This window comes from Uloborus diversus, chromosome 3 (genome assembly GCF_026930045.1).
Source record: "Uloborus diversus isolate 005 chromosome 3, Udiv.v.3.1, whole genome shotgun sequence".
In the NCBI taxonomy this organism is placed as follows: Eukaryota; Metazoa; Arthropoda; class Arachnida; order Araneae; family Uloboridae; genus Uloborus; species Uloborus diversus.
The window spans coordinates 92301972-92374060 of record NC_072733.1 but is presented as its reverse complement, the minus strand read 5'-3'; the positions used below and the strand labels follow the sequence as shown (position 1 = coordinate 92374060).

The 72089-nt window shown below is 32.4% G+C and overlaps 1 protein-coding gene across 1 annotated transcript; it reads right to left on the bottom strand.

The window, feature by feature from the left end:
- Positions 1-25781: 25781 nt before the first annotated feature.
- LOC129218850 (hormone receptor 4-like) lies at positions 25782-69364 on the bottom strand. The gene is made up of 9 exons (XM_054853172.1): positions 68704-69364; positions 68202-68427; positions 43138-43286; positions 36057-36118; positions 31891-31915; positions 31732-31760; positions 31319-31693; positions 28967-29282; positions 25782-26016 (listed from the first exon to the last, which is right to left on the bottom strand). The coding sequence occupies exons 1-9, from the start codon at positions 69362-69364 to the stop codon at positions 25805-25807; spliced, it is 2055 nt and encodes a 684-aa protein (XP_054709147.1). The 3' UTR covers positions 25782-25804.
- Positions 69365-72089: the final 2725 nt, after the last annotated feature.

Here is a 72089-nt window from a genome sequence, read left to right as displayed (position 1 = left end):
TTCAAAAAAGCGATTAGAAAAATCATAGTGATCGACGTAACTTGGCCGACTGCATGATGTATAGTTAGATCATACTGTGGGTAAGATTAACAATGTTAATGTACGAGAGCAATAGCATATGATTCAAGATAATCTTTGCCAAAAACAAAGATTGTTGCATTATTGTAATTCAGTTATGGGAGTGACGGCACAGGCGACAAGGTAGGGATCATGATGGTATTGCTCAAAATTGAATTTCATTTAACTAGAGAGTGATGAAAACCGACACTTATGCTTCAATACGCAGTAGGAGCAAAAAAGTTAGCGGCAAGTCAACTTCGTCCCTGATCAGAAGAACACATAATTATAACGACAAAAATAAAAATTGAAAGAAGTTTAGACGTAGATCAAGCTGTACACAAGGGAGAACTTTATCAGTTACAGTATCAACCAAAATGAAGATAAACTTGCATTGCCCAGCATTAAAGATTTCAAAAGGAAAAGCGACTGCTAGCCATATTAGTGCAGTAGAAATAGGTCAAAAAACACCTTGGGGTCAAACAAATTGCAACAGAAATGATTCTTATGATAAATGCTAGGTAACACGCTCCTAATGAACATACTAAAAATATACATCCGTACTGTTGGGACAAATGCGTTTTTTTGGCCGCCATCTTGAAAATTCACAAAAAAATCAAAAAAAAAATCATGTGTGGTATCAAATGAAAGGAAATTTCATGCTGAAAAGGTATTTAAAATTGGATATTTAACGTGAAGTGGGAAGAATAAAAATTTTCATCCGTACTGAAGCGAGAAATGTGTGTTTTTTTTTTTTTTTTTTTTTTTTTGGTCGTCATCTCGAACAATCATGGAAAATTTTCAAAAATAAAAAGCATGTGTGGTAATAAATGAAAGGAAATTTCATGCTCAAAGAGAAAATGATTTTGATTTCGACTGAAAAGAAAGGAAATGATAAAATAGGAGCCAAAACACTGAAGTGTCTTGTGTTAAAAACATTATTTATTAATCGAAGCTTTACTATGTTTTAAATATCTCGTCCTATATTCCTTTTCAGCTTGAAATTTCCTTTCATTTGATACCACACATGATTTTTTTTTAATTTTAAGATTTTTTTCAGGACTTTTCAAGATGGCGGCTAATTCACACCATTTTTTTGCGTTAGTATGCTAGAATATTTTTAGTATGTTTTCTTCTCTTTTAATATCTCATATTTTGTTCCTTTTTAGCTTAAAATTTTCTATCATTTGATCATACAAAGGAATTTTTCAATTAAATTTTTTTTAATGATTTTTCAAAATGGCGGCCTAAAACATATTTATCCCAACAGTACGGATGTATATCTTTAGTATGTTGATTAGAAACATGTTACCTACCATTTCCCACAAGAATCGTTTCTGTTTCAATATGTTTTACCCCTAACGCTATTTCTACTGGACTATGTATGAGCTTGCAAAAGAATGAGGAATGTGTCTTAAACTGAGGAGGATGAAATGCTTATTGAAGAGTAAGAAAAGTCAACAAACGGCCAAAACTTTTTGTTAGGAAAAAAGGAAAGTCGAAAAGTGTCATTCTTATATCTGTACCTCAGAGCCTGAAGGACGCAAGTTACATTATGGTAATTTTACAGGAGGGAGGAAAAACTTTTTTTGTAGCGCATGCAAAGGATGGGACGTTAGCTCTTTTAACCCTGGTAAAATATTGAAAAGGAGTTTTTCTTTTAAAGAATTACGTTTACATGGCTCTCTGCGGGATAGGCTTCTACATACAATGCACTAATTAACGGAAAATTGCAATTTTTGGACTTATGTCAGTCTGGCTCTGAGGTACAGATATATCGACTGAAATGTACTAACGTATACTTAACAGTTGAAAAATTGCCTTTTTACTTTCCTGCAAAAAATATTTTGGGATATGTAGGTGCAGATGCATAATATTTAGAAGCTATTGTGTGATAGATTTGGACAAAAATAAGAAATATCTAGTTTGAAAGAACTCGTCTTTTTTTTTTTTTTTTTTTTTGTGTGTGTGTGTGTGTTTTTTTTTTTTTTTTACTTTTTTTTTTTTTTAAACAACTGGCCCCCCGCTTCTTGCAAAATGCTGGAACACTCGTGTCTAATAGTTGGGTTCCCTGCCAATCATAAGTTTTTCTTGTCAACAATCGGTGAAAGAACTTGGTCGATCTATCCATCTTTATTCAAAAAAAGCATTATGTTGCCGTTTTGGTAAAAGTATTAGCCAAACCTTTAAAACGGACGTAGCCAAAAGATAAACTTACCTTGAAGCCTAAGAAGAAGCTAATTGATAAAAAATAGTTAGTAGGATGTTGCTTGAAATTAATTTTAAGTATCAGTAATTGGCTCATTTGCCTTACAAGAAGGTTAAGTTGTTTGCTCCGCTGTAAAAACCTTTCTGGAATCTAAAAGACTAAACTAAAAAAACTTTTTCGATCTGTAGGAGTGCAACGGGAAGGAATTATGGGTTATATCCAAAGGTTTTGCATGGTGTGTGTGTGTGTGTGTGCAGAATGGGTGTGTGTTAGTATAGCTAGCTCATTAGATTTCAATGTTGTAGCTACTAAAAGCTTTGAACTTCTACTGATACATTTATCACTGAATATTTTGAAGCTCAGATCGTTTTATCTAAAAAGACACTAACGATCAATTAATCGGCACAACTAGTCTGTTTTACTTGGAATCGAATCTAAATACTAACGTACTTGTGTGCTCCCACAGCTAGTTATACCTTCTGATAATACGCTTTCGATGTACATGTTAGGAAAATCTTTTATTGTTTGTCAGCCTAATAAGCTTGATTAGCGACACACCCCATTTCTTGTAGAAATATCCATTGCTTAATTTAGAGCATTGACAATCTTAGATAATATGACTGGAGCTGATAGTTGTTGCTTTACTCTTGAAATGTTTGCTACTTCTTTTTCGCGAGTTTGCCTCAAAATATGCCTTAATTTTTTCTCTACAAGCGTTAGTACATTTACATCTGCTCCTGCAATCAAGCTACTTACCAGTTACAGATCCCTTCTATATTTCACCTAAAGGACAGGTTGAAAAATTACTCAGATTTTAAGACTAGAACTAAAATAGTTGATCTTGCACCGCTTTGAGAATTCTAGAGAATTTATGTGAGAATCTTTTTAATTTATTTTAATAATGAAACTGTACCTCAACTGGGGATATTCCAGTGAAGAACTCAACGATACTTATGTAGCACACATTTTGAATATCTGCTGAAGGTTAATAACAATGGCTTGAGGAGAACTTCAGGTGCGTTGTACAGTTCATTATACTCATTAGATATATATTATCGTCATAGGTAATATTCAGAATCATAACAGTAGGGTTTGTTTCCATGAGGAGGAAAGAGGTGCTTTTATTTTGAAACTTTTGCATCCTACATGTTTTAACATCTTCAACACAAATCAATCCTCAGGAGTTTTACCATTTTACTGTATAATGTTCATTACACTATGCTTTCGCAATGACTATCCGTCCAAGTACAGTTTTGTTCTCAAGTTAGTACAATGTTAAAGAACAAGTGAAGCGTTTAGTATCAAAACCAGTTCAACCCATACTTATATAAATTTACAAGAAATTCGAAAAAAAAAAAAACTTTCATGCTCTATCCACTTAATACGTTCAAATTAATTAAATTAATTATAATAACTTTTAATGCAAGGCTTCATTTGTTTCTGTTTTTCAATAATTAGCAGCATTGTTTAATTATTCACGGATAAAAAATGGATTAAGAGAGTTTTGAAATAAAAGGGCCTATTTTCTTTTCAAGCTACAACTAAATTCATGAGTCATCTCATTTTCACGCCACTTATTACCACGTAAAAGAAAAAGTATGTTAGTTGATTATACAGTTGATTATAATATTGCTGTTGAAGTTACCCATGGCTGTTTTAGTAGTCGTTCTGCAGAAGCATGGGGTTGAGCTGGTTTCGAAACAAAAACGGTTCTTTGCATCGGTTTTTGACCTGATAGAGATGGCTATGTATCACAATAGTAACGACCAAGAAATATTTAATTACGAGAAAAAAAACACGTTTGACGGTGCATTGGTTTTATACTAAGCGCCGCAAGCTAAAACAGTATTAGTCAGTTATTGTGATACAAAATATTGCAATTTTGTTACCTTTGGCAATTTTTTAGATTACAGATTTCGAGATTTTGTGCGGTATTTCATATTAGGCAACATTTGAAATTAACGTTCTTAAATAGGAACAAACTGACGGAAGTGATACGTAACCCATTGTTTCTGCTACTTTTTCTTTTTAAAATGACTGGTGGTTTTTTATGTCTCATATGTACAGCGTTTCTTATGATAGTTTGATTTTATTATAGTTGATTTGTAGCTTTGTTTATCAGCAAGGTTATCATTATTTATTACGCTATAATTAGTTCAGTCAACTTTGAACATAAATATTGGCAAGCAAAAATATGAGAGTAAATTTAAACCCATCATTCAAAATATATTGTGGGAAGAATGTATTTACACGCAAAATGTAAAATTGTTCTTTTACTGCATATCTTGTTAACAGCCATTTAAGTCTTGTTTCAAAGTTTCGATACATGTACGCTACACACCTGTTTTTTTTTTTTTTTTTTTTTTTTTTTTTGCCTGACTTGTGAAAGCTGGATAAGATGCAATGTAGAACATTTAAATTTCTGCGTAGAATTCATCATAGCTAATGTTCAAAATTTTTGTCTAACTCAAGTAACATTTATTATTATTTTGCCCAATCCTGAACGTTGCTAATAAGAGCATAAGTACAATTTCCGTCATAAAAATTTTAAAATGGATAGAAAAAAATTTCTTTTCAAATTCAAAAAACTAAACAAATAGTAGTGCTATTAGTGTACAAAATACGCATACGAACTTCCTATAAAATATAAAAACCATTAGAAAATGTAACTACTTTTAAAATCATTTTAAAAGTAAGGGAAATTTATTTATTAAGAACGTGAACTTACTCGAAAAAAGTATTTAGTTTTTCTTGAAGTTAATTATAGCCAGTATAATTAGTTACTCAAAAAAGAATGTCGAATACATTTCGTTAAATTTGTACACTTAAAATTATAACTCCAAAAATTTTCCAGCAACCACTTTTGGTCAGAAATAACCTTATGTAATAACAACCACAGCATATCCTCGTCTCTCAGTTTGGTATTTGAAACTAGAATAAATGACTTCTAACTGTGGTATAATTGCGGTCATTTTCAGACGATGATCATCACCAAGGAAGATTGACGGCATTTTAAGCATTAAACCAGGGGTCCCCAACCCTATGCCCGCGATCGCTTTACGTAAGCCCGCCGCTCTATGACGGCAATAAAAAAATATTTCAATATTTAAAATGCTAGGTAAAAGTTTTTCTTTTTCTAATTTTTTATACTAGCTAAAAAAGTAGAAATGATGTACTACGCTGATAAAACCTCTAAGTCAGGGGTTCTCAAACGGTGGGTCGTGACCCCCGTGATCGCGGAATGTGTCCAAGGGGGTTCACGAGAGATGGAAGAAAAGTTTAAAGAAAATTAATTTATTGTTGTGTTCGTATTAAAAAAAGAGTAGAGTAGGGCGGGGCTAGTTGAGCAATTTTTTCTTCAAGTGATTATAGCTCCTCCACAATAAGTCTCAACAGCTTGTGTGGCATACCGATGGATTCCTTATTTATTCTTCTACAAAAAAGCCCATAGTAATTTATTTCTGACTGATCAAGTTCAAAAGTTACAGCTGTATAAACGAAGAAAGTCAAGTAGGCTCAACTTACCCCATAGGTGAGGTAAGTTGAGCAAGGGTATGGGGCAAATTGAGCAGTTAGAGATTCTAGTCTAACTAAGGTTTCTAGACATGAAATAAAAATTGTATTTGATAATCAACCGTTACTTTAATAATTCTAAGTTAAAAAATAAAACAAAACATAATATTCTTCTAGATATTAAACATAAAAATAGAATAAACAAAAACGCAACATATTTAAAGATTATTTTTTTGGAATAAATTCAGCCTTTCCACTTAAAATCAGATTTTTTCAATTTCAATAAAGATTAAATAAAGAAAAAATATCCATAATGACTAAAACTAATCATCATCGTCATCGGAATTGCAATTGATGCAAATGAAATGAAGGCCAGTAACTTGGACACATTTTTTATGTGCCCACTCTTTACAGTCTTTGCATTGGATCCACTTCTCTCCTGGTTTGCTGTCAGACCAGAATTCGCTACAAACCAGGCAGATACATTCATCTTTGTCACTTTCATCACTAGACTGAAGTATTTTTTTACTAACACTCTTCTTTTTTTTGTTTTCAATTTATTTTTTTTTGCTTCTTAACTTTTTTACTAGATTTACTCTGTTCTTCCCTCAACGCGTTCTTCTCGGGTGTATCTGTGAGAATTGCAGCTTTTCTCGAGAGAAAAATAAAAGTCACTATCATTTTAAATCACGTTGTAAGTTGAGCAAGAGTTGCTCAACATACCCCGACCCGAGTATTTGAATTTAAAATGAGGTTATAAAAAAACTGTATTAGTTTAAACAAAATCCATAATAGATATAGAAAATACATAAAATTAATGAAACTTTAACACTTACTTGATTGAAAATGAATAACATTTAACCTGTACAGAAGAAATATAGACAGACAAGATTTTTTTACTTTTCTTTCGCAAAATAAACAAAGCGCACGCGTGCCTTACTCGATCGTAAATTCGCCACTAGCGGTCGCGTAATGTGTTCCCCTCCCGCGCCCTCGCCTTTCCTTCATTTGACGTGTTAGCGTCCGGTGTATAGTTTCGGAGATATTTCGATTGCCCAACTTACCCCTATGCTCAACTAGCCCCTCCCTACCCTACACATAAAGCTTTTAAAACGCATACAAGTTGGTTTTTATGTCCTATTAGTTAGTGGGGTACATGAACTTGTATGGAATTTAAAAAAAAATGTCTGGAATGAGCTTTGTAACACACAAAACAATGTCATTTTCTTGTGTCAAACGATTTCTTGATTTTTTATTACTAGTTACTTGTGTTTTTACGGATAAAACTTAATTATTTGTGTAGTGTTTAGTTATTGTTTTAGAGTTTAGACAGAGTTAAAACTTTGGGACGGGGGGGGGGGGGACACACCAAAATGCTTAGTCTAAAATGGGGGTCGCAATGTCTAAAAGTTTGAGAACCCCTGCTCTAACAGAAAGGCGGCCGATCTCTTTTGAAAAGCGTTTTCTACTGTTTATAATATCATCGAGTCAATGAGCATATTTTGGGTCAACATTAGGGATGTGTCGTTCGTGAACGAACGGGTCAAAAAGAACGAATCTTTAAAATTAAAGGATCCGTTAGCTCATTTAAAAAATAAACGACCGTTCTTTCGAACGGTGAGCAGTTTGGAACACTGTATTGATTGATGAACTTCTGATAAAATCGCATTTTTTAAAAAATATTACATTCATCTTCAAATTTTTAACTCTCAATCATTCTCAAATTTCCTTTTTCTCAGTGCAGTACAAAAAATGCATTCAAATCTTTTAACTTTCTACTTCATTCATTACTTTCTCCAATTGTTGCAGTTCATTTGCAATTTTACAATGCATCCATTAGTAATGTTTTGTGTGACTTGTTTGAACTACAAACAAAACGTTTGGACACTTCACTTCCTATCCCACGTACCTGCTAAGATCCTTCTCACTTTTTCTGGCGCCAAAATTATTTCTTAAAATACCTTTTATCACCTTTCTGGCGATCCTTTTGTCTTCTATAACATCCCTATCTACTATCATATCTATATTAATTTGGCTTTATTTTTATCTTGCTTGGCGACTTCCAAGTCGTTCATTTTACATTCAATATCCAGAGATTTTAATAAGGATTACTATTACTGTCTAATTTTTTCCCTATTAAAAAAATGTTGCGGGGTTTTTTTTCTGTTCTTATCGTTATTGTGGAATAATTTTGAGACTCCTTAATGTATAAGGTGAGTCTTCCTATTTTTTTTTAATACAGTTATCCGCGGCTGAGCTACCGATATATTTGTTGTTACTTTTTTCGTTATACATATTAGTAGACTTGTCAGATTTCTTAAATGTTCATTCGGGACCCCAGAATACCTACCCCTCCAGCTTAGCGAGTATTCAAAAGGGTACACAGTACACACACATGGCTGATTTGTAGTGTTTTAGAGGGTTGTTCAGTCTCAATGCTATGAATAAATAGTTATTAGTTCCAGGCCCGCGCCAAGCCTGATCTGCGCCGTCGTGCAAACTTCTTTTGAGCGCCTTTATGCGTGGCGTTAAGGGTATATGAAGTTAACACCTGGAGTGAGAGGTCTTGTAGATAAATATAATATGGAAAAAATTACATTTGGTATTTATTTATTTATTTATTTATTTTAACAACAAACAGCGTGTGAACATTTTACGCTTTGCCAAAATGAATTCTTAAACTCATTTACTAAAAATAAGTTTTTTTTTTTTTTTTTTCAAAAAATAACAAATAAAGCAAATTTATCTATTATGCATATTACATACTGAACACATCCTATACTAAATAAACTAATTAACACTATAACTTAAAGTTAAGAACCAGAGGTGCAACCAGAAAATGGTTTTAGGAGGAGTAGGGCCCTTTATTTATCTTTTTTTTTCCATGAGAACTAAGCTTCAATTCTTCAAGAGCCTAGTCCACGTTCTTCTCTTTCTAAAAGTCAAAAACTGGGAAAAGGTGCGTCTGAGTTTACTTTCCTCGCAACTTTTTGGAACGTATGAAGCGAATGGCTGGTAAAGTCAAACTTTCAATTATCTCCAAAAAATTGGTCTTAGAAAAATTCACATATTTGTTGCTAAAAAAAAGATATGAATTACACTAACATTTCCTGTTTCGTTAACATTTACGGAACCATTTTTAACTCTCCGACTGTTTGAGATTGTTGGCCTTACTTAAGTTTTACACTGAAAAAAGTGAAGAAAACATATTTGCACTACAGTTGGAATTTGAGATACCTACTTTTGTATCTACGCGCTTCATAAATAATATTGTACATTGTGCATGTATACACAGAAACAGAGAGAAAGAAAGACTTTGAGAAAACTGATAAAACCTCTGGTTTAGCATGGGGTCGGTTAGAACTCGAATATGAGCAGGTTGAAATAAAGGGTTTTCCCCCCGGAAAATTTTCGAAATTTTGGTTCTAAAAACGTAGTTTTAGACGAGCAGTGGAGATGTGAGGAAGAGAAAAAGCTCCGAGAACATCTCGAACATTTTTCGAAAATGATGTCTTAAAAACGCGATTATATACCATATTTGTAGCTGAGGGAAAGTAATAAGACTCAGGGATTGTTTCTAATGGATTTTGCTCCCGCTCTCAATGTTCTGAAATTAAAGCCCTAAAAATGAAGTTTTTAAACGTTCATAAAAGTATTGGGAAAAAAGGATCAAAGGTTCTCCCTCTTAATTTTTTTTTGAAATTTTAGTTTTAAAAACTATATTTTCGGCAGTCTATGGTAATGCGAACGAAGATTCGGGAGCCCTCTCCCCGAAAATTTTCTAAACTGAAGCTTTAAAAACGCAATTGTAGAAAAGTTTTAGATAACGTTAGGGGCCCGGAAATTTTTCGAAATTGAAGCTCCAAAAACGATATTTTATACTATCTTCATTGTTGTAAGTGTTTTGGGGATCTCCCCAAACAAGGCAATAACATTTCCTTTTAGACAGGCAATGAGCAGCATAATTTCACCGTCACCATTATAGTTTATGAAAATTTCATATTTTCTTTAGGGGTTTTTTTTTCTTTACCCCCAAATTGGAACATTTTCGATCGGTAGAACTCGGCGCCTTTCTGACTCTGGCGCCGTCGTGCGGCACACGACTTTGCACATAGGGACAGCGCGGCACGGCCCTGATTAGTTCTGCAACTAAACCAGGGGATAATAATAAATCACGCAAGCAGATAAGTTTAAACAACTTATTTCCTGCTTGTTACTATTTGTAAATTACTTGAGTAAAAAGAATCATTTTTGAATACGGAATAAAAATTTGTATAATATTTGCATGTACTTTTCATTGGCAAGTACTTTGTTTAGAAAGTTTTTTTTTTTTTTTAATCTTGTAAAAAATATCACAAGCTAATCCGATATTAATTTTACAAGTCAATGTTACAAATGACAAAATAATTATCCTAAATAACTCTTCACACATAATTATTTTTAGACATTTTTGGTCATCTGTAATAATCAAATTTCCCTTTTTCCGGGACGTGAAGTAAACCGACCGGGACTCTGGGATTTTGTCTGAAAACTGGGATTTTTCCCGTCTGGCAAGCCTATCTATTGGTAATACTATATGTATATATACAATGATGTAGCTGGAAAAATGTAATAACTTAAATTTCTGGCATGCTGAAACGGAACCTGCGATTTTCGGAATGGAAAACATGTCTTACCATTTGGCAACTGAGAAATAACTTACAAAATGAACTATTATTGCTTTATACATGTACCTGATTAAAGGTTTTTTTATTCAATTTTATAGCTATATTTTCTTACTTTTAGGTCACTTTCGTTTTTTTCCCTTCAAAAAATATTACTGGTCTAAGGAAACATTTCGAATATACGTGTGTATGTCATGCAGAGAGATCACCAGGGAACTTTTTTAAATGAACGAAGTCGTTCAAAAGAACGGGTTAAATGAACGGATCAAAGTAATGAACGATCTTCTGATGAACGGGTCATTAAAAAGAACGAATTGCCCACCTCTAGTCAATATTACTAAGTAAATGTAACCGAATTTATATTTCAGTACTTGTTCAAATAAGATCAGAACTTGAAATAAAATTGGATCTTCAAAACGATATTGTACTAAAACTAATTGTATCAGATGATAAGTTTTGGAATATAATTGATATAAATCAATTTCTGTTCTTGAAAAGGGCAGCACACCGTGTTGTGGTCCTATATACATGTGCGAATTCCTGTTTTCGACAACCACAGACCGCGACTTACATATAAACGAATAGACAATTCCTTTATCATACCATCTAATTACGGAGCAATTAGCAATAAAATACAATGATAAAAATCATACCAATTTTGAGATTTGTAAAAATATATATATATATATATATATATTAGGGTGGTCCTTATTTATATGGGAAATTTTTCTTTTCGGAATTCAACAAGTGACGCCCCCTAGTTTTGTGACACTATAATAAAAAGTAATCGGTGCAAAATTTGAACTCGATTGGTCAATAATAACACGTGCCCCTAGGACGTTGGACTTTAGCACTTTTAATAATTTTCCAACAAATCTTCGAGTTTTTACTTCAGACCCCGTTCATCGTTTCTCCTATGTTTGCAAAATAGTTTTACAGCGAGGTAGCACTAAAATTAATAATTTTAATTACTTCATATCGTCTAAAGATTTTACATTGAATAAGAATGAAATAGTGCTTTAGAAACTTTACCTTAATCGTACGCTTTTCTCAATGTATCTCAATCGTGTGCATTTTTTTCTGATAGTCTTGGACTGTCTGTAGAATACTAAATTGCTTTTGTGACTTATATTTGGTAAATTGATTGTGAAATTCTTCGATTAATTGTGCTCCTCTTTCAGTTGCATCATTCACAACTTTCAGCATTTTAACGATATCTCTTCCCTTTAAATATCTTCCTTCATTTTGCCATGAATCAGGATCAAATAGGAAAACATCTTTTGGTGTTTGTAACTTTGGGGTTTGTAACAGTTTTATTGACTTGTAATTGATTCTATAAAGAGGAAGATCTTTACTAAGAAAGTATTCCAAATCATCTACTGTTATCTGAAATTTTTTATACTGTCATCAGACCCGTCTTCCTATTCAGCAAGAATTTTTTTGAAGTAGTCTTTTCCTATCTTCAAAGTTAATTCCTTCTTCCAATACGGACAAAGCTACTATTTCATCCCCTTAGTACCATAAGTGATTTATGAATTTTTCAATCACTGCTTCTGCTGCATGTTTGTCATCATTTTGTACACTGCTAGTTTTTTAGACGCATTATTTTAAAGGGCCTAGATTGGATTGCTGCGGAAAACCATATTTTCATACAACATTATACGTAAAACAGCATTTATGGGCATTCTCTTCATGTAAAGTCAATTTAAATAGTTTCCTAAATATATAAATATTCAAACAATAAATTCCTTTTGCCACCCATCTGGTTCACAGATAAGCTCCAGGTTGCCGAAAATATATCCCTGTAGGAGGGAGGACTTCACCAAGAAATATTATTACACGTTATGAGAATTATCTGAAATATTTCTTAATTCCGCTTTCTACGAACGTGCCATCAAATTCTTCTTTTAGAATTTAAGTGGTATGTGTACTTTTTGAATTTCGAAGCGCTTAAATAATGGAATATCGAGTCTAGAACTAAGAAAGGCAACAACTTCTTTAAAGACACTCTGCAGTACGATTTCAAGTGCATGATGGTAGCAATACAAATGCAATACATCACCGTTCAGCTTTTTCTCTAAAAAATTGCATGCACAATTTATACGGTTGGTATTGCAAGTCGTTGTATCAAACATTACAGCTAGAACAGTTAGCAATAAAGAACTATCTCTTCTAAGATATCATATACAACTGAAGAAATATCTCAGAAATTCTGAGTAGCTGTTCAACATTGGGACCTGAAGCTATCATGGTAAACCTATCGGCGTTTTTTTTCCAGTTACATCTGGGTGTAGCTTTGTATCTCAGGGAATAACTAAAAAATCTAAATTTAAATTCATGAAATCTGATTTTACTTCTCGAAGATTGTCTCTTGGTCTCTTAAGGGATGTACGATTGATCATAAGGTTATTTGGATTTAAATTTACTGCATCTACATAGGCTGTTAATAAATGAGCAGCATCTTTGTTCCTAATATGGCATTTGTCTAACTTTGATAAAATTCAAGCAGATATCAATAGTTGTCAAGCTTTTTTGCATTGTGGTAGACCAGATATAGAAAAAAGGTTCAACAGGTTAGGATAGATACCCATTTCGGTTTCTAAATCTTGTGAATTGCAAGAGGAATTTGATGATAATAAAGGACTATGTACTGAAATAGAAGACAGTTTAAAGTATAGATTTTTACATTATTCCGATCTGGAATTTTTTTAAGTTTATACTTTAGATATGGAAAATAGAGTTTATTTTTATGATAGGGTAATCGAAGATTTTTCAAAATTTAAATTATAAGAATGCATAAACATTTAAGTATATAACTAAAGAACAGCGAATTAAAATATATTTTCATTACTTATATTTATAGCATGTAAACCTAGTGACCATATTTGGGCGCTGCTATTTGCCATACCTATTACATACACAGAAAATTTTCTAAATCAACACCCCCAAAGCCTGGAGGAGGCAATTTGTTGTTATCAAAAATCATTCATTAATGGCCTAGGTCATTCATTAATGGCCTTTAGAATCAATTGTGTCCATCTTGGTGGGAAAAAATGTTCCCCTGCCGCTTGGTTTGTAACGAGCGCGAATAGCTGTATGCATGTCCCAAGGCCATTGGTTTACATGTACCCTAGGTAATATGTAAAATTTTACGGGATGAAAGTGAGAGAATGGTTGGTCTGGAAGTAGCAACATCTATTGAGGTTCAAAATTACTTTAAATGTGAAACCTAGGAATATTTTTACGTAAAAATGAGAAAATCCGCAATTTTTTCTTCGAAACTCAAAAAAGTGGGCCCTAGGGGCACGTGTTAATATTCATGGATTGACTTAAAATTTTACATGGATCATTTATTTGTATAATGGAACAAATTGAGGGGGCGTCGTGTAAAATATCTACAACTTCAAAAATAAGGACCACCCTAATATATATATATTTTGTCGATTTCGAAAGCGTTGCTCAGTATATTTTTTTTCTTATACAAGAATATGAACAATGATGTTTGTATGTTAAATTTTACTATCCAAGTATTAGTTTTCCCCGAAAAAAGATATGGCGCCCGCCGTCGATTTGGTATTTTAGAATGTGATCTTGAGCACAAAAAGTTTTGGGACCCCTGCATTAAACTATTAGTTGGATTAAGAAGGTTACATTTTAATGATTACTTGTTTTCATTTCAAAACATCATTATTGTGATCATTTTAGTTTCAAACGGAAATTCTAAGAATTGACACATTGCAAGTATTTTACTCGAAGTCCCAAGGGACGGGCTGAAACGTTCTTGTTATTGGTAGTTCAAGTTAATGGAAATTTGCACAACAGTCTCAAGAGTTTAGGATCCGGATCCGATGACAACTTCGAGATAAAGGAATATTAAAGTTATAAGCTTTGAACTATCGAGATTTGATTGTATATACACTGCAAAAAAAAGCTGTTGTTTTTACAGTATAATACTGGCAGCTCACATTCCAAAGAAAAACTGTAAAAATTACAATTCTAAACTGTAAAATTTGCAGTAATATACTGTTTTATAACAGATGGAATTGCCCTGTGAAATTAACAATGATTAATTATAAAATTAGCAGAAATATACTGTTTTTAATGGAACTGCCCTGTAAAACTTACAGTATCAAACTGTAAAATTAGCAGTAATATACTGTTTTGGGAATGACTTGACCTGTAAATTTAACAGAGATAATATGTAAAATTAACAGTAATATACTGTTTTTTAACGGAATTGCCCTGCAAAATTAACAGTATCGAACTGTAAAGTTAGCAGTATTATGCTGCGGAATCAGCTGAATTGGGCCATGAAGCAGCAGTAGTATACGGTTTATAAATGATTTGTACAGTAAATTTAACAGCAGTAGACCATAAAATACAGTTATCAATTTTTATGCAAAAGAGTTTTTTCACCCTATCGTCTCTTTTCATAGCCGAAATCACTGCTTTTACAGCTGAAGAACAATATAGAAAAGTAAAGCAATTGATTCCGTATGTACGTTGTAGAAATCAGCCTACATACGAAATCGGTTCCTTTTCTAAAGTTTTTCAACAACAAAAATAATGTTTTAGGCTATGAAAAGCGACAAGTAAAGAAATATAAAAGCCTTTTACATAAAAATAGTTAACTGCTGCTAAATATATGTTTTATTGATATTAATTTCCTTGTACACAAAATAAATCAATGCCCCCCCCCCTCTCTATATTTTATAAACACCTGTTAAAGAAGAAAAAAAAGTGGCGCATTTTCATTTCTACTAAAAACATTTAGCTCTATTGCAGACTTGAAAATTTACAAATAGAAGGAAATTGCAAAATATGGTTTGAAGCTTTATTCTAAGAACAGTTATAGCCTTTTCATAAAACAAAACTTTTTGATCCATGAAGGTAGTAAAAATGAGAAAGTTTTTTATATATAACTGAAAATACTACATCGTATCTTCACTAAAAGTACTTTTTTCACTTCTAGCGTTAGTGAGTTGCTAAAATGTACAGCATAACATGGGAAATGTTTTGCAGTATGCAATCCATTAAACCTTTAAGTTTATTTTAACTTTATACATGCAATTCTGTGCATTTTTTTTTTCTTTTCTGGTAAAACAAAATATTTTCATGGTTTTCTTCTTTTTTAATGTTAAAAGTTGCATTTGGACCTACTTTATTTGAAAAATACTAGTAACAAACTAACTTTATTTCACACCATATGTGCAGTAAACAGCATTTAGACTGCACAGAATGGTTTTTATTGTAAACTGATTATTGTAGATTAGATAATACTTTATCGTATTATCCTTTTAAAGTTTAAATACATGAAAAAAATAAATATGTGATGGTTCAAAATTCCAGAGCTACTAAACAAACATTTTTTTACTCGGTATAATAAAATATGTCAGGTTTATGAGTACTAGTATTAATTGGTTTTACTACTCCAAAAATTATATAACTTTATATTGTTATACTGTTTTTATGAGAAAAAATAAAACATTCACACCATTAAAAATTGCCAAACTATTTTATTTCGTATACATCACCTATAAATATCGATTAGTAGTTTTTACAGTGAAATTGCAGAAATTCATTTAAAACCGAATGCTAATTTTTTTCAAAGTCAACACTTTTACATCACAAACTTGATTCTTCTTTGTGACATCTTTGCCGACTTAGGTGCCATCATTAGGCCTTATATCATGAAAGCATCTGTCAAAATAAAAATTGTTAGAATCTCATAAAACTTGTGGACATCAAAAAACATTCATTGAAAAATCAATTACGTAGGTATAAAAATACGCCCTAAAATGATTAAAATTATGACTCTGAATGATCTGAAATTAAGGTTGCCTTGGGAGTTGATTTTATTTTGAAACCGCTTAACATATACCTATATTGTAATGGAAGCGTTTATTTCAGGAACCAGTTAAGCGCTAAATATGTTGTTTTAAAGAGAGAAAAAACTGCTGTGCAGCAATTTGCAAACTACGCAATTGAAACGGTCGTTATTATATCTAATTAAAGTAGACCTAATCTGAATACTTAACATAAGAACTCGAAAAAGAAAAAAGAAAGAAAATATCTTACATTTTATCTTCCATGTCAAGAAATGCACTTATACTGGTTTCCGAAATAAAATTTAAAAAAATCCTTGTAACTTTCGGTATTTTTGAAGGATTTTGTAATACATATGAGATGGTTGATTAAGAATAATATTTATTTTTTTCGATCGGATAACTGAAGTGATCGGTGATCGAGAATAACTCCTTCTATAAGTTAATAATTCCAAAAAAAGAAAAGAAAAAAAAAAAAAAAACAGCGGAAAGTTGTCCAAAATGGGAAAAGTAACATCTTGGCCTAAAGAAATAAATAAAAATGTTTTAAGGATGATAAAACTTGAAACCAGCTTCTTCTTATAATAGGCTCCAGATTATCGGACTGCAATATGTTTACTTCAAAACAATAATTAGGATGAGGTAGAGAATTATTTTTTTTTTAGAAAATGGACCAAGGTCGACGTTTAGGACAACCAATTGGGAAATATTGGGATATTCATTTAAAACAATGACTACTGTATCTAGCCCCTTTTAGTCCCCCCCCCCTCCCCGAGTTGCTATAGTAGCACTGAAAACCGTAGATGTCTTTCTTTCTTTCCTTTTTTTTTTTTTTTTTGTAACACATATTCCTTTCCAATACTTGTTAACAGCTCGAGCTATATTTAACTGATACCAGCTTCATCTTCTTTTTCTTTGATAGCTGCCCATTATTAGAAATATGAATATGAAACAAAGTGTGATGTAAAATAATTATTTAGAACTTACTTAATATGAAATGTTTTTTTATAATTTTTTAAAATATTTTTTTTTCATATAATTTATTCCACAATTGTGTTATTATATTGTTTAAATTTAATTTTTCGGAGCTTTTTTCTAAGAACTAATTAATCGCATAAAAGAGTCATTTGAGTTGAAATAAAATAATACCGTAAGAGCATCCTATCTTACATCTGTCTTAATATTTAAGCATAATTTAAGATGATTCATTTATATTCTATGTCTTTCAAAATGGGGACGCCCCCTCCCCCCCCCCCCGTTTTTAACAGCGATCGATTTCCCCATTTAATCCATCAGCGACTTTTTTTTAAAAGTGCTACTTCTTTTGATAGGATTTAGACAATTTATCTTTAAGTTTTTTAGAGTTTACCTAAAACCTGGTAGAAACAATTCTATATTCCCAAAATCAATTATTTCTTTAATGCTTAGTTAAAGTCAATTCAGTAAAAAGTGAAAATCGGTAAGAAAAGTTGAAAGTTTTTAACAAAAGCATAAATCGACAAACATTGTCAAGAAATAGATTAAATCTGGTAGTGCCAGTTCTAATCATTAAGAAATTGTAAGTCCACATTTGGCCCGCCGTCCTTGTTGTAAACAATGCTACCCTTCTTGAAAATGCTTGCCAGAAAACCGCACCTCTTTTAACTGTAAATTTAAATATGCTCACATTTGCAAAATAACTGCTTTTTATTTACATTACAATTAAAATAATCTATAATTTTGTTTGATAAGTGTCATACAAGTCTGAATATGCGAAGAAAGTTTCATACGCTGTAATACATCGTACTTTAAACTCTAATCTTTATTGTTGCTCTCATTATGAAGTTGGTTTTAAATTTTGTTCCTTTAATTTTTACAAAAATAAGTACAATAATAAAGTACTTAACATTCTGTTTTGGTTCCTTCGATTTCAATAACATGTAAAAACAAAGAATCAGTGCTCCAAAATTTACTGGAAAATTAAAAAAAATAATAATTAATAAATAATGAAAGAAATGTACGTTTAATTTAGCTCTAGCAACAGAAATTTCTATATTCCGGTGATTCTTGAAATGATAATATTCAACTACCCGTAAAAACCAATATTGAATTACAAGTTTAAAAAATCCAGGCGTAAATGAATTGTATGATCCATCACATTTCAATTAAAACAAAATTTAGTTTATCTTGTTCCAATACATAGTTCTTGACTGTAACATAAAACCTGACAACGGGCACACAAAAATCAGCTTCAGGGGGCCAATATGGCACACAGACCGTAGAATAGGTTACATCCGAAAACATAAAAATATAAATGAAAAAGGTACTTATAAACTTAAATTGCCGGCGTTCATGTCACTAAGTGAATCATCGCAACATCGTTCAGACTAGAGGCTTCTTTTAAATTCCAAGCGGAACACAACCACGAACTGCCATCTTGATAAAATGAGATCCCACATTCAATTCTGGTTACAAGTTACGTAGTTCTTTACATTTGCATACCACTAAACTCATAGAAATAATATTGCATTAGTGAAAAAATTTAAATGAAGGAAATTCAGGCGGTTAGAATGAAATACTTTAAGACATGAATAAAAAATAGAAATATATTACAGGCCATCCGTTTGTGTGCACAAATTAGAACTCAAATATAATGGAATAATTGAAACATTTCAAAAAAAAAAAAAAAAACTCTAGAAAAATATGTCATTGCAATTCAAGCTTTATGTAAATTTTCCCTAGAGAAAGGTTTTTTAAAACAATCAGCTACATTATTTTTATTTCAACAAATTTTATTCGAAATTCATTTTTATCAATCAAATTCCTTAGGAAATGGTACCCCACTTCAATCTGCTTAGTTCTGCAATTTTCTATTGCAGAACTAGAAAAATCGATTGCAACTAGATTGTCACAGTACAGAGTACTATTAATCAATCTAAAATTCAGAACTCTTTCGTGACCAATTCATTTAAAATTCCTTTTATCCACATCCTTAGATTAGTCACTAATTGAAATGAACTCCGCTTCCATCGTTGACAGTTCTACGCATTTTTGTTTGAATGTACCACCATATTATTCGTACCCTATCCCAAAACACTACAAGCCCCCCCCCCCCCATTGAAATCCGGTCGCTGTGATTCGAGGCGTAACCTGTATCAGAATGAATATGATTTATTCAATTTACAGACAAAATTAAGATTTCAGGGATGGACAAACCTTTCAGGTTATCTCACAAATCTCCTCTTTTACATCCGCATATAGATATGCATTGCAAACATCTACATGGAAATTGACTCAATGTAGCTTATACACAAAAATTTAAAAGAAAGCCTCAATCAAAGGAAAGGAAATTACTGGAGAGAACACTTGCGAAAAGTAACCCCCCCCCCCCCACCTGGTGGGTATTTAAAATTACCAGTTTGGCCTTGAATCGCATTATTTCATTCTGCTCATTTGTTTTTTTTTTTTTTTTTTTTTAAACCACCTGTACCATTTTTTCTTTCTAAAACTTTCATTCAGTGGAACCAATTCGTAAACGTTTCTTTCTCATATCACCTGAATTTCTTGAGCCATTGCGTTTTGCCAATCTTAAATCTCGGAAATGTTAGCTTCTAACTTACTTGAATTATCCTCCCTATCTTCATAAGAATCTGAAACTTTTCTTGAGTTATCATCACAAGTGAAATTAAAATATTTTGGGTCATATTCAATGTTATTTTCAGAACAATAAACCTCGGCTTCACGATTCGGACTTCATAACCGTCGCCGTCGTGTCAACAGAATAATACATATCCCTGCTTTCTTTACTTTCCCTTTGTATTTCTTTAAACCATGTAATTCCCAACATGCTATTTTATGATTTTTAGGATATTCTTCATCTACTTCAGATTTACTCAATAGTGAAATAAAACTGTGTCCCTCTGTTTCCCGTTCCTGGGGGGGGGGGGGCGCCCAGAACTTATTTTCATCGAATTTAACATTCAGCGTTTCTGTCACTTCGCGATTTTTGATTTCCCAAATTCTGTAACCTTTCATACGAAACGCATATCCTACCATGACTCCTTGATCAGCTCTCATATCCAATTTGTTTATTTTCTGTTTTGGAAGTCCAATATACGAAATACAGTCAAAAAAAAAAAAAAAAAAAAAACACGGGAGTGTTTAATAGATGGCTTTCTTCCCCCAAATAGCTCAAAAAAGGTTTTGTTTAAAACATGGCTTTCTTCCCGCAAAAAGCTCAATAAAGGTTTTGGTTTTTCCTTTTAAAGCCGCTCTTGTCCGTAAGTAGTGGAAGTACGTTGCTGCTTCGGCTCAAAACTGCTGAGGCAAACCAGATTCATTTACAAGTTTCCATTCATTAATATTGACTTATTGTGTTCTATGACAGAGAGCGCCCATATGCAAAATTGTAAGGGGGGCTCAGATATTTTTCCCATGGGTTAGGAGGGTATTTTCTCCATGCAACCTGATTTTTGGACAGATTGGAGTCATTAAAATATTTCATTTTTAATAACTTATTCATTAATGGCTGGAGAAGAAATGTTTTTACATTTTTGCAAAGAAAAAAGTACCAAAAGCAAGGAAGTTCTAATTTCAAAGGGGGGGGGGGCTCGAGCCCCCCTTGCCGCGCCCTTGTCTATGACGCTAATTTATTAACTAGAGGATTTGTTGGTTTTTTTCGATTCTTATGCTTTGGTCGCTAAGGTAAATTTCAAACCGGGAGTTCAGAAATTCTTTTCCGTTATCGGAGCTTTGCCGCAAATCTCTGTTATCTTTTGAAACCTGACAAAGTGTTCTTAAACTTCACTTTTCTTCTTTAAGAAATAAACCGGAAAGTTTCTTGAAAAATCGTCTATTATTGTGAAAATAATTCCCCCTCCCCCCTTAAAGAACTCAACTGCTAAGGAACCCATCGTATTTAAATGCAAAAGATCTTACCCGGCGTTGGCTTGAATCTCCGTTACAGGTTTAAACGAAATTCTCCGATTTTTTCATTTTACACGGATAACAATCTGACACATTTTTACTTTTGATATGCAGTGAAAGATAGTGAAGTACAGAATCACACTTTTCAGTAGTATTCAGTATAATATACTTTTTGTTTTTATCATGAACGCGTTGATGCCAAACTTTAAGACTCAAAGTGTTCTAAAAGTTAATATGTAAGGAAACTGATGAGTTTCAAGGTTACAAGAGTTTCAAATTCTACTGTAGTTCTCGAGCATTTACTTTTCTAAATGAGCATGTCCTTCAAAGCGAATAAAATATGACAAACAATGCATAATAATGTAAATATTCTACTTTAAATTAAAAAGATGTAATTTTGACGAGAACGAAACACTGCTAGATCAGAAATAAAAAGCTGAAAATTTTAAAATATATCAGGTACGGCCTGAACTTAAATATGTTGGGAAGGCGAATAATCTCAATTTGCCAAATGGAACTTACATATTTGCCGATTAATAAAATGCTGGTGAATGCACACATTAGGTACACACAATTAAGTACAATATCTAATGAAATTTGGACATTCGAGAATTCAAAAATTGCAACATTACAATTATGTCCCCAAATTTACCGAATAGCCAGACAAAATTTTTCCAATATGACATTTTTGGGGAGGTCATAGAGACTTCCCGTGACCTCCAATCGAGTGCCTTTGAATATAGTTTCAAAAATTATTTTTATGTTCACAAGTTTCAATGGTACTAGTGCAATTTTCCTGAAGTAAAACTTTAATTTCCTGCTGACGCAAATATAAAACTTTTAAAAAACAAGGGTTTCGTGTTTGTATCTTAAGATGCTTATTTTTTAAGGTTTTTTTTTTTTTTTTTTTTTTTTGAGTGCTTTATTGGTGATGTTTTTAATTATTATTATTTTAGTTTCGATCGATAAATATTAAAGCTGGCTCCAGATTTCAGAGAATTTTGAGTCGTTCAGACATCAGAGTATTGTATTTCCACAGTGTAAAATTCTTCAACAAAAAATATCAGTAAATTTGATACTGTTTGCATATCTCTCTAACACGCTGTTATTTTATTTTTTTGCATTTTATTCATCGAATTATGTACAGAATATAAAAGTTACTGACGCTATAAAGTAATATGTTTTTCAATAAAATGGTTAAATGCAAAATGTTAAAGAATTTAAAACTGAACATAAGAAAGAAAAAAAAAAACAGAAGAATGAAGTCAATCGCGATATGCTAAAAATTCACTACAGAACATAAAAATTTAAATTTTAAGTACTGACATAGTATATAACACAAAATATAGGGTAGGTGAGGGTAAAGCCCCGCAGTTTATAGTTTTTGTAACATTGTGGTCAATAAAGAGAAGAATTTCTCGCTATTTCAAATTAAAATCGTAGAATGGTTTGTTAGCTATTGCATCTCTTAATTCTAGCTCAGTCTAATCATTAATTACGGAGAAATTTCTAAATGAACCGAAAAAAATTATTGCGGGGTTTTACCCCACAAAATGGGGTAAAGTCCCGCATTGAAGGGGTAAATCACCGCAATGCAGATCTTTACCCCATTCAAGATAATTATGGATAAAAAAGGATGACTGCATGAAAAAAACACCTGATATAACTCTTTATAACGTTCTTCATTGAATTAGATTTTTAAAGTTGTACTTTAATGTCTTTATTTAAGTTATCGAATAAAGTGAAAAGTCTCATACTAACTCTTTTCTGTTTTTCTATTTTTGGATTCATTGGCTTTTTGGCCTGTTTTCTTCTTCTTTTCTTCTCTCTCTTTTTTTTTTTTTTTTTTTTTTGACATTGGTGTTGTGAAAGTTAACTTATGTCGTTTTGACTCCATATCATGCTCTTTTCTGTTTTTCGCACTCCTTTCCTCTCCCTTTTCCCACAACAAGCTTTTCTTTTTCCATGGCTTTTCCCATTCGTCCTACTGGACCGCTTCGAAGCAATTGGGGGTTCTTTCTTTTTCTTGCATAGGTAAAATAGGGAGGGAAGTTGTGCTGAAGAGGTTTCATGGCACACGCCGCAGTACTCAGCTGCAACAGTTTTGGCAACATTCTTCTTTTCCTTAGGAGCAGCGTGTAGAGAAATTTGTTTGGTATCCGTCAGCAGACCAGTTTCGCCCATGTTAAATATTTGCTTGGAGCTGAACTTTCACTTTTTTAACGCGAATTCTATAAACTGTCAAAGTATTGTGAGAGCTAAACCCTATTTGAAACCCATGGCTCTGGCTACGCTGGTTTTGATTAGAAATCGCAGAGACAATCTATTTCTCTTCATTAACTCACTTGCAAAATCCCTAACAGCAAGTTGGGATTGAACACAAAATTTAGGTTTTATTTAGTTTTCCTATGCATACTAATAAGGAAGAAACCTCGGAGATTTTAGAGTGAGATCAAAAAACCGCCGATGGATAGCAATACAAAAATTTACCAAATCTTTCTTTCTTTCTTTCTTGCTCTGGAGTAAAGGTTGCTCTAAATCTTCCAAGTTTCTCACCTCCCCGTTTCTTCAGTCAATTCCAGCTAGTTCTTTCATTGAACCCAATTTTAACGGCTGCTATGCGATTATATGGGCATTCTTCTATTAATCTAAGTGCTTCATTGAGTTAAACCTCCGTTATTGCTCTTAAATATATTTTCCTTTTGTACGTCGTGTAATAAATTGCAAAAATTAAAAATATGTTTTAACTGAAACGAGCGTAAAAAATGTTATTAAAAAATAAAATACCCATATAATCCTACCCACATTAAAATTTGTTAGCAAATACGAACAAACGAATATTTTTTTTTAATGAAAAGAATTGCCCAAATCACATTCTAAAAAAAGAAAAAAGAAATAGGGAAAACTGGCAATTTTGGGTCAAGTACGAATCTCCGCACTTTTGTAGCTGCGGGGATTTACCCCAAAACTCCTGCGGTGATTTACCCCATTTAGCCACTTTCTGGAAAAACCGCCGCCATGTTGTTTTAGAAAACCCCCAAGGAAATTATTTCAACCCGAAAGTAAAGCTTAAATTCAGCAATACCATCAAGGAATTCGCCGATTCTTTTCCTCAAATCCCGCAGTTTATACTGCTTCAATAATGTAATAGAAAAGTTACATGTAAGTAGTAGAAAATTGACTTTCCTCATTTTCTTACCTTGAGAGTAACTCACCGAGTCAAACTTTCGTGGAACAATTAGTTTCAATGAGACAAAACTATCACCTGATGGTCATCTTTTTACTCGATTGAGATCAGTTCGAAAACTCGGTGCGGGTTTTTACCCCACGCGGGGCTTTACCCCTATCTACCCTAATCGTATACAAAGTTTAATAATCTAATAACTTTAAATACGATCAAGAAAGGAATTTATTTATTTTTAAATAAAATTTGAGTTTCAGAAAATGATTAAAAACTATCATAGGTGCAGTAAAATATTCAGAATCACAACTACTCGGATTTTTGCTATTAAGCAATCGATAGAACTTAGCAACTATAAGAAATTGCAAAGTCAATATCAACGAATATTGGGATACGAATAGCGATTTCAAAATAAACACTGTTATTTCACATACATTCTCGATGATAAAGAAAACTACATTTTGAGGAAAAGGGAATAAATAATATAACTAGCACTTACCTTTAACTTGGATTACAGCTGAACAGTCCTGCCTCAGCCCACCCGAATTATCAAAAAACATGGTTGCCAATACCTTGAATTCATTAGTTTCTCTTCCCGTATGAAAGAAAACCTTTTGCGCATCGTTTTGCGCAATCTAAAACATTTTTACAGTTTTCTCTGTTATTTAGCCAAGCAGTATGAAACTTTTAGAAAAAACAGTATATTACTATAAAAACAACAATTATTTTTTGCAGTGTAGTAAGACTATAATTCTCAAGAGATTCGGACAAAATACCCAAAGAAAAAAAAAATGCCCAAAGTAAAATCCCGAAAACCAATAGACAGTTTTATAATATTTTTCTTTTTAAATACTATAGTCTATTTTGCATCCTTTAGCTTATGAACTTTTTAACCAAGCCCCCACATAAGGTGGACTTTTGCAGTTAATGCAAAATATTTTTGTAACTTTTTATACATTTAGATAATGAACCCACATAGAATTGAATGAAGCACCAATATTTAAAAAAGAAATATTTATTGGATTTACAAATTTAAATGTTACTACAAGTTAATCTTTTTCACGATTTTTAAGTCAACAAAGAAAGCAGATTCAGGTCAAGACAAAACAAGAAATTTTAATTGTAGTTCAATAGCAAGAATGGCCCACATGGGGTTGAAAAATCCATAATGCTTCTTTAAAATACAAAACACAAAGAGTAAATGTTACAAATCTTGCACTTTTATGCACATTTCCGTCAGCTGGTCTATTGCACTTCCAACCAATTTTATGCATCGCTTCGTCTAGTAGCTTGTCACGCATGCAGAAGTCGATCTGACTAGTCGAGCATTGCAGTCGATTTCTTTCATTCGGCACCACCCGTTGTCCAGTTGCCTCACGGGCTTCAGGACTCGCCAAAATTATCTCAAGGTGTACTATCAAGGAACAACCAATTGGGTCACCAACCCCTGCTATCTAGTTAAGTTCGTGTGAAGGAATAAAGGGACGAAGAACATTTTTGTGTGGAGTAACAGCTCTGCGGCACTTTGTATCTCTGGTAAGCAACAAAGAAGTTCTCGCAGTCGCCCGGATTGCTGAGGGAACCTATTTTCAACATAAACTCTTAGTGCTGTTAGATAACGCTCTTGAATCAGTTCGATTTCCCTTTGTCCGTGGTATCCTTCTGAAAAAGAAGAAGAAGAAAATAGCATTCATAAATATGGGTTAATACAAAACACTCACTCTCATAAAAACATGCTCAAATCTCACGAAAGTTTTGTGAAATTACGAAGTGGCTTTGTGAAAATTGCTGCAAGTAAACTTTTCGGCGAACTGAAATTATTTTTATGATATTGAAGCATGGGTTTTTGAACCAGCAAGAAAAGAATCGTCTTAAATGACCAAATTTTTCAAACCAATTATCAATTAATTGAAGAATCCTCGAAAGTGAACGATTCATTTCTGAGACTCCTTAAAGTTAAATTTCATAGCAATTTTTCTCAGAGATTACGTCCTTTATTCTTTAATTAATGGCAACTTTTCAAGAACAAGCCTAATTATCATCCGTAAATGCTGTCTAATCCTAATGCAAGCTCCACGAGTTTTCATAACCATACAAGCAACAAAAATAAGTTTGCATCGGATTTTTTAGAAACATTGGGGATTTATTTCAAACGAAATGAGAAAGAAAATGGTAGTTTTTGTTTTCAATTTTCTGTTTCCGAAACTATCATTTACAAATGCTTTTAATTTAATGAAGTTTGTACACGACAATAGCAAACAATGAAAAATATTTCACAAGAAAGAGTAGCGTCTGATGCTGGTGAGGGAAAGTGGTCAATGGAATAAAGTGGTCATAAATCAAATAAACAGCTGTATATTCGAAATAAATGAAAAAATGAGCATTTTTTTTTTCAAATTTTAGATTTTAACTATTAGAAACAGTAGTCTAAATTCAAAATTTTATTCCTGGGTGTATTTTATTTTGTGAAAAAAAATCGTTTTGTGTGCACATGAAACATTTTAAAATCTGAACACCTCTTTGAACTTCTTTGTAAAATTTTGTTGATTAAAATTTTAAGCAGAACGGTTCTGCAAGAAGCTTCCCGGATGTCTCAAAAACACGTCTGCATAAACAGCTAAGCTGGATTCATTTTATAAAATATTTTAAATCACTTTAAGTAAGATGGGGTAAAGTGGTCATAGGTTAAACTTTTTTTAAGGTATACTAAATTTAATACAATTGAATTTAAATTTGATATAGCATATCGATTGAAAAAAAAGCAAGATTGTAATATTTGAAAAAAAAAAATCATAGAATTTTTTTCTGCAACCACAGCTTCCAATTTATTCCAGTAGACTAATTCCCTTCTCCAAAAAAAAAAATGCTTGTTAACTATCAGTAAAAAGTAGAATCTAGAAGCATTTCGAAAACATTGAACAAATAGATAAAGCTTGATAATTTTTTCTTTTTTGTTTTTAATTAAGTAATATTTTTTCAGAACTCTATTTGGCTGTAATATTTTCTTATTATGTAATTTGGGTAGTTTAGACATTATTCAGAAGCTATCTTTGACATATTCCTAAAGACATAAAACCTTTCAAATTGTCACACATTTCCTGATGATATTGATGAAGTCCAGGATTGAAATATGATGAAATTTCTAGGTGAACCAAAATTTGATCATAGTTGACCATCAAAATTTTTTTTTTTTTTTTTGAAATAAGGTTTATTCAGGAACTAGGTGTGTTGAGCATTAAAATATTACGGTTATTTTTAATGGTTATGCACAATTTTTTAAACTATGACCACTTTACCCCACCCCAGGCTATTAACACACATGAAAAAGAAAATGTCATTCAGCTATTTAAATATTTCTTTTTCTTCCGAAAGTTCACTGCAGAGCAGAGTGTTCTTTAATAATGTAATGTAAAACAACAACAAAACATATGCTTGCTTCAGCTGTTTTAAGGAAAGTCTCCCCCCCCCCATTATCTTCTGTTTGCATAATAAAAATGCATGAGTTAATGTTATGACAATTAGTAAGTTGAAACGTGTGGTATGGAGTTCTGAGTGAAAACTAGTGCTTTAAAAAAAAATAAAAATTCAGTTTTGTACGAGAATTCAGCTTAGACATTTACTATCAAAATTCAAAAAAAGTCTTCTCCACCCCAACTTGAAAAAAAAAAAAAAAAACATTTTTAACGTTCTCCAAAAATTATTATGGGACATGAAAACACAAAATGAATTGTAAAGTGTGAGCTGAAAGTAGTGAAAATTACAAATTGTGTTTTCAAGAAAAAAAAAGATTAGCTTGAGTTAGGAATTTTGAGAAATCAAGACTAAATTGATCAACTAGTTAATTTTTACATGAAAATATGCGTTTAAACCATTTCCTGCCGTGCTAAGGGTAAAAATTTACAGGACATTTAACATTCTGAATGATTTAAAGAGCAAAAATATCTTATATACAGCTTTGCCTGAACTGTAGTCAGCAGTATCAAGAATCACAATGATTCAAAACTCGAAAAGTATTTGTATCATTCTTTACAATTACTATTCTTTCAGAAATATGAGTACGTAACAACATTTCTGAACGACTACGGCAGAAAAAAAAATTAAAAAAAAAAAATCAGTAACTTTTGACAAACATACATGACATCATTGATATTCCCCCGAAACCCCCTTTTTTATTTACTTAACTATTTATTAAAACAATCAGTACGCTGAAAAACTTAAATAGAAAAAAAAAGAAAGGAAGAAATAAAAGCGGAGATAATAAGTGGTTTTATTTAAATTTCAGATAAGTTAAAGGAATTTGGTCCGGGGAAAATTTTTGTCCTCCTATGTGTTTACACAGCATGAATACATTTTATAGCATTTTAAGTAACAAAATGACATGCCCCGCTCAATTAACCCGAGGAATAGGAGCACCGTACGACGTACCAAAGTGTCATGCTTAATCTCGAGAGAAGAGCCGGAAAAAAAAAAAAAAAACTCAAACAGAGATAGCTTTTCTCTGCCCAGCTTCATTATAACGAAATAATTTATTCAAATGAAATTCCTTATTTGTTTTTCCTACTTCAGCACAATGCAAATCTAATAATTTTGAAAAACAAGGGAGCAACTGTACCTTGATTCAACATGGCCACGACTTTTAGGCAGACATATTCTTCCAACGAAAGCTGCAATTTTCTGAACGTTGCTATTAACTCGGTAAGCTTCTCAACAAGTTCCCCAGCTTCGTTTCTAAGTGATTCCAGCGAAATTGCTCCTTCCACCATTTCTTTTAGGGCCGCATGAAGTGTAGAAAGACCAATTCCAACTTCTTCTTCCAAATCACTTTGACCATTTTTGTATCTATGACCATTATTATTGTTGTTGGACCGGATAGCTACATAAGCTGTTGTTGTAAGGACCAATAGCTCGTGCCATTTGTGTGATAATAACTAAAAAAAACAAAATGTATGATATGTTTAAGTATACCAGTACAGTAAAGGAATTTTTAAGTCCACAATTTATTGCTAAAAGTAACCATCTCATATCTACAATAAACTCAGTTCTAGTAATACATACTACAGCTGTGTTTACTGCTATCAATTGAATATATATCAAATATGTTTTATATAGCACGGGCTACATGATGAGCAGAAGGAAGAAAGGCAAAATATCAATATTTCCAGTGTCCTTGAAAATCACGATTGAAATTTCAAAACGGAACAAAAAAATTCTTCATTGTACGGTGAACTTTTAGGTGATTTTTCACCATTCATACCTCTCCTTTCATACCTGTTTGAATAGAACAACAAATTCTAGACTACAAACAATCAGTTTTGCCAAATTGAACTAAACCCGAACGAAATAACGATATTTCGACTTTTTTTTCTGTGGACACTTCATATGCAATAGCTTTAAAAAGCATGTATCTAATAAAAGCTACTAACTAGTACAATCCACATCGTAATTTCTGAGTTTTAATGCCATGTTCTTCGCAAAGACTAGAGCTACAGAAAGCGAAAAGCGTACATTTGCTTTAAAAAAAATAAGTTGTCATTTTTTTTTTATTGAAATAATGATTTTGAAAGTTTTTAAATAATTGATATTAAGTATCAATTTTTTGATATATATATATATATATATATATATATATATATATATATATATATATATATATATATATATATATATATATATATATATATATATATATATATATATATATATATATATATATATATATATATATATATATATATATATATATATATATATATATATATATATATAGAGAGAGAGAGAGAGAGAGAGAGATAGATAGATATATACATAGATAGATAGATAGATAGATATAGATGTCGGTTAACTAAAAGAACTAGTTTAAGAATAGATTTAAATTACTAAGATATAAAGAGATGTAAGACTACCTTAAGTATACTACGGTATTAGTAAAACGTTGTTACTACTGCTGTTTATGGCTTATGTACTATAATAATGCAATGCGTTTCTTTACTACAAACTTCGGTTTTAAACGGTTCGAGTTTGCAATGGCAAAACTATCTCTCAGTGATACGTAATGTACTTTTTTAGATCGCGCGTTTTCATGTTAAATACTAGAGAAATAGCCATGATCTTCGAACCTTGAATTACCGGAAAAAAAAAATCTTCTCCTACTTTTAATGGATATGAACTTCTAACGCTCCTGTTTGAGATGGATTTTGTAACATGGGTTAATTTTCAAAAGTTTCCCACAAATTTATCACGGGACGCGGGAGCGTCCCGCCGCCAAGGAAACCAAACGTCAGCAGTCAACAAAAGCAAATCTACCTCCAAAGACGAAAGAAAAGAAAAACGACCAAGAACAGTTTACACGACAGAACAAGTTGGGGCTTTCTGGGTTTTTTCACTCCTCTGTATCTCAGCCCCATGAAGACCCCCGGAGTTGATTTTTGGTACACTCAATCTCTAGGGGTCCCTGACGACGTAAACCAAAATACAATCCCCTGGATCATCGGGGGAGGAGAAATTTAAGTTATAAAATCGCTGTTCAAAAACGTTTCCGCTTTCTTTGACAGGGCTACATCCCAGACGAAAAAAAGAATCAAGCTGAAATTTCGCACAGACATTCCTTGTGCAGTACTGATGTGCCTTTTTTGCCATCAAGCAACCACCTCAATTAGAAAAGCTTCCCGCCAAGCAAGATAAACAATTTAAAGAATCTATCCATATTTCTGAGAAGTTGAAGGTGGGAGGAGGATCTAACGGAAGTATGTGTGATGAAAGAGGAGAACATGGAGGATGATAGTTTGGCAGATACTTGGCGGACAAACTAGATATCATGACTTTATAAGGCTGAGGTTTTTTTGGTTTAGGATGAAGGCTTTCTTTTGTGTGGGGAAGAATTAAAGGTTTTCTTGGCGGGGAAATTTTTACAACAGGGTTGTTTTTGCTGAGATTCAGTGTTACCAAAAATAATTGCAATACTTACCTGAGTATGTTTCGTGACGGGAAGTTCAAAATAGAACGGCAAACGCTTAGTCCACTGAACCAGTTTAAAAACAATAGCATCACCTATTTGACACAACTTGTCACTAAGTTCAGACTTGGTTCCTTTGATTTCATCTAGATTTTGCACAGTAGTAATATCCTCAAAGTCGTCACACTCAATGAGCTGTTTTATAAAAGTCATGGCCTGATCTGCTGACATCTGCCTTTCTCGGGAACTACTCATCCAGGACTCTAAAGTATGCCTCAACTTTAGAATGTCGCAGGGGCTCGTAAGAGCTGCTTTCAGAATCTGACCATTTGGCCATTCTGGAGCAGGCAGTGTGGGTATAGGATAGCGAACATGGTTGTTTTGAGAGTTTGTTGTGGTGCTGATGAGGCCGTTGTGGTTATGATTGTTCGAGATGTTGTTGTTGCTGCTGCTGCTACAGCTGTTGGGGCTGCTACTTCTGACACTATTGCAAGCAAGATTATTATTATGATGGTTGCTGTTGTTTCCAAGCATTTTCGGTGACTCAGCATGACGAGAGAATTGTCCTTTTTTCGGTCCTGAACATTTCTTATGCTTCTTATACTTAACCTTTAAAGAGAAAAACACTCGTACAGGTGTGGAATACAAAGAATTCGTTATCTAACACATTTTATACACAGAATCTATACAAATACATTTGAATATCTAACACATAAATTAGCTTAAATTTCATTATCTACTGTGTACTACTTCTTTCAAATATTTTTGCTTTTTTTTTTCTTGAATATTTTCTTTTTTTTTTTTTTTTTTTTTGAAATCATTCATAAATGAATGTGGAAAACATATACACTAGCTTTAATGTAACTGCCATTTCCTCATTTGCCTAAATTTTACATTACTTGTTTTAAATGTGGAAACAACTTTCTTAAATAAAGTATTTCAAAACTCAGGAAATGATTTAAAGCATTTTACCAAAAATATCGAGGTATGATTTCAGTTTTCTCCTTCCACACATGGGAAAATATTTTTGGTTCATACATAAATAATAATAAAGAAATATTTAAGAAATATTAACTTTATGTTTAACGTTAATCTTTTGTAACGCGAAAACTTTGATTTGAAAAAATATGCTGATACATTAGAAAACATCGCAAAAAAATAGTTTTAAAAATTACAATGTTAATTCGATAATCTATTGAAACAAAATTAATTGTTGCATCTCTACAACGAGTTGAAAAATGGCAGTAAGTTTCCAGCATTCAATTATCGTGGAAAATTTTGAAACTGTCGTTTCTTTTGTTCTAGCAAAGTTCCAACATGACATTTCTCACAAACAGTTTGTAGGAATCCTTTGTATGGGCTATTTTGAAACCTGCAGTTAAAAGACTGTATATCATGAAATATCAGCGTTACAATGGTTAAATTACTACAAAACAAATTTCATTTACTTTAGAAAAACCCTAAGTCAGGGCCTCTACAGCATTATTATAAAGCAACATGGAAAGTTTACAGTTTCCCTGCTTGTAAAAGTTCCGGAGTTTGTACAACCATGAGATACAATACTTTTCTGGGAATTTGGAAGGGGCAGATCGTGAAAAATAGGGTCATAACTTTGATATGTCGATCCTTTCCTTTATCAGTAGATTGCGATTTAGTGACCAGTAACTGCGTCCTTTTCAAGTTACGGCACCACTGGTACCACATTCAACAATTTTGTATTCTTTTCCGTTCGTACTTCTGCAGCAAAACGTCTCATTGAGTTTTCAGCAACATCAGAAATAGAGTTCAAAAGTTTGGTTAGAATCCTCGGAAGGAAAGGACGGAGAGATGGGGGCAGATTTATTGTGGAAGAAAATGTCTTTGCTGTAGATAAATCTTTCCTAATTAAACGTAATGCGTAAACACAGCAAATATTAATTCCACTTAACTTGTCAATTTTTTGCTTGAAGCAAAAGTTTTTGATGTAAGTTCACTCACTGCATTTCAACGAGAGAAATTCGAGTCCACACTTAGATTCTTCCAACATTTTCAAATGTTGGCCGTAACATAAGGGGTAGAACAGAAATTAAATTATTGAAATTGACAGTTCTGTATCAATAATTCTGTTACCAGCTCGCACAAAACTACTTTTCAAGTCATCAAAGGCACACTCGGCAACTGTTTTCAATTTTTTACTGTAAACATTTTCAAGCAGTTCAGACGATACTTTTGTATGCCTATTCCAATAAAAAATTCGCTTCTTAGAGCGATTTCTTTCACAATTACCCATCAACCAGCTTTTCTAAAACTGTTTTGATTTTTTTTCTGAAATTCAACTAATAATAGCAATTTTATAATAATAAATGTGAAACAAAATGCGCCAATGTATGCTTTGGGTTTTCGTAATAAAAGTAAACAAACTATCTGAGCTGTAGCCATTTTCTTCTTTAGTAAAACATAATACGTAGCTAAAAAAGTATATTAGCTTTTCTGATGTATTAAAAATATTATGTCCTCTGTCTGAAAAATAAGAGAACAAAGTTGAAATATCCTCGATTTTTTCTTTTGAATTTGAACATCCGGTCCAACTTTCTGTTCAAAAAAAATGTAGGTAAAAACAACCTTATAATTATTGTAGAAAAAAAAATTAAATATAAGTTTCAGATAGAAAAAGTTCTTTTTCTCTAGATCAGATATAAATAAACGTTCAAAATCTACTTTTTAAAGTTGTGAGATATCTTACACTATAATAAAGCTGATTACTCTAGCCCTTACTTTCAGCTGAAAATATGAAATAACAATTAGGAACATATCTCAGCAAAGTTAATTTCAAAGCCTGTTAATGATACTTACTTGTCATAAAAAGTAGTTATGCAAGATCTATGAGCAGTGGCGGATTTACCCGGGGGCGGTGGATTTGAAAAAAATTACTAGCTAAGATTTAGATAGTAATGTAGTGAAAAGAGGACGGCGTTTTCTACGTTTTAATTTGTAACCAAGCTTGCTTCCCCCACCCTTTTTTTTAAACTTCAGTAGTCTTTAGATTTGTATATTTAAGCGACTTTCATTGCTATACTGCTGGTATGGTAAGACGCTAAGACATTGTTATAATTTGAATGTAATTTGAACAATACCGGTGTGTTGGGAACGAGGTTAAAACTGGGAGATCCAGACTTGGTTAGGATATTGTTTATTAATGCCTTAAATCACATTCAACTGATACGAAGTAATTGAAAAGAACATAATTTTCAGTAAATTTTAGACAGAAACAGCATCTTCAAAAATATTGGGACACTAAAAGCAACAAAAAGATCAATTGCAAATTGATTATGAAGTCAAGTTCAAATACTAATATCTATGAAGTGATTCATTTGTCCCGGTCTTCATCTATTCCAGAAACCGTTCTTGAATATGAGCGATTAGATAAGTACTACAATCATCTAGATCAAAACTAATTTTACAGGAGAAACAAAGTAAATTATTCTATTTTCATCTGGGATAAAAGGATTTTTTTACCGTAGAACATGGTTATTTACCTCTTTCTAAGGGATTGTAAGACCTCTTGTTTTATTTTAATTAATGATTAAAATTTGGAGATGAATTGATTTCGCACAAAAATGTTGAAATATACGTTTTATAACTTTACCACTGGAAAAAATAGAATAATTATTTCTTGAAATTTTGAAGCACAACTTTTTATATAAGTTACAAATTAAATAAAATTAAAACAAATAAAGTAAATTTGAAAGCTAAATTAAATCTACAAATTCAGGAGTCCTCTTCTGGACAATATGTAATACATTAAAAATGTCTTCATAAAAAGCCAAAAATTCACTTGGGGTGTATTTTAGCACATTTTTTATGTCTACAATATTTTTTTTTTTTTTTGCGATTACTATTGCATAATGTCATACAGTAATGCATTTGAAGTGTGAAGTGGAACATTTTGAGAAAATTTAGAAACTTCTGTTAATGAAGAACATTTGACATAACATTTTTCATTAACAGAGAGATCATGTCAGACTGTAGAAGGCTCGGTTTTTGATGCAAGAAAGTTTCTTTCGGGCTCGGGCGGACTCGGATTTTGGTCCGATTCAATATCACCCGTGCTCGGGCGGGTTCGGTAACGAATTTTCGGGCTCAGGCGAGCCCGGGCTGTCAAAAATGAGCCCGAACTCATCTCTATTTCCTATATGCTACCCCCTTTTTTTCACCTCGCAACGACTCTACCTCGCTATTCCACTTTACCTCACATTCCCGTATTTTTCAACAAACGAGTGTATACCTAACCAAGTATATCGCTGTGTACTCTAATACTTTTATTTATTTTTTAAATAAGGAAAAGATGAAATGAATAATTTCATCCATTAAAAATATTCAACGAAGGGAAGTATTGAAAATCATTCGCTCAAAACGAAAACATTTGATATGACTCTAAATGTTCTGGCGATTTCTACCTAATTTCTTACTGTTTATTTAATTTTTTTTTTTTTTTTTTGCTTGCTTACCTTGAAACATCTTACAATATTGCTTAAGAAAACGCTGAAGAGCGAATACTGTTTGTGCGCATGTATATTTTTGTCACAGATAAATTTATTTGCCCATAGACAGACGAACTGACCGGCCGACACAGCGGCTCACTGCTAGACAACATGGTAATAGCGAAGTAAGGTGGGATGAGGGAAGTGGGCTTTTACGATTTTCAACCGCCAATCCCCTTGATTTGACTATAAATCCGCCCCTGCCTATGAGACTGCAGAGGAGTACTTACTTTGTACAGGTTGTACACAGCTCCTGAGTTCCTGCCTCCAGGCATACGATCCTCGCGTACAGCTACAAAGAGGAAAATCGCAAAAGCTTATTGTTTTCACTTGCATAGCGTTATTACTTCTCACTAGAGTTATTAAACTTTACATTATTTAAACTTTAAATTCATCTTTTGTTTTACAAATGCGGATAGAAGTGACAGAGAATGTTAAGCTTGGAAATCAACAATCTTTTCTTTTCTTAATTTTTGATAAACTTAATGAAAAAATAGCATAGCATATTTTATTAAAAATTGAGCTTTTGATTTATTTGTTAATGATGCACTTGTTAAATAAATTAAGATGAGTCAATCAAAATTCATACGTGAAACGAAATGATGAATATACTAATTATTTATTTTATTTTATATCGTAATTATTTTTTTTTTTCAACAGATTTGTAATCGTGAAATGCATATCATTCATGACAAAATTTCAAGTAAAGTCAATTTAACAACTTCACCTTCAATTCGAAAATTACCTATTTTATTGATGAGAGATTGGTTTCGAATCAGCACCACACCGGTACAATATTGAAGGGTATAACTAGCATTGTTTTTTATAACAATAAATTTTCTCAGTTGATAGGAGAACCAAAAATTCTCGAACAACATTGGTGTTGGAGATTTTTTCTGGTGAAACTTCTTTTGACGATTCATAATCTAAACTGCAGCTGAAGAGCACAATTTAGTAAAGATATAAGATGGGACGATGATCCAAAGAATTATCAATTTTCCATAAAAAAACTGATTTTTTCCATTTCACTCAATCTTTCCACTGTAAATATCCTCTTTGATGAAAAGACTAAACACTTCAGAATAGAAATATGCACCAAATTACAAAGAAAGATAAGAAACATAGGAACGATTGGGGGGAGATGGAAAAACGAAGAACTTTCTCGCAGTTCATGAAGATCCAGGTGCTTTTTTTTTTTGGCTTGCACGGCCTACTTTTCAATACAACAGGGTTAAGAGAATAATTACTACTTTATTTTTCTTCCAAAGTTATCATTTCAGTTATTGATTGTCTGCAATTGGAACAAAACTGGTTTAATAATTTCTGTAACCGTAAACGTTCTGTGCAAATATTTTTATTGCAAAAGTGTTTGCTGAGCCTGCTGGTTTACGTAGTTTCAAAGATGTAAATGTCTAGAGTCGCTTATTTAAAAATATTTTGAGGACGCGAATGACGAACAGCAGTTTGCCTACTCATGATATTAATTACTCTAGAAGTAGTTAACTAAATTAACTGCACACATTCTAAGTATGTTAGGCGAATTCAGAAGTTATGTATATTTCAGTATAAAAACTATTATGCAGCAATACCTCTTGAATATCGTTTGTTTGTGATTAATTCCGGAGATTTTTCTTGCAGCTTTAAGGGGCAATCGTAATGCAAACCTTTTTATAGCCTTAAAAATATCAAACCCAGATGCGCAAAAGATATTTTAAAGTAAAATTATTTTAAATAAAAAGGTTTTCTGGAAGTGGATACCATTATACACTAGAAGTGGATACCATTATACACTTACTTACACTTACTTCCAAAAGTTAAACACGGATTGGCAAACACACCACTACCCAAACTTCTAATGAAATAAGTGCAAGAGCCCTATATAGCCAGAATCTCACTTTAAAGCTTACACAATATGAAGTTTGTCTAATGTGAAAAATTCATCACAAAACTGGAAAGAAAAGCAGAGACCCCCCCCCCCCCTCGTGAGCTCCGATGCAAATTAAGCCTTGACTTCACTTGACTTTTCCAGCAAATTGCAGCTTCTCCAACTAAGATTGGTTTCCGGAAATTAACATCTTTCTATCGTATTTAATTTTGGAAGTGAGCATACATCAGCAGTCGCTAATGCATAGATGATATATACTTCTTGTCGTAAATATTTGCTTAAAACTGTTGGGGCTTCAAAAAAATAAATAAATAAATAAATAATAATAATAATGAACGAAAATATCATTTAATAAACAAAAAATGTGTTTCGTAATGGATATTTATTTACAAATATTATATTTTTCTTTGTATAAAAATATTTTTAATACTTAAGTATTCTTGCTCATAATATTTTTTTTTCCCTTGCTAATGAATAAATGTTAAAGTAGATAATGTTTTTTTCCTGTTATGACTAAAGTAGTAACTGCAAATTATATTGATTTCTGTGTATATTAGTTTATCATTGTAATTATTACTCTAATCGTTATTACATGTCTTGTTTATATTTAACAAACAATACCTTTCGTAATTTTTATTTTCTTTTTAATTTTGTTTTTTTTATTGGTGTATTTAATTTTAGAACAACTTTTCATGGTCAGCTGTTTTACTTCAAGTAGAGTTGGTGCGTTTTCTAAAACTTGAAAAATGTTTATATGTTATGATCAAGCATTTATACTTTTAGAGGCTGTAATTTACATTTTAAGTATAAGTTGAGTTTTATTGATGTTAAGGTTAAACGAAGAGTTACTAGATCGTTACAGCTCCAAAGTGTTGATTCTTTTTTAAATTAAAGTGTAGGGGAAAAGGGGGCACATTTGAACACAGGGCACACGAAAACATGGTATGTTATTCTAAGATAGCTGCAAGCACAAAATATTGAATAATTCTCAAGTAATGGCAATGCCAGTCTTATCTCTTAGCCGAATTTTTAGAGCACTGTGCCAGCCATTTTATGTTTTTGTGGTGACAATTTCTTTGTTTTAGCAGATATTGGTATGCGATTTAAATAGATACCAACATCTCTCGTAAAAGCATATGCTTTCTCATAAAAGCATATTTTAAACTGTTAAGCTAAACTTATTGCAAACCATTATATGAACATTCAAGTAAGTTTATGACAATGTTTAAATTTTTTATTAAATACGAATTTTTGAATTTTTTATTAAAATTCTCTTTTTTTGCACGTTGGTCCTAAGATGATGGAGAAATCGTGAACACAATATCTAGGGGCATATGTGAGTAGTTTTCATATTTCCTCCGTAATATGTATATTTGTGCAGGTGTTGAAAACAATATAAATATTTCTAATATTATTTCTCTCTCTCTCTCTCTCTCTTTATATATATATATATATATATATATATATATATATATATATATATTGGTTTCATTTTGTTTGAAAGGGAAGTCTAAAATAATTTTAAAATACATTATCATACTCTGTATGAAGCTTAAAAACAATATATAATTAGAATAATCTTTAGGTACATAGTAAAAACTATTTAACTATTTGTATTATGTAGTCTTAAAAGTTCTTTTTTTTTCTCACGTGGCTATCCACTGATCAGACCAGGTTTCAAGACTTTAAAATTTGACAATGAGCAATTATATATTTCGGAAAAAATATATTCCTAATGACAAATTTACTGTAAAATTTAAGCTGATGCAGTATAGGTTACGAACCCTTCAATGCAGTTGGTATACACGTATATGTTTCCTATAAAAGAGTTTTTCTTTAAATTAAGATGCTTGTCCTGGATTTTTAGTTATGTTCATAGGTGCCCCATGCCTGTTCAAATGTGCCCCCTTATTGAGGCACATGTGGACAATTGAAGACATTTTTAAAAAAATACCATAAAGTAAAAAAATATATTTTTTAGAAATCTCAAAAAAATCAAAGACACAAAGAAAAGATTACTCAATCATGGAAAAAATTTTACACTGAGAAATTGGGAATATTTTTTGAACACTAATGAAATGAAAAAAAAAATTCATGTGCGCCCCTTCCCCCCATATTATTATATTTATAACAGTTTGTTTTTGAATTCTTAACTGCTTTAAGTTTTCATTAATGTGAGCACAAAGGACTTTTATGTTAATTAGCTAATTTGTACCTCAAAAAAAAAAAAAAAAAAAAAAACATTATTTTCAAAATAACATTGCTGCTGGCGGTGAAGTAGTATTTTTCTTTATGTATTTGAACAAGAAGTGTATGGGCAAAAAATAAATAAAAAATTTTATTACACGTATAAATAAAGCTAACCCCAAGCAACTCACAAAACATAATGGTCAGTTTTTTACGGAATTTTTTGCTTTGCTTATTTTTTCATATTTTTATGTTGAAAAAGAGCCAACAATACGATATTAGCAATAATTGCGCGACTAATCATGTTAATGTGTTTTCTCGAAGTAAATATGACATTGAAATTAGAAACCAAAGGCAAAACCAGTTTTATTCAAACCACAAAAACGCAAGTACGGTTGGCTCTCTTTTTATGGACGTTCTATTTAACGACTTTCTGTATTTAAAGACGACTTTTCACGGTCCTGGATGGTCCACTGTAGTTTTGAGAGCATTCCATTTAAGGACACATTCTACTTAAGGACGATTTTTTGTGGTTCCTTGAAAGTTGTTAAATAGAGAGCCAACTGTATACATCATAAACTTAAAATTGAATTTCAAATCAGAAAGAGAAGTAAAAGCAACAAAGAATAATTTAAATATAAAGGTAAACGTGACTATTTAATTAGAGATTAGTTAGCCCAGAAACACCAGGAATAATTCTTCCAAAAGTCGTATCAAAAGTTATAAGTTTAACTCTCAACATCGTAAATTTTTCTTACCTTTGAGTATTACAGTTTAGCGCGAATTGTCCATTTTAAACCTGTTAAACCAGTGAAACTCTAACAGGTTTGATATTTTCAATATGATTTTTTTGCAGGCTTAAACATTTAATTATGAATGCATTACATAACAATTCATTTAAAAGAGGGAAAAAAAGAAACAAAGGTCTAAAAAAAGTTCAATGCTATAAAATCGCTTCGAAAAGACTGAAGTTTTACAAGTTAAATACTATCAGTTAAATTTTACTTTGAATTATTATCATCTGTAATTTAGAATTAAAAAAAACTTTCACTGGTTTAAACGTCATTTCCGGTTTTCGAGACAATGATAGCCCTTACCTTTGTGTGGCTCCATGTGGCTTAGATGTGCTAAGTCTTAAACAACAGAGCCATATTTAGCAAGTGAAGCGACTGGGCTAGACTAATTCCAACAATAATCACGTTTGCAAACTCTGCCCTTTTCGTGAAAAAGTGTTAATTAAAAAAAATATTTAAAAAGCAGTGTTTTTATTCTTATCTCATATGATGCAAGTAGAAGTAAAGGGATTTAAGTGACAAAAATGATGATCAGGAAATAATTTGCACAAAAGGCGAAAGATTAACCAATTTCTTTTGTGGTAATCAGATGCTACAGAAAGCTATGACAGGTCTTACATAATTTAGACAGACTAATAAACTATACTTTTTGTATGTTTTAAACTTGACCGTCGGTTTTTTTTTTTTCCCAAATCGTTTTTTTTGTCACTTATTCCCCCTTTCTTCTTCCTTCATCATATGAAATCGATTTATTTTAAAAGCACAAAAAAGGGGTAACATTTTGCATATATTTCGTGTATCTAACTAAAACAGCGCAGTACCTCCACTTCTAAAAACGGCTCTGTTAAGAAATCGAATAATACCTCACTTCAGATGCATTACTTAGACAATAACATGAGCAGGTTATGAGACAACTGAGTCATCAGTATTTGTTATAACTACTTCTAGAAATAAAAGTGAATTGTCTAAAATAAATTAGTGAAAATGTTTTTTTTTTTCTTTTTTCTAATTTGTAAAAACATATCTACCATATTTATTTAATTAAAGACTCAAATCTTTAGTCTAAAAAATAGTACTGTTATGAAATAGTTTTTCTCGGATGCCATTGTGAAAATTTAGCCAACATAAACGAAACGAAACTATTAAAATTTTTAAGTACTTAATGGTAATGAAACATTCTTGAAAATTATAAATTTTTTTTCCCCAAATTTGATAGAAAAGTAAATGTCAAGAAAAATTTCCAGCGAAAATTGAAGCTTTTTTTTTTTTTTTTTTTTTTATAAATACTATAATCAGAAATAATCAGAATATATTTTTAATGAGACATTTCAACTGTTAAAATCTTTGTTTTTAATTTAAAAAATATAAATAATTCAAATTTTGTTACTTTAAATATTTCAAAAATAAAAAATATGTATAAGAAATGGATTCTAAACACAATTGTTGCTTTAAATATTCTTGTGTCAAGCCTTGACTCATTTAATAGTGATCCAAAAGCATTACCACTAAACATAAGATTATATAATATTTAATGTTTGCATAAATTTCAGTAAAATTGCTTGAAGCATTTAATTTTCTTTAAAAATAAATCAACAAAAAGCGACATTTACACAAATATTTTTTCATGAATCTTGCAACATGAGAACAAGTTTCATTCATTCCAAAAATACATAATATAAAATTTTGGTATGACAATGCTGCTTTGCTAAACAACAAAATGGTATCTGTAGCTGAGCTTAGGATGTGAAATTACTGATTAAGTGTGTCGCTTCCATATGATTGATTTAGTTGAATCTTGGGTAATATTAATTAAAAATTTTCCATTTACAAATGACCAGAAAATATTCTATTTAGGTAAAAATATTTTACAAAAACAACCTGATGACAGAAACTCAATTTTGCTAAACCGTGTTGATATGACTTTTGTGCTTAGTGCTCAGAATGAATTTTTGGAAAAGTAATTGATCGAAAAGAAAAATTAGCAACATATCTAACAGTTCGTCAAAAAATTTTTAAAAATGAGTTTAACTTTTTTATTTGAACTTCTCCCATGCTTCATTGAGATTATTATTTTATTATTATTTGTTTATTTTATTTTATTTTTTTTTAAACTTAAAATGAGCAAAAATTTTGACTGGATTTTACGATAGATATTTATGCTTTCTACAACACGTCTTTCGCAGAAATATTCATTCTAATGCAGGAGTTATTTTTTCTGAAAAATACAGAAATTCTCTCCCTAAAATGCCTAAGCTCTGTGCGAAAGTAAAATTAAATTTAAAAAAAAATCCCAAATTAACACAACACTGCTAAAAATTAATAATAATTGCAAATGTCATAGTTAAGAACATATTTGAAAGAAAACTTAAAATTTTTCCAATTTTCAAAAATAACAAATGTTAATTTTATGCGCATTTTGGTAATATCCACCAGGACCTAACTTACCAGCTAAAACCATGCCTTCTCGCAGGCATTTCTGAAACCGGCAGTACTGACAACGGTTGCGTTGTGCCTTGGTAATCTCGCAATTACCATCAGCTACACATGTGTACACTCGCTTGTTCTGCACAGTACGCTTAAAGAAGCCTTTGCATCTGAAAGTAAATAAACGCAAAATTATTTAACAATGAGAATATTTACTGAAAATTTTTTGTAATAAAAAACATTTCAACAATGGGACAAGGAAGGAAACTAATAAGACTGACCTGCATATTGAAACAATTTTCTTGCTAAACTATTTTAATAAACAATTTTAAATTACAATGACTTTCTTTTCTTTTTCTTTTTTTAAGTTTAATGAAATATTTAACTTTGTCAAGTAATAAAGAAGGAGGCTAATAAGATTAACCTGCGAACTATTGCTTAAGAATTTTAAATTACGATGTTTTTTTTTTTTTTTTGGAAAGTTTGATGTTTGATGAAATATTAAACTTTGTCAACTAACAAAGAAAGATACTAATAACACTAGGTAGCCAATTGAAACTTTTTTTGCTGCCAGTAGTAAAAATATGTTTTTATACAATGGCGATGTGCTTAATCTGAATTTTCAATATATCACGTAAAGATTTCTCGAGAAATCACTTTACATTTGCTAAATAATTGAGCGAATTTTAACACAAATAGTTGTATGTACATTTTTTTTAAGAAAAAAAAACAATATTTATGTAATATATTTGTAACATAGGTGTAACTGTAACCGTGGTATTGTAGTGTAACTGTAACTTTTAACTGCATAAAAGAATGTAAAGAAACAGCTATGTAACACGCATCGTTAACATACATCGGTAACAATCTCTCCCTTCCTTTGTAAATAAAGTTGTTGTAGTTATCCTACCATAGTGTATTATTCTAAATGAATAAGTAAGCTACTACAGACATCACATATGACGACGAGTGATTATTGAAGGCAAAGAACTCACTATATCAACAGCGAAACTATGGACATTGTTCTCTACTGAACGCAACAGGTAGGAAAGAACTTTCTTTTTACAAACTGTTTATTTTGCTGAAATTAATTCTACATTAATAATCAGAAAATGGCAGAAGGAAACAGGGATGAAATTATCGAGAAATTGATAGAGCAAAACAATGCTTTAATGGAAATGTTGAAAATTCATAATAAAAACGAAACTGTTCCGATTCCTCAAAATAAAAATGTCAACCTGCAATTTGAAAAATATGACAAATCTGTTGAGTCATGGGATTCATATATTGACTGATTTATAGCTTTTTTAGATGTTCAGAACATTTCGGATGAAAAGCGAGGGAAGGTATTCATTTCATGTTTATCGCTGAAATTGTTTACGTTATTGAAAAGTCTTATCGCTCCGGTCAAGCCTGCCGATAAAAGTTTCGATGATCTGCGAACAATTTTATGTAAACATTTGAATCCAAAGCCATTAATAATTCCTGCTCGACATGCATTTCTAAATCGAAAGCAGCAGGAGAGCGAATCCATTTCGTGTTATTTGGCAGAACTATGCTCACTTGCGGTTCCTTGTTTATATCCAGATGATGTGCTGAATATTATGCTACGGATGTGTTCGTAAGTGGATTAAGGAACAGTCAAATACTGAACAGAATTTTCGAGGAGAAAGATGATATTGATTTGGAAACTACCCTAAATATCGCTCTGGCGATGGAGAAGGCATTCCAAGGTGCTAAAGATTTAATTGGAAATGACAAGTTTATTTCAGTTAATGCACTAAAGCCAAAATCATCTAAAGATTTTCCAAAGAAAAATAAAGTCTCGAAAGCTCAAGACTGTTATCGTTGTGGGAAAAATAACCACAGTAGTGCAAGTTGTAAATTCAAGGAAAGTACCTGTAATTACTGCAAAAAACAGCGTCATTTGCAGAAAGTGTGTTTCAAATTTAAGCAAGACATTTAAAAAGTTCCTCAAAAGAATAAACAAATTGCTGTCACAAACGAAGAATGTCAGCCTGAAGCAGAGCTACTCCCATACTATGCCCTGCAACTTAAGGGTAATAGGTCACCAATTCTGTTGGATATCCAAATTGATGGGTATTCCACAAAAATGGAGTTGGATACTGGTGCAGCCATCTCCACGATGAGCATACAAAATTTCCGAAAGATATCAAAGAAACCACTTTTGCCAAGCAAGGTTATTCTTAAATCTTATACTGGAAACACCATCATTCCTCTAGGGCAAGTAGAAGTTGAGGCTCAATATCAAGGCCAAAAGAAGGTAGTCAAACTTTTCATACTTAAAGAAAATTTAGACACAATTTTTGGCAGAGAATGGCTATATTCCTTCCAAATTGATTGGAATTTTGTAAAATCAATTAAATCGGAATCCGTGGGTAAAAAACGCGACAATCGATTGGTTTCGTTGCTGGATAAATACAAAGAAATTTTTGATGAAGAACTTGGTGCAATAAAAAATTTCGAGTGAAAATTAGAACTCAAACCGGAAGTTCAGCCTGTTTTTATCAAAGCCAGAAGTGTTCCTTTTTCTTTGAAAAGTAGGGTTGAAGATGAAATAGATAGATTAGAAAAGCAAGGTATTATAGAAAAAATCGACGCATCGGAATGGGCTACTCCTGTGGTTCCAGTAGTCAAAAAGGATGGTTCCATACGATTATGTGCAGATTATTCGGTTACATTAAATCCAAATTTGATAGTTCAGCAACACCCTTTGCCTAGATTGGAAGAAGTTTTCGCTTCCCTGAACGGAGGTGCTCAATTTTCCAAAATCGATTTTAGCCAAGCCTATCTCCAAATAAAGGTACACAAAGAAAGTCAAAAACTACTGACGATCAATACCCACAAAGGTTTATACGCATGCAAACGTATTATGTTCAGATTGAACTGTGCTCCAGCAATTTGGCAGAAGTACATGGACAGTTTATTTTATGCATTAGAAGGCATCAAGGCATTTATGGATGATGTTAGAGTGACTGGACCTGACGACGAATCTCTTTCTTCCCGGTTAGAAATATTTTTTCAAACTTGTAAGAATAATGGTCTCAAAATCAATTTGAAAAAAAGTGAATTCTTCAAAGATGAAATCAACTTTCTAGGTCACAAAATAAATTCCTCTGGCTTCCAGAAAACAGATGAAAAAGTGGAAGCTATAGTGAAAGTCCCTGTTCCCGAAAATGTGCAGGAAGTTAAAAGTTTTTTAGGTCTAGTAAATTTATGGAAAATTTTGCCAAAAACTTTCTACTTTAGCCTACCCACTGCACAATTTAACCAAGAAAGATATTAAATGGAATTGGTCAAAAAAGTGTCAATCAGCTTTTGATGCAATCAAGAATGAAATTTGTTCAGAAAGAATACTGATGCACTATGATCCAAATTTACCTTTAGTGTTAGCAACAGATGCCTCACCTGTTGGGTTAGGTGCTGTATTATCACACAGATTACCGGATGGTACTGAAAGGCCTATTTCTTTTGCTTCACAGACTCTGACGAAAACTGAGATAAGGTATTCACAGATTGATAAGGAGGCTCTGGGTATATCCTGGGGTGTAAAGAAATTTTATCTATATCTCAAGGGTAGAAGATTCATTTTGGTGACTGACCACAAGCCACTAACTCAGATTTTCGGATCGAAGAAAGGACTGCCAGTGATGTCAGCTACTCGACTCCTACACTACGCACTCCATTTGCAATCTTTTCAGTTCGACATAGAATATCGCAACAGCAAGGATAACAGCAATGCAGATTGCTTATCAAGATTACCTCTTAAATCGGAAGAATTAGATGTCATAAACGATGTCTCAATGTTTCAAATCTCCCAGATTGAGACGCTCCCGGTAACTTCCAGGGACCTGGAAAAAGCGACTCGAGATGATGAAAAGCTAGGCCCACTCTTACAAGAATTGAAATTGGGTGCAGATTTAAAGGGGAAGGAGCAACGCTACAGTCTGGAGTCCGGTTGTGTTTTCTATGGCCAAAGAGTCTGTATTCCAACCATTCTGCAGAGACAGATCTTAGAGGAACTACATGCCGGTCACATTGGCATGGTGAAAATGAAAGCATTAGCTCGCTCTTTTTTGTATTGGGAAAATATTGATCAAGATATTGAAAATCTGGCCAAGAACTGCAGGGAGTGTGCAAGGTACCACACAAATCCCAATAAATCCAAAGTTCATTATTGGGAATACCCTACAAAGCCCTGGGAAAGAATACACGTAGATTTCGCCGGTCCTTTTCTGGATAGTATGTTTTTTATTATAGTCGATGCTCATTCCAAGTGAATGGAGGCTTACCCAATGACATCTAGTACGTCTTACAATACAATTGAAATTTTGAGAGACTGTTTTTCACGTTATGGACTACCTATAACATTGGTTAGCGACAATGGTTCACAGTTTACTTCGGAGGAATTCCAGAATTTCATGAACAGCTGTGGGATAAAGCACAAAACCTGCGCTCCTTTTATGCCATCAAGCAATGGACAAGCTGAAAGGTATGTGTTTCCTTGAAACAGTCCTTGCGTGCACTTCAAAATTTCCCAGGATCTTTACGACAAAAACTAGCAATATTTCTGACACAATACAGAAAAGCTCCAAATAGTACAACAGGCCAGAGTCCTTCAATGCTTTTCCTCAAAAGGGAAATACGAACAAGGATTGATCTTGTAAAGCCAGAACTCAAGGAAAAAATCGAAGACAAACAAAGGAGAAATAACATCTATTTTCGAGATCGAGTTTTTGGAATTGGAGACAGAATTGCTATTAGAAATTACAATGCTCCAAATCGTAAATGGGTTTTCGGCAATATTGTATCAAGAGATGGGCAACTGCATTATACTATATTGGTTAATGGAGTTTTGATTAGACGTCATATAGATCAAATTCGCTCAGCTGGTAACTTCCCAACAGATAATCATAATCCTAATCAATTTTACCCATCAAGAGGTACAGAAAGCTACAAGGACCCATCACCCCCAGCTGAAATCGCAGATCAATCTTCTAGTGCTCCTGCGCAAGAACCACATAGTAGTGAAAACTCGTCAGATGATCCGTCCACCCCTCCTGCTCCTGCTCAACCAGTCGTGGCTGTAACTCCTCGATCTGCTCCAGACCCAGGGGAGACATCAAAAAATGCAACTTTCCTAAGACGATCGTCCAGAACTAGCAGAGCACCAAATAGGTTGGACTTGTAAATTTTGTTTTCTACCACTTCTAAAATAAGACGGAGGAAACTGTAATATATTTGTAACATAGGTGTAACTGTAACCTTGGTATTGTAGTGTAACTGTAACTTTTAACTGTATAAAGGAATGTAAAGAAACAGCTATGTAACGCGCATCGTTAACATACATCGGTAACAATCTCTCCCTTCGTTTGTAAATAAAGTTGTTATAGTTATCCTACCATAGTGTATTATTCTAAATGAATAAGTAAGCTACTACAGACATCACAATTTAATGTTACAACGCGTTGAGTTTCGTGATTATGGCTGTTAGTACGCGTTGATTAAAAATATTTTGATTCGCTGAGTTTTTCCCACTCCTTATCAGATAAAAAACATCTAGTGCCCCCGATATTTACTATAAACGCATTTTAATTAAATTAGGTTTTTAAATCCTGACATCACAAACATAAATTACGATAAAAGGAAAAATAAAATAAATTAAAAGGGGGAGTAAAGTTTATTCGATATTTAAGAGAAAGTATATTTTCGGTAACTTGTTTTGACGACGCAAGTAATATACATTTATTTCTACAATATTTCATAAATAGAAAGACGCCCTTCAAGGTATAAGGGGTGAAAATTGCTTCTACCTTCGAATGAAGCAAGTGCCTGTGCAGTGATGTTTTGATAGTTGAAATTTTGACCCTAACTCCAGTGGATTCACCATAAACTCCATTAGAAAGGGTTAATTGTTGCTTACTTTTTCGTTGCTTCATTCTCCTAAAATTACAATATAAGTAAAACAGTTGAGTTACCGGATCCAGTTCAGCCTTGTCGAAATAAAGCATTCCCCTGCATGTCAAATATTTGAAAAATATATTATCAAATTATCATGCCGAGGAGCGAGTTTCATTGTTGGTGACGTCAGGTGCGTTACTCGAACAGAGAATTCGCTATTATATAGGGGAGGATGGCCCAAAAAGGGTAGGTTTTCGAAGATCGCTCGACAATTGTAGTTTTTGGATTTTTATCGCAACACTTTCGGTTTTATTCAATAGCAGGGTTCTCAAACTTCGAAAAAAAAGTAATTTTTGTATAATTTCAAACCCAATATTTATTTATTATCAATTTTTACAAGCATCTGAAAAAAATGCTTTGCCCTACCAGGGAGCCCAAAGCGAGTAAGCTAAACTAATTGTGGTTCGGTAAATTTGCAAATCAAATATGAAGTTATAAATATTTACAGTAGTTGACTAGTTATCTGCCATTATATAAAAAAATATAAAATAGTTGTACTTATCCAATTTAAAGTCAGCACATTTGTTTATAAAACATAAAGAAGTAACTGATTAAATTCAGTGGTTGGAAGTAGCGCGCTACAAGTAGCGACGCTACTGTAGTAGCTACATTTTTGAGTAGTTTGTAGTGTAGCGCACTACTTTTTAAAAAAAAGTAGTGTAGTGAGTAGTTAACTACAAAAAAATAGTAGTTTGTAGTGATTTCTGGAAACTACTTTCAAATAAACTGAAAAAAAAAAAAATCAATGTTCAAACGAATTTGACTGGCGCAAATTTTACACAAGTACATCAGCAGATGCAATGAGAAATAAGACTAATAAAAATACGAGCTAACCTCAGGTATTTCATTTTGACGCCATACCTGCTATCTGTTCGACGCCTTTAGTTTGTTTGCCGTCGTAATTTTTATATTTCACCAATATTTACATTGAAAAAAGCACTTATTTTCGTGAAAATGAAGATATCGGTGATTTCGCGAGTTGAAAATTTGGTGAATTTTATATGAACAGAACAACAGGTGAATTTTATATGAAGATTGAAAAACACAAATATTTTAGTGAGGCTTAAATTTTTGACAGTATTCACCAAATAAAAAGAAGCTACTGAAACTGTTATAGAAAAGGATGAAATTGAACTGTTCTGGAGGACTTACAATAAATGCGAGCATTACAGTGTATATGAGAGTATGATAACGGACATTTTTCTTAGTGTCTTCTGTTGAGCTAATTTATCAATCTTTTTTTGTTCAATCCTCTTACGGTGTGTTTGTGTATTAGGGGTCCCGCCCCCCCAAAAAAATCGAAAGTTGATTTTTCAAGTCGCACACTTTCTTATATTTTATCCTTTTGCGTCAAAAAAAAAAATCATATAATTTGAACAAAGGCAACAAGTTCCGAATATGTCTGAAAGTGTGAACCAGCACTTGTGTAGTACTAGGTCAAATTAAAATAAAATGTTTTTCTTAGAAACTCAAAATTTCTGTTGATAAAACGTTGTTCCTATAGTCCACATATGCACCACAAAAATATTTATTTAAAATAAAAACCATTTAGATATCCCACACGTGGCCTAACATTTATAATTTTCTTCAAAAAATAAGGTTTTTGATACATATTTTCAGATATGTAAGATTTTAAGAAATTATCAAGTTGAAAAATATAAACAGTAAAGTAGAAAAGTAGGGAATTAGCGTTAAGTAGAAATTTTTGTTTTCCTGCAATTTTTAAGTCTCCCACATAGTACTCAAAGATATGGATTTTTTTCAGGTTGAGTTAAATTTTTCATTTAAAATATATTATTCTTTTATTATTCGTTTGTAATTGTTGATCTGTAAATGTGTTCACCAGTAATTTTTGAACTTGATATTCTATTTAAATTTATATGTAATTTTTTGAAAGATAACTGAAAAAAAATCAATTTCTTAAATAAAATTATAAATTTTAGGTCAAGTGTGGCATATGTAAATGTTTTTTAATTTGAATAAATGTTCTTGTGGTACATGTGGGGTGTTGGGTATAGGGGCAACGTTTTATTAACATAAATTTCGAGTTTCTAAAAAAAAGTTTTTTTTTCGATTTGGCCTAGCATACAAGTACTGTTTTACACTTTCAGGTGCAAGTCGACACGGGTTGCCGTTGTGCAAATTATATGAAACTTTTTAACCGACTTCAAAAAAGGAGGTTATGATTTCGTATTGCGGCTTTTTATGTATGTTTTCGACTTATTCCAACACTACTGGACCGATTTGAAAAAAAAAATTGTTTGGAAGGATATACTTCCCAGATGGTCCCATTGTAACTTGGTCTGGATCTGATAAGGGCTATCGGAGAAATCCAAGAGACTTTAAATTTCATACGTCACGGTCACGTGGTTTTGCTGTGATCGGTGTATTTTCACAACTAAGGTTTTGGCTTTCTCTTGAACGATATTTAATTCTCGCGGCACATGGATGATTAATTTTCGCAACGCTGCGCTGCCTGCTAATTTATTATTATACTGCCGTGCTAAGCACAGATATGGTATCTGCAGTAGAGCTCAAAATGAGAAATTGATGATTAAAGTTTTACAATTTCTTTCTCTGATTTATGACTAAATCAAATGCTCAACTTGCGGTAGTTGTTTCGTAAATAACTTATCTAAAAACCGTAAGAGAGTATTTTTGTAAAAATCTTAATTTAAAATTAATAAATGTAGTTACGACAATTTTTTTTTTCAAAAGCTTTTCATATACTAAGCTATTTTCACCGTAAGTGACAATTACTAGGCATTTTTAGGGGTATCTGCACAGATACGGCAAAAATAGCTTAGTAAAACGTGCTCAATGTATCATTAAATAATACTGAAAATTTGTGCTTTCTTTGGATTAAGCTGTTTCGCTTTATTTTGTTAATACAAATCTAACAGAATCTACCTTCTGAAAGATACCATTTTCAAAACTCCGGACAGTTAAAACTGTAATCCATAACATTTTTTTTGTTTTTTATATTCAAAGAATGTTTTTTTATAATGTTTTATTTTCTAGATTCATTTTTACCGAGCATGAAGATAATTTTGACAGCAGACGATAATTAAAAAAAATATTACTGGCCGTAAAATGAAATGCGTTTTTTTTTTTTTTTTTGCATAAAAGGATTAGATATGAATATTTTACATGCATTTCATTTTTAAACTTTGCATTTTAAATAAACATTTAAATAGAAAAAGCTGAATATTAACTTTAACAATTATGCAAAGTTGTATTGGTTTTTATTATCAACCTGTATCGACTATTCAACGGTAAACCAATTTTAATGTTCTGTGTTACAATAAACTGCTACATTATTAAATATGCTGCTTTACTCAGGTATAAAAGTCGTATCTACAAATTACTAAGGAAAAAAGTGGTAACTGCGCAGATACCACTTTAAAGGCTTAGTATTTGTCACTTACGTTCAAAATGCCTTAGCAAACTCCGCAAACTGTGCAGTTACAATTTTTTTCTTAAAACTTTTTTTAATATTTCGCGTTCAGTAATCGCCAAAAAACTTGACATTTAGGTAAATTAAATTACTAACGACCACCTGGTGACAATAACTCAATTTTGATAAAATGTGCAGATACCAAATCTGTGCTTAGCAAGGCAGTATAGGTTTTACTAATGTAAATATTACTGCGTAGCAAAGCAATAAATTAAATATATTTTGCTGCTTTAATAGTTGAGTCAATTACTTTAATATTTTATTTACTAATAAATAACTTTATTTAGGCACTAAAATATAATGTTCTTTGTTTAATATTCCAAATTTTAAATATATTTAGTGTTCAATTGCGGAGGAATTGAATACAGAACACCCCTCCCCCACGATTTAATTTATATTCTTTAATAATATACAATATAACTGTGTATGATTTCTGAAGTTTCACTAATATTCTAGATTTACTATTTCACGATGCCGCCAGTTCAATTTGAAATTAGGGTTATATTAATTAGCAGGCTTCGAAAAAAAAAGGAGGAGGTTCTGAACTCGTCGGATTTGTTTTTCCTTTGTACAATATTCCATACATACTCGAAGATACCTGTACTCAAGGGCGTGCACAGGGAGGGGGGAGGGACACCTGTTGGTCCGGGCCCGAGCCTAAAGGGGGCCCAATATTTTTATAACTAAGGGTGAAATATAGGGTTAACAATATGGAGAGGGGTCCGGAAAAGTCATTGATGATGGGCTCCAAAATTTCTATGCACGCCCCTGCCTGTACCGATAAGGAAAATCTTTTTTTGCTTGAAACGGTATACTTCCTCGGCGGTCTATTGGTCATCAAGTTCAGTTTTGATGAAATTGAGGGAACTCTTCAAATATCATACTCACATTTAAATCGATTTGTACTTTATTAACTTCGTATATCGTCTCACTTAGTGAACCGGTTTTTATGCTTTTTTTTTGTTGTTGTTGTTGTTTGGTGGTGGTTTTGTTTAGGGGTGGTCTAACTTAGGTTCCAAATCTTTGATTTACCCTATTTGTTCTTTAGGGAAAAGTTAAGGGTAAAACAATAAATTTCATGCAATTTCCCTCACAAACGATTAAATATAAAACCCATTGATAAACAAAGGCAATAAAACAAAGGTTTATACTTTCTTTACCTATAGTTAAAGAAAGTACTAAAAATATATATTATTAAGGGTAATGATAATGAAAATTTTGAATTAAGGATTCTCTGAAGCAAACATAAAATTCATTCTAGTGGAATTTTTAAACTTCATCTATAGTGGGGAAATGTGAAGAAACATGCGACTTTTATCACGAGTTACATGACACGTATTGTAAAACATAAATTACAATTTACAATATTACATTTCTAAAATTTACAACTTTACAAATTTAAACTTAAAGCGATTTCGTTTATTTATTTTTTTTTTAGTGACTCGTGCATTTGCTTGCGGAAAGCAAAATTTGATAAAGTTGAACAACTAATGATAAAGACAATTTTTTTTTTTGTAATTAGTTACGCATTTGCAAAAGCCTTTCTACACAGTCGTCGAAAGTCTCCGAGACGCTCGTCGTGATATTTACACCACTAACAAGCAAAAAATAAATTACAATACTTTTAAATAAAAATAAAAACCCGCCTTCAAATGATACTCAGGAACTAAAAAGCAAAAAATAACTGATTACACTTACATTCTATTTCCTACCCAAACATAGAAATGAAATTTATTTTGCAATTCCAGTACAAAAATCAACTGAACTAAACACCGAATTATAAAATAAACACTGATTTAAATTGCTATACGATGAATTATTTTAAATACCTAACTAGTTATATACGATCTCTTAATTTTTAATAACCTATGGAAATCGGGGACTCCTATAAACTACTACCTAACGTAACTGAGTAGATTTAGTTTTAAAGACTAATTTCGCGTATAGTTAAATTAGTGTTTAATTCAGGATTCGGTGGGCTGTCAGTTGCGTTATGCAGTTGTTTATACGCGGCCCCGACTTCAAAAGGTTATTAAAAATTAAGAGATCGCATATAACTAGTTAGGTATTTAAAATAATTCATCGTATAGCAATTTAAATCAGTGTTTATTTTATAATTCGGTGTTTAGTTCAGTTGATTTTTGTACTGGAATTTCATTTAATTAAAATAAATCTCATTTCTATGTTTGGGTAGGAAATAGAATGTAAGTGTAATCAGTTATTTTTTGCTTTTTAGTTCCTGGGTATTTTTTGAAGGTGGTCTTTTTTTTTAAATTAAAAAGTAATTTATTTTCACGATTGTTTTTACACAAGAAGAAAAATACAAGAGTGTATGCAATTTGAAAAATTGACTTTCATTTTTTGAGGGACAACCTATTGTGTATGTGTTTCCTTATTTTTTGGAAAGTAGCGAAGTAGCGACTACATTTCAGAAGTAGTTTGTAGTTGCTACATTTTGAAAAAAAGTAGTTGTAGTTGTAGTTAACTACATTTGTAACAAAGTAGTTGTAGTTGTAGTTAACTACATTTGTAACAAAGTAGTTGTAGTTGGAGTTCGCTACAAAAAAAATGTAGTTTTTCCAACCACTGATTAAATTAATAAACTAATTAATTGTCATCCTAAAAAATAACATTTAAAGTTAAACTTATCCTATTGAAAGAGAAAATCTAAGTCAGCACACGAGTCAAGAAATTATAAATAAATATATGATTAACTCCTATACCCGCTTTGCCCAAAGGCACGTTTTTTTTTCCCAATAATTATATCCTTAAATTTAAAAAGGAAACAAACGAAATAACTAATGTAGTTTGTAGGTAGATGGTGTCAGAACAACGTAATATTATTGACAATCAAAAAAATAAGTTGTTCTTCGACTAATCACAAGTTACAAAAGTTCATTTATTTTTTAAAAATGTATCTTTTTTTTTTTTTCATTTTAAGCCTGGTCGCGCCATGCCGCTTCACTGCAGCTTCGCTGGGACTTATTAAAACTCGGGGATGTTCACGTAAACACGACATACGTACGCATCGCCGCTTGCGCACCATGGGGGGGAGGCATACAAAGGTCTACCCACTTTTGGCGACCTTCCCGCTTTGGACTACCCTCCCCTATATGAGGATAGAGTACTAATTATATGAGTCATTAACAACAACTCTCTACGGACATCTCAAGAAAAAAAATTTCAATCATAACCAATCACTGAATCATCTGAAATACACTCTATAACAAAAAAATAGACGCACCAAGAAAATTTTGTACGCATGAGTGTTTTGACAAGATATGCAAAAGATTAAAATTTGTTGTCCAATGAATGAATAGTTTGATCTCCAGGGCATCGAAACTGCGCATCCAGCAGATGTATATAAAAAGCAGTTCTTCAACAGTTTTTAAAACTTTCGGTTTGATTGCGATTCAAATTACCTTTCAACAACTTAAAAATGCCTTCCCGCATGGTTCGCGCTTATTACTAGCAACTGTCAGAGTTTAAAAAAGGTTGTATCATTGGATTGAAAGAGGCCGGTTGGTCAAATCGGAGAATCGCTCGTCATTTGAGTCGAAACGATGCGGCGATTCGAAGATGCTGGCATGGATGGGTGGAAAATGGCAGAGTTCTGCGTCAGGATGGTAGCGGTCGACCTAGGATCACAACAGATCGTGATGACAGAGTGATTGTCCGATCAGCTGTCACAGCGCGTTCTTCATCTCTATGAACCATCAGACATTGAACCCAAACACCAGTATCCATCATGACCATTTGCAGACGGTTGGGACAACGAAATCTACGCTCGTTACGCCACCTGCCACTGACGCTCTAGAAGGCATTATGGTCTGGATCAAGAAAAAAAAATGTCAATCATAACCAATCACTGAATCATCTGAAATACACTCTATAACAAAAAAATAGACGCACCAAGAAAATTTTGTACGCATGAGTGTTTTGACAAGATATGCAAAAGATTAAAATTTGGTGTCCAAGGAATGAATAATTTGATCTCCGGCGCATCGAAACTGCGCATCCAGCAGATGTATTTAAAGAGCAGTTCTTCAACAGCTGCTAACACTTTCTGTTTGATTGCGATTTAGATTAGCTTTCAGCAACTTAAAAATGCCTCGCCGCACGGTTCGTGCTCATTACCAGCAACTGTCAGAGTTTAAAAGAGGTCGTATCATTGGATTGCAATAGGCCGGTTGGTCAAATCGGAGAATCGCTCGTCATTTGAGTCGAAGCGATGCAGCAATTCGAAGATGTTGGCAAGGATGGGTGAAAAATGGTGCAGGAATTCCGCGGCTGAGTTCAGCGTCAGGATGGTAGCGGTCGACCTAGGGTCACAACAGATTGTGATGACAGAGTGATGTACGATCAGCTGTCACAGCGCTTTCTTCATCTCTATGAACCATCAGACATTCAACCCAAACACCAGTATCCATCATGACCATTTGCAGACGGTTGGGACAACGAAATCTACGCTCGTTACGCCACCTGCCACTGACGCTCTAGAAGGCATTATGGTCTGGGGTGCCATTTCTTTTGATAACTGGACCCCTTTGGTCGTAATTACAGGTACACTTACTGCACAGTGGTACGTCAATGACATCCTAAGAACTGTTTTGCTGCCGTTCCTTCTGCAGTACCCTCGGCTGGTTTTCAGCAGGACAATGCCAGATAACATACGGCACGCGTTGCTATAAACTGTCTGCAAGCTTGTAAAACTCTTCCGTGGCCTGCCAGATCGTCATCCCATCGAGCATGTCTGGGATATGATGGGATGGTGATTGCATCTGGCAAGGAATGTTGATAACCTCGTCCGACAATTAGAGCGAATTTGGCCGGAAATACCGCAAGACACCCTCCGATAGCTTTATCGGTGTTTGCCACGCCGTGCTTCAGCTTGTGTCTAGGCTAGATGTGGGTCAATACCTTATTGAACTTGTTACTGTGACTAAGACATAAATTATTCAATTGTTCTGAGAATTTAATCATTTACTATTCTGTGCGTTGTCTTCCTATCCACTAGTTTTCGTCTCAATCGGATGTCTCCTTCTTGGTGAGTCGATTTTTTTTTTTTTTTTTTTTTTTTTTTAAGAGTGTAAAAAAAGAAATGATTTTCCTAGTTTATAAGATTTTACAGGTAGGTGAGTCGATTATATTTGAAGTAAAAACTTCTTTAGGCGCAGTGAGCGTTTTTGAGGTGGAGATAAGACCATTCATTTGGCGACACCGTCACTTCACTTCACCGACATTTTGAATACAGCGGCTTCTCTCAGTTCCTTAACTACGTTGTTTTCGATGGGAACTGCGGTCCTCAGTAACGCTGTCAGCAGCCCTTGAGTCTCATAATCTGATTCTTGAGTGAGCGTGAGTACGATCCTCACCCGGGTCAGGGCTTCTTCTGGGTATTTCTTTCCTCAAGAAAAAAACATTTTTAAGCTTTTATAATATTTTTGCAGTAAAAACTTCTTTACACGCTTTGGGCTTTCTTTGAGATGGGAAAAACAATAATGTTTCCGATATCGGTGATATGTGTGTATATCGTTGTTACCCTGCAAATGAACAGAAAATTGTAATGGTTGCTGTTTATATTTCACCGGCTAAGTCTATAAATGCAATACAAGAATTTTTGAATGGAAGTTTATTCATTTTTTTCTGAAGACGCTTCTGAATTACTTCAAGATAAAATTGAGAATAGTTTTGATGATTTGACATTGATTTTGAGTGAGTATTTCAACATCAACTTTGCAGATGATAAAAATCTAACATTAATTAAATTTTTAAATAGAGAATTTAATTTAACGATGTCCAATGATTGCAATCTTAGCACAACGAGATATAAAACCAGAATTGATGCAGTCTTTACAAGATTTTTAAATACATTCGAATAAAAGTTTTTTATTTCCTATTGTAGATACCATAAGCCTTTAGTATCAGTTTTGGAATATAATAATAAAAATGATAATGATTGCGAAGTAAAAAAAATCATGATATTTTTGAAAACATGGGATTTTTTTTAATTTAAATCAGGTCTTTTTGTTTTCAATCCGATTTTTTTTTATTTTTAAAAAAAGCTATAGAAACTTTCTTATTGGATTAATTTGAACCTTTAAGTAAAATTAAACCTAAAATCGATACTTTAAAAATTTAAAAACAGTTACATTTCAAATAACACGTCACCAATATGTTTTTATATCGCCATGCAAAACCAGTTTAATACAGCTGCGTATGATTCAAATCAAACTTAAAATAGATCGCACATTTGTACGTATAAATGCATAAAAATAGGGCAAACAAATTGACATTTGGTCTTTACCAAAAGTCTTTTCATCCATAAATTGGCCTTCTTTCCTTATTTCTTTTTTTTTTTTTTTTTTTTTGAAATGAACCCTGAATTATCTGACATGCTTCAAAATTCGAATTTCCCGGCATGCTCTTTTCGGCATGTCGGGTAAAGAGGGGTAATACAGTAAATTGATTACGTGGAGAAGTTCAGTATATGTATTGTTTATTATTTCAATGCAAGGAATATTGAACATAAACTACGAATTTATTTTTTATATTTCCTATATTTGCATCAATATTTACTTTAGAAACGAACTGAAATAGATTATACCAAAATGCATATAATTGATGCTCGGATTGCTGATAAACGTAAAAGCTAGACTGTAACTAATATTTTGTATTTAAAAATTATAAAATTTTAAGTTTTTGAAACTACTTTTAATTTTGAACGAAAATTAAATATACACAGAGCACACACGTGCGCACAAATATGCCAAATTTATTTTGTAGTTTTAAGTTTTCACATCTGTTAGCAGTCCTAAGAGTGCCGATTTTTTTTTTCATTTTAACAGAATTTAAAAACAGCAAAATTTTTAATTTTTCTGAAAAAACACCGTTATTTTCACTTTTAAGTGCAAAGAACTAAAGACATTAAACTTGACGTTGTACTTCGCAGAAAAAATGTTTTGCTTAATTTATTTAATTAATCATAGGGTTTTTTTTATTTCAGGTGATCTATAGATGAGTTTTGAGAGGCACTACAGTGAATCTTTTCTGTTTTGAGACGTCCGCAGTTAGTTTTTGCCGTTTCTGCCACTGGCTCATCTCTGTATAAAAAATCACTGAACATTTTAAAGGAAATTTTTTAAATGTCCCTAATTTACTATGTAGTAGTTATAGAAATGAATATATGCTAACTGTTCTCGAAAAAGTTTTTTTTTTGTATCGGATTAACCTTTTTCCCTCCTGAAGGTGTTATATAAATGGTACGTAATAGGAACTTTCCAGCATCGATTTTGATTTCTTGTATGCTGAAAGTACTACAAAACATTTCAACTTCGTAAGAAATAGTTTCGTCGCTGACTAGTTTACTCTTATTTAGCGTGTAATTAATTCAAGTTTTCCCCCTTTCGGTTGAATACATGAAAAATAAGTAATATTTTTTTACGGTCATCCTAAAGGTATGAAAAAACATCAACCAGCGCTAGCAAGTGATAATTTTGTAAGCGTGTAACTATATCTTCTGTTTAATTTGCACGACACTGATTGATGTAGCTCCTAAACTATTTTTACTGGTTTCTTTTGAATTGACCAAGACGAATTGGGAAAAAACTAATTTGTGCTTGATTATAATTTGCTGGCATTTGTCAAAAGTTCTAAATTCTTCAAGAAGAATAATTTATGTTATTTGTTATGTTGTCTAAATTAGTTTCACATACGAGACGAGACATTTCTGTGCATATGTGAGATTCTAGATTTCAAGAATAGTTGATGTTGAGTTATAATGTACTCTAATTTACTTGTGTTTGTTCAATGAAACTGTTACTGTTTTATAATGACTTAGATTTAATATGAGAGGAATTCTTCGCCTTTGCTATGAAGGAAAATTTCAAACAATGCCGCAAATATTAAACAAATTAAATCATCCATTTCTTAAAAGTGAAACTTGTTATGAAATCTGCATTCAAATGACTGTCCTTTGAGTTGTTAGATATCGAGCTTAAAATTTTATTTTATGCATTGCTTTGCGGTAAATCATATAAAAATGCAGCAGAAAAGCTTATTTTTCTTTTACTTTTTTCTTATGTTGCTTTCAGGAGCTCTACCCTTTTTTTTTTTTGACAATGCAGATTTTCTGAAGTAATAAACTCGGAAACATCTTGACAAATAATATTTCAAGTACCTCATATGAAACGGACAGAACAATACTTTGAAAAACCGCAATGCGCTCTGTAAACGTTTTGATATCCTGTTGAGTTGTTAATTGAAATTTCTTGCGATGATTATTTTGCGTATACTGCTAATATAAGAAAACATGTTTTAAGAACACATTTTTTGTCAATTAGATTAATATTTTTTTAACCTGAAAACCTCGCATTAATATAGTAGTTTGTGCAATACGTTTTTTTTTAAAGTATTAACAATTACGTATTAACCAAAATATCTAATTAAGTGAAGAATAAAAATTATTAATAAAAAACCAATGAAAGTAGAAACACTAATTTAATTTCTGTATAAAAAAGTATGGGGGTGGGGGGCATACTTTTTCTTCACCGGTAAAACTTTAAAAAGTTTCACTCATATACAATAGTATATTTTAATATGGAAAAAGTTTCAAAGTGGAAGCCTTTTTTTTCTCTTCATCTAATCGTTGGATTACAATAAATAAACATAAAATGAAATAATAAGAACCAATGTAGGCTTTTGTCTCTCATTTGTGTTTTAGCTATTAACGAAAGTATTTGGAAAGATTCATCGAAGATCATTTAAAACGCTCAAGCTATAATTATGAATAGCATTTACCCATTGTGTCAATGCACTCAGAAACATTCAGGCCACATTGAGTGGGGTAAAAAAGGGATAAAATATAATTACACTGCTCATCAAAAGGTTGAATTCCTTTTCTCACGGATTTCTCTGCAAAATTTCTACCTTTTTTTCATATCTTTTTCCCTACTTTCCTAAATAATCGATTAACGAGATCGTCAACCATCTTTATATGTGTATCACGTACCACACCTTAAACATGGAAGCAATCAGTATGATAGCTGTTGACTATTTGAAAAGAAAAAAGAAGAAAAAAGGTGAATATTGTCCATGACTTTAACAGACTCGTTGCCTTCGAGATCAAAAGTCGTCACCCACCTTCAGCTTGACATTCGAAAATCGAGGTGTGTCCTTGATTTTGGTTCGCAACAGAACTTCAAGCAAAGAAATTTGTCCTTGTGGTCTGTTTGAAATTCTAATTCGCCCTAAACCGCATAGTGTTGAGGATAATTAATTAATATGGCAATACTTTATCTGGAAGTAATATTTCAAATGATGAAAAGCAGTCTGATGAAATACATTTTAAACAGAAGCTATGGAAATGGAGGAGTTTCATATTTAAGATATAAATTACGACGATTGGCTTAGAGGCTTGAGAAAATTCTTGCAGAAGTACCCTTTTCTCTCTATTTGGCAATGTCATGGTTATAATTTTATTTTTTTATTTAAAGAATTTTGTAGTTCTCTTCCTTTTCTGTTTTGTTTTCCTTTAAACTTATGAGTTTACTGTTTTGTTTTGTTTTAAACTTCTAAATAATTCTTGTAATCACCAATTTGCAAACAGTAATGTTTCGTTTAATTTTTATCTTGTTTTGTTAATATTTTTAGTTCCTATCACATACAATGAAAATATTATTCCGTTTAACCATGTACTTTTGGTGTCACAGCCATTGTTGCAAAAGTAAAACCTTCAAATAAAACACAAAATATCTAACAAAATGCATTAAAAAAAATTCTAATGTGTGTAAAAGAGTTTGAACAAAAACACGCTTTTTTTTCTTGCAGTGAACCAGAAAATCTCCAGAAAAGTTCAGATTCAGAGGTAGGGGAATGTGAGGCAAAGTGAAATAGTTAAGATAATTCCCTTTTTTCAAAATGAACAAACTGGAAATTGGTTCTCAAGATTACGGCACATAAAGAAATAACACTGTATTTTACGATAAAAGTTGCATTGATACATTATTTTTTATTTTTGGCAGTAAGTTTGTAGCTCCAAAGAAATATGGAAAATTTTCACTGATTTTTTTTTTCACGGGGCAAAGGGAAAAATGAAATATATTTCTAATAAAATACTTTCTATTCAATCATTAAAGGTATTTTTGATCAAATAAATGCGCAAATAAAAGAATGAATGAGAAAATGAAAAGGAAATGAAGCAATTGATGAATGCATAAATAAATAAATAAGTTAATAGGTGAAACAAAATAAGTGAGTGAATAAAATAGTGAATAAATAAGAAAATAAGTGAATGAATAAATACATAAATGCATTATGAAATGAAGGAATATAAATGAACTAATTTATAAGTAAATATATAAGTGATTTGATAAAAGACTGAATAAGTAAACGAATTTTGTGATTTCACTTTGCCTCATCCACTTTGCCCCGCATGCACTTGACTAAATGTACAAGCCAATTAAAATGCACGTAAGCTAAATATTAAACAAATAAATACTGCATTGAATATTAGTAGGTCTCAATTAATATGTAAAATGATAATAACAAGAACTTTATCATTTAACAGTACAAAAAATATTTTTTTGACTCGCAACAAATATTATAATAATATTATTAGTATGTATCAGAATCTGAAAATTACTTGTATTATCATATTCTTTGATTTTCATGGGTATTTTTTTCTTGATTGGAATAGACCACATGTGTTACTACATACTAGTTTAAATATTTTTATATAGGTGGCGTTAAAAGTAGAGTAAATATTTCACCATTTCATTATGCCCCGCTATTTCACTTTGCTCCATATACACACTGTAAAATATTTTGTATAAAATTTTTTGACAGCTTACTGATCGGAAAATCGGTGGCAGCTTAGCTGCCTCCACTACTCTGGAGTAACTTAACTGATATAACTGGTGTAAAGTTACACAATTCTTGTAGAAGATTACACCATATTAATGTAACTATAGCGTAACGTCTCACTCATTTTTGCGTAAGGTTACAAAAGAATTTTCTGTATGCTTACAGAGAAATTGCTTAAAAGGTTACACATTAGCAAAAATTAAGCTTGCATCCGACTTTCTTGAACGATTTATGAAGTTCATGCTTTTTAACAACCAATATACACCACTTATTTTAAAATACGAACAATATTTACTTATTTCAATATACGGACAAGATATTTTTATAGCACTAAGAGAGTAAATGACCTGAGTAGGGTCCGAACCCAGAACGCGAATCTCAGACAGGTCGCAGAGCAAGAGCTAAAACCTCTCAGCCACCAAGGACGGATTTCGTTTCGCTTATAAGATTTTACGTGCTCTGCGCCGATTCTGATCTTTACGCATAGTCTTTGAATTTTACTGAAACCATAGTGCAATATGCCTCCAACAATTTGAGTTTTTAAAACAATGATGCTACACACTTCAGAATTCCTGTAACTTTATACCCATTAATACTGGTAACCTTACACATTTTTTTTTTACATTGCAGGTTTTGTAACAGTAGAAAAATCGTCTGTCTTCATACTATTTGTACCTGAGACAATATTAATGCGCATACAAGTGTATTTACTACACCGTATTAGTGAAGCCCCAAATACACGTTTTTTAAGAGACTGAATGAAAAAACGTATAATAGGTATACGTTAATGTGTATTAGACTCTGCACGGACAATTTTAAAAAACGATTAATTGATAAAAACGTATAAAATAGAAACTTATAAACGGGGTTCACTATTTCATAAATCCGTGGTTTGAAAATGTTCGACAAGCGGCTTTAGATGAGTTTTCTAAGCTAGGCATATTACCAATTGATACTTTAAACGTTTTTAGAACATGAAGAACAAAACTGTACAACTGCAAGAACGAAAAATAACTTGAGACATGGTACGCTTGAAGAATGAATCGAATACTCAACCAACACGTAAAAGATTAACTTTCATAATTTCCAAAATTATACGCACTGCTATTTATTTTAATTAGAGGGAGTGTGGAGCAAAATGAAATACCGGGGCAAGAGAAGTGGTGAAATTTTTACTCTGCTTTTAGTGCCACTTTCCTAGTAATATGTTAACTATGTAGTAACATATGTAGTCTATTCCAGTCGTGAGAAAAATGCCTTTGAAAATCAAAGCATATGTTAATACAAGCAATTTTCGAAAATTGATACTGCTGTTGTAATATTTGTTGTAAGTAAAAATTAGTTTGTTATTATTAAATGATAACGTTCCTGTTATTAACAATTTAAATACTAATAGGGAAGTTTTCGATTTTTCAATTTTATTTTTATATGATAGAGTAACATGTATGAACATCATAGGTGAAAAAATTTTTGCGATACGATAAGTAGTTTTTTTTAAATTAATTTTTAAAGTTCAAGCGCCTGTGACGTCAGATGGCATAGGAAGTGACGTCCGATAGGAGAGAAACGCTAGCGAACCGGTTCCCATGTCATGGGAGAAACCGAAGAACGTGCATTCGACTTCGAAGATGAAACGTAAAAGGCTTATCTCCTCGCATTAAACTCCTCGCGTTTCTGGAACATTAAACCTCTCATCCTCTCGGAAATATTCGAATATCACCATTGATATTATTTGAGGAAGATTATTTAGATTGTGCTTTAACGAATCCGGCCTCCATAGTGTGTTCAAAAGGATTATTGAATTTCTAAAAAATAAAAATATCAGCGCGCTCAAAATGTCCCTAGCGAAAACAAGGGATCTTCGGCGGAAGGCTGCCCATTCGCGCCCTGTGACGTAGGCTCGTGACGTTTCAGAAGAGCGCACTTTTGCGCGTGGATTTTTAAAAATTCATTCAAAATCAACCACGGTGTTTTAAAATTCGGCGATGGTGAATTTTTTAGTTTTGAGGGTCAATTAACAATATGCAATAGCCAAAATATGAACATTTAATAGGTTGCAATTTAGCTTGTTTGTATTTTTAATATTTTTCACAATTAGTAAAGTAAATGCGGGGCAAAGTGGATGGGACAAAGTGAAATAGTTCATTTCGTTTATTCATTCAATTATTCACTAAATAACTTATGCATTAATTTTTTAACTAATTTATTTGCATTCCTCTACATAATAATTCCCTTATTAAAACATTATTTTTCTTATTTTCTTATTCATTCACTATTTTATATACTCATTTACTTTTCCTCATGTATTAGTTAATAAAATTATTAATTTATAAGTTTGTTTCATAATCTTTTAATTTATTAAATTATCCTTTTATTTGCTCATTACTTTGCTTAAAAATATTATTCACAATTGAATTTAAAATATTTCATTCGAAAAAATACTTCATTTTTCATTTTGCCCCATAAAGAAAAAAAGTTAAAATTTTCCACTTTTTTTTTTTTTTTTTGAAAGTACAATTTTATTTCCAAAAATAAAAAATAACTCTTCAGTGCAAGTTTTGCTATAAAATACAATGTTCTTTCTTTCTATACGGTAATTTTCAAAACAAATTTCTAGCTTGTTCATTTTGTAAAAGCTCAATCATTTTAACTATTCCACTTTGCCCCACATTCTCCTACATCATTAGTATTTTTTGTTTTGTACGCTGTGCCAATAAATGTTGAAAACGAATGTGAAGAACAGCAATGAGGAAAGCTTTCAAATATCACCTGCAGTAAGATCGTTCGATTTAATATTTAAAAAGTACGTTTTTCTAAAAATGTTAATTGTAAACTTCTAATGATGGCGGGAAAGTAAAATCAAAGTTTTAAATGTAAATAACATAGTGTCTTAAGTTAAAGCTTACTAAATTTTGCATACTGTTTTTGATAAGACTTTGCAGAGACTTGTAGCAACCAACTACTTATTCGTTTCAGAAATAATTGTCAGAAATGTTTCATCCAGCTTTTGCTATTCAGTTGGAATATAACTTGTAGCCCACGCATCAAATATGCAACGTCATCTTCAGAAATAAAATAGAATGTGTAAAATATCAACAAGATTACTTTCGTGTAAATAACATAGATTTGCGCAAAAAATGTCAGATGTTATCTGCACGCAACTGCATTTTTCACACGCGACCGAAAAAAAATAAAACTACTAATCAATTTCATTTTTTCATCATTCAAGCAGACACAATACAGGATGAAAATAATCTCCTTGCTTTATTTTAATTAAAGCACTAGCTTTAAATGTAAGTAAAACATTCCAGTCGAGGTTAAAATGAAGTTTCCCTTGAACTGATTTGAAAGTTTCAAAGTCATCCAGCCTGGCTTTCAATTGGTTACAAACGTCATTGAAAGGAACATGCAAGGAGTTACTTATATATGAATATAAGTAATCAAAACCGCAAATCTAGAAAATAACAATACAATATGCGCTGACCACAACGGAAATATAATTTTTTATAATTGGTTAAAAATAGATTGCTGTGCGGAAAATAGTTCGGACTACCCTCTCGGCATTTGCCTTTTCAAAGAACAGAACTGAATACGCCTTAAACCACTAGGTCTGACATATCCCAGCTACCAAAAAATAAAATATCTTGGCGAGTAGATTAATAATTAGAACAAGAATCTTTCAGAAGTCATGTTACCCTGTAATTTGTCTGGCGCCTCAAAATTTTCTTGGCACCAGAGATTTAAATTTTTGCCGGTTTCTGCATATACATTATTTTTTCAATGGACATAGATTATTTTTATATTTGATTTCCATCAGCAGAAATAAAACACTAGGGTTTTCTAGTAGTTCGCTCAACTGAGCAAACTCAAAGCATACTTACTCTAAGTACTACACACTTTGTACTTGGAGTAAGTGCAAAATCGATATAAATATGGTGAGGAGTGAAGAATAGATGTTTAGTTGCGTTTCCGATAGCGGTGAAAAAAATAGGTTGGCAACGGAGATTTAATAATCCCCCTTTTTTTACGTAATATTTTGGAAAGCAACCGAGTGTGATTTTTTTTTTTTTTTTTTTTTCCTCAACAGAGTTGAAAAAATCATTGAAATACGCTTGCGAACTTAAGCAATTTTGACGTACCGACAAAAAAAAAAAAAAAAAACTTGAGAAATAATATAGATGACTATATTATTTTAAAAACAAATAAACTGTTATTATGATTAGTCTGAACAATAAATAAATACACGTTAGCGATTGAACAGCTGGCATTTTTTTTACTAAAGCTCAAAAAGTTATTTCTCAAAAGACCGCTTGAAAATGTTGGGTATATCCACTGGTTAGACATGTTTGTTTTTGGGGTTGCTACATCCTTTGTCTTTAAAAGCTACAAAATATTTGGAAACGGAGCTACATATATTATCTTTATTGCTTAAAAAATTATCACTCATATCAATAAAAATGTTTTCACGTCATGTATTAAATGCAGCAGCGTTTAAGTGTATTATTACTTTCTGAAAATGAAATTGCACTTCATTGTCCACCTACTAGTCACAGACTACTCTATGTTTTTTTTTTTTTTTTTTTTTTTTTTTTTTTTTTTTTTTTTTTTTTTTTTTTTTTTTTGTGTGTGCGTGTGCAAATAGACTAATCGCAAAATGGTTATTCCTTGAAATCTTAAGAAAATATCTCCTTCAGTAGTTAAGCAGGATAACAATATATAACCAAAGTGTGCTCAATACTTTAGTTAACATATTTTTTTTAAATAATTCTTAATGGAGTCTTACCCTTCACAGGTGATGATCCCGTAATGCAGTCCAGTTGCTTTATCTTCACAGATCATGCAAACCATTGGAGTATCTTCACCATCTTCATCGTCATGTTCCCCAATAAGATTAACAGATGATGAAGGATGGGCAATCGCTACTTCACTCCTGCCAATGATAGTCCCACCCATTGTTAAATTGAGTGCTTGAGAATCAGTAACGTGAACAACTGAAGATGATGATGGGGCTATGTTGGAAAGAGGCTTGCAATCTCCATTCGGAAGACCGCCATTATTGGACCAGTAGCGTGGAAAGCCCACGGGGCTTCCATCTCTGACATAAGTGGCTCGGCTAGAACTGGGACTCAAAACCATTAATGGCTCTGCTCTATTGCTGTTGCAAGAGTTATATGGATGTACAACACGATGTGAACCATTGAACATAACCGGAATTTGCTGGGATCGAGGGGACAATGGAGGACATCCGGGACTACCGACAGGTATAGTCAAATGTGTGTGTTTACCTGAGTTACTCAAATTAGGAGGTGAACAATTTATACCATCACGGTCATTGCAGTTTGACCAAACCATAGTCTTTCCAGGCCCAGCCCCAGGAATATCTCCCATTACCAAGGGTGGCTTGTACGCACTGGGGGCCATTCTCAATATTTTGGACATATGTTCGTCGAAAGAAGACGGGGATGTGCTTTTCTCTCCTCTCGTACGACTTAGATCCAGACCTTCTGGACTCATTTTGCACTCCCCGCCGCCATCAAAGACACTGTTGCGTCGTTCATGTTGAGGACTTTCAACAAAACCGTTCACAGCATGTTCACTGTCAGGTGCCCTTTCCTTGCACTTAGTCTCTGGAAGAGGGCTAGTCTGACTGTCTCTACTGGAAGCTGGAATGCTCGGACACATAATTTCCAATTGCGGTGGAGATCCCGACGTAGGCGAAACTCCATCTTCTAACAAATAAGGTTGTGTTGTTGAGCTGCTGGTTGCGGATCTAGCGTCTTGCTCTCTGGATAGGGTGTCTGTATAGAGACTCTCAGGAGACGAAGTAGGAGGGCTTAAATCCGCTGTGATTTCTCCGTCGCTGTTGATATGAGTGTCTACCTTCCGCCGTTTTAGCTTAATATCATGGAATAAACTCATGGTGTTCACCCACGTAGTCACAATCATAATTCCTGAAAAGAAATGAAAAATCAGGAAAGATCTTAAAACATGTTTATAGCTTTAAAACATAACTGTTGAAGATGATATTTCTAGGCTCCACAACTTTATATTGCTGATATTACGGGCATTAACTTTAGAAATTCTAATCTAAACCAAGTTATTATATTGGTAACAGATTCGGAGCGAGTCAATGGAACCAATCTCACATAGTATTTTCTAAAAAATCAAACCAGCAGCTGTGTATTATCACACTGGATTGTTTTCTGTAATTCATAACACAAATTGCAAATTTTAAAATGAGCATTTAAAGAGAAATACAATGAATTGAAAGAAATTTTTTTCAATATAAATATGATTTCATTATTGTCTCTTAAATATAGAATTACGTTACAATTGACATTGTAATAATATTACATTTCCTTCAAAAACAATTGGTTTTTTGCTTTAAAAAATTCTACATTTTTTCCGTGTGCCACTTCCTTAAAATCCCATTTCACAAACAGCTTTATGAAGAAAATTAAAATTTAGTTTTGGAAAAGGATTTTTGGTATAAGTACTAACAGAGTATCAAATATTAAAATTAATTGATTTAAGTCAGTGAATTTAATCATAATTTAATCCCATTATTTTTTAATAACCTATTTAAATAAAATATATTTTGAAAATTCTAAACTTCCCTATTATACCTTTTTTTCAGTGCAACCTTTCTGGCTGATTTCTGGTTTTTTCCCTACCGTCTATCCTCGTAAGTCCATTCTTATCTGTTCAAGGTAATCCTCCGTACTCAATTGGAAAATTCAAGTTTTTTGTTAATAGTCAAAAAAGCCAATACACACGTTTTTCAGTTAATATTCATTCTTTTGTTATTTATGAACACTTATATATAATCTAGAATTTTTCATTCAATTGATTATTACTGTCAATGATAAATTGCAATGATTTTAATCCGTCACTTTAATCATGACTCAAAGTCATTGTGTTTTTAAAAAAGTATTAAATTAAATTTATTTTTAAAATTGCAGATTTCATGTTATGTCTTTCTCGTAACAAACTTTCTACCTAATTTTAGGTTTTATCCCTACCGTCTATCCACACAGGACTATTTGGGGGCACGGCAGTGCCCCCGCCAAGTCGAGCGCGAAGCAAACACTGCCGTACCATCTTTACTGGAACCATTTCGTCGCATTTTCAGGCCCCTATTTGAGAACCTTCTGATGAGACCAGAAAGCAGAAATTTTCGTCATCCAGTAAGCTATAATCACATACTTAAAATCCGAAATTTCAAGTCTGTAGGTCATTTAGTTCCGAAGTTAAGCGAAAGCAAAGTTTCGCATTTATGACACTCACTCACTCACTCATGATCATCAAAATAGAACTAGTACTTCCCATAAACTCAGAGAGGTGAAATTTGGTACAGAGTTAGGGTTTGATGACTACATAAAGGGAAAACTATAAAAACTAGGCTAACCGCCTTTACAAAAAATATTCAACTTTGTGGGCCGCTTCATTTGATGTCAAAAATCGAAAGTATGAAGTATCTAATGAAGAACCCTCAGCTGGTCTCAGCTGTATTAGATATGGTAATGCCCCCTTCTACTATTAGTACATCAAAAAATCGATTGTCATTGCGAAAGTCCAGCGTAGTGGGACACATCTTCTAATTTAATCTAGCCTAGCTTTAGTCTACTCGAACATTACACAAATTAAATGTTTCTACAAAAAGAAGTGAAATCCCACCAAAAACATTCTGTAAAAAACTAGCCAAGTCTCGATGGAGCTGTTTGTTTATCTCTAAAAAGTAATGAAATCTAAACAAAGTCATGACAAGTCGAAGGTTCCTTACTGCGATTTCTTTATTGTTATAGTTAATGTTGTGTGACTTGGCCGTTAAAGGGTACACAAGGGTACAAAACCAGGTGCTCCATGACACGATTGCACCAATCTGTCGCCAGAACCACTACCCATTGACGATGGAAAATTGCCACTTGGAAAACGTGTAAACAAAATTGACTTGTACCCACTAACGTATAAAGAATGTTTAACGGCAAAGTCACACAACATTAACTATAACAATAAAGAAATCGCAGTAAGGAACCTTCGACTTGTCATGACTTTGTTTAGATTTCATTACTTTTTAGAGATAAACAAACAGCTCCATCGAGACTTGGCTAGTTTTTTACAGAATGTTTTTGGTGGGATTCTTATTTACTCAAAGTCCTTCTCCGTACTCAGCCCGAAAGTTCGAATTTTTAGTAAGAATCCAAGGGTGTCAGTAGACACTTATCTTCAAGTAAATGGTCACTATTTATTTTATCATAGACTAACTTAGCTATGGCTTTCTTTTTAATGCAGACAGTGGAGAAATCTGAGGGCACTACACTGAAAGAGAGATGTGAAAAAAAGTATTTGCAAATGAAGCCAATGAAACAGTGAATGACAATATTGTTCGCATATTTATTTAAAACGTGAAAAGGGGAACTTAAAGATTAATATTTTTGAGGCCATCAAATCTCGTAAAAGCATACTGGGAACGTAGGGCTGAGTGAAACAGCAAAGACGACTTACCCTTTTTCAAAATGAACGAATTTTAAATTTGTTCCGAAAACTGCAGTACATAAAGACTGCACAATGTATTTCATAATAGAACTTGCACTGAAATGTTGTTTTTAATTTTTGGCTGTAAGTTTTTAACTTTAAAGAAAAGTGGAAATTTTTCTAAAAATAAACATTT

What these genes read in the sequence shown, in the direction of transcription:
- LOC129218850 (XM_054853172.1), bottom strand. Translation starts at nt 69,364, where the DNA reads ATGATTGTGACTACGTGGGTGAACACCATGAGTTTATTCCATGATATT. An exon ending in CTGTGTACAACCTGTACAAA is followed by an intron (nt 31,916 to 36,056) that starts GTAAGTACTCCT and finishes TTCTCTTTAAAG; the next exon opens with GTTAAGTATAAGAAGCATAA. An exon ending in CAACAACAACATCTCGAACA is followed by an intron (nt 31,694 to 31,731) that starts ATCATAACCACA and finishes ACCACAACAAAC; the next exon opens with TCTCAAAACAACCATGTTCG.